Source organism: Dromiciops gliroides, chromosome 2, assembly GCF_019393635.1.
Source record: "Dromiciops gliroides isolate mDroGli1 chromosome 2, mDroGli1.pri, whole genome shotgun sequence".
Taxonomy (NCBI): Eukaryota; Metazoa; Chordata; class Mammalia; order Microbiotheria; family Microbiotheriidae; genus Dromiciops; species Dromiciops gliroides.
In genome coordinates this window covers 589736881-589808969 of record NC_057862.1, presented here as the reverse complement: position 1 = coordinate 589808969, position 72089 = coordinate 589736881, and the positions used below count along the sequence as shown (strand labels likewise).

Sequence of the window (72089 nt, the reverse complement as noted above, 5' to 3'; positions counted from 1 at the left end):
CTTCCTGATTTTTAAAAAATGAATGCTTGTTTGGTGCCATGAACATAGTGGTTATCAATAGAAATAGGGTGTGTATGTGGAGAAGTTTTTAAATAAATGAGGCCATAACCCCAGAATTTTTCTGCCATGTATTAACTTGAACTTTGTCATAAATCCTTCCAGAAGAGGATTTACAAGGATACCTGCATTAATCATAGTGGTGGTCCTTGAAACCTGGTAAGCAAACCAAGCTCAACCAGGATAAATAAGTGGAGAATTGTGCAAGGAACTTCCTCATTCACATAGGGACTTTAAAATATTTTCTTCAAAGTGTCTAAACGAAAAATACTTGCCCCAGGTCAGAATAAGACATTTACACCACCATCTCACAGGTTGTGTCATTTACCGGCCAGACTTCAGTGGCCAATACTAGCAGGAGCTTTCCCTTAGTTCGGTGCTGGTTGAGATATTTTTAATAGTTAAGTCTTGTTTTTCTCTCCAAGATTGGGAAAACTGTGAAGGAGACGAATGACATAAATATATTTAATCTCCTTAGATAAGCAGGTTTTATTTTGTGGCCGCGGTGGGCGTGTGGGTGCCCCTCGGGCGGGTTGCCATCAGTGGGGTTGGGGGGCTTTCAAAAGAAAGGCAGAACTTTGCCCCTTCCGTGAGTCCGAAGGTGGCGCCGGCTGCAGCAACCGTGAACTTGGCCGCCAAACAGACCATCAGCACCTGGGAAAGGGATTGGGGAGCTGGAACCGCATTTTCCGGGGAGTTTCTCTCCCCGCCACGAAGGAGACTGTAATGAAGTGGGAAAGAGAAAAAAAAAGGCAAAAAAAAATCCTCCTCCTCCTCTTCCAGTCACTGCACCTCAGTCTGAGATTTGGGTGTTATTTTACCTGTATTTATCAAAACCACCACCACCGCCCTCGCCCACCACCCACCAGCCTGTGTGCCCATGCAAAGCAGCTGCCAACACTCCAGAAAGAGTGAAAGAGAGAGCAAAAGAGAGAAAAACAAACAAATAAATAAATAAAAGAGAGAGAGAAAAGAGGGAGAGGGAGAGAGGGAGAGACTGAGACAGAGACAGCTGCAGGTTCAATTAGCTAAACAAAGAAATCATGGCGGATTGTTTACATTTCGCAGACCCAAGGCAGAGTGGATTTCGGAGTCCAAAGATGCCGCGGTCCCCAAAGGAGTTTGCGGACCTGGCCCCCTCGCCCTGGCCTGGGTAAGTGATTCCAGAAGAGAGCGGGGTGAGCCGAGCTGCGAAAGCCAGCATCCCCTCCCCTCCTCTCCTTTCCCCTCCTCCCCTCCCCTGCGCTCCGCTTTCCCCCCGCCCCCCCTTCACCACCTCCCTGGCCCTCGCCGCCCCCTCTCAAGTGACTCCCCCCGCCCCCTCCCCCCTGCCCTCGGCGCAGCTGGGCTCCTTTTGGATTGGGGAGCAGCTCTGGCTCGGAGTCTTTTGAAGCAGCTGTGGGGGGAGGGGATTGTGGTGGGGGGAGAGGGTGGTGAGGGGCGGCGCAGGGCGGGGGCAGCGATAAGAGGAGGATGGGGGGGGCCCTCCCTCCAGTCTGCCCGGCCCTCCCACCCCTCCCCCGCCCTGAGGTTAAGCCCCTTTTCAGGTACTTGGAGGCCCCTCGGGCCCCTATTTGCGCGCTCTGCCTGCTCCTCTTGCTCTGCCTCGCCAGGTGGAGAAAACAGGCGAGCCTGAGGTGGGGACATGGTGGCATCCTGGCGAGGAGTGACAGGACAGTGCAACTCAGCGAAGCTGGGATGGGAAGACTGCAGAATGAGGGCGGGGGCTGGAGGTGGGGACTGGGGCATGGGAGACTGCTCCCAGCTTCAGGGTCAAAAGGCCTCGTTCTGATTGGTTGTGTTGTTTCCTCCTGCCCACACTTCCCTCCCCCACAGTTCCCCTGACTACCTCTTCTCTCTGGTCAGCAGTGGGAAGGAGGAGACACTGAAGAAGAGGCTTTTCCCAAAGAGTGGCCTTGCCCAAACCAGGATATTTGAGGGATATTTTGTTCTAGCAGTCTACTCCCCCACTTTCCTTGATGGCACCTCCTTAGCTTAGGACAGAGGGGTTAGGAATGGGGGCTGCCCCCTACCAAACAACCACAGAGGAGTTTTTGATTCTTGTCGATTTGTGTTAGGGATGACTCAAAGTCACTGATAGGGAGGTAGGTTGCTGAGGAGGGAGATAGCGGTACCGCGCTGGTGATGGTGTGTCTAATACAACAAAGGAGACCATCTATTTCTCCTAAAGTAGCTGTTCTCTCTGCAGGGAACACACACCCCTTATATACCCTAGGGATACAGCTGACAAGTTTCATTTGTAGAAGAGAAAACAAAACCTAATCAAATCTATTCACCTCCAAAGAAATGTCTCCTTTCCCTCCTTCTGCCCCCCCCCCAAGGTGAACAGCAGATGTCCTACCAGAAAAGCTTCTATGAACTGGATCCATTTGGTGGCCTGGCCATTCCCCCTTTTTTTCTCCTCTTTCCCTTCCCCTTTTCTGGTCCAATCTGATGAGCTTAATAAATACCTTGTTTCTTGCATCTCTGTCTTTCAATTCCACTACTGTTAAGCTCGGAAAAGGGGATTTGGCATCTAGGTAGCTGACTATGCCTAGTATTGGTTAATGCAGGACAAGACAGGACCACTTTGTAGATAGGCAGCTTCTGTACCTGGCTGGTGAAGGACAGGGCAAGGGAAAAAAAGAATTCCCTCCCTTGCTACTCCCTCTTGAATCACTGACCTCAGAAGGTTACATTTACCTTATTGATTGACACTAGAGTTCTTACTACAGTGAATTGCTTTATGAAGTATGTAGAAAAATACTGCTATTAAGAGAATTCTCTCCTGCATCATAATTGCTATTGTAATTATTTTATCATCATTATTAAATAAGGGTTATTTAAATGAGTTATTTTGTGCCATCTAATTCTTATTAGCCACTGTGAAGAAAGGCACACCCAGGATATTGTGTGTTCAGCTGTTCTTCTTTGTTGTCCTCACCTTCAAGGCACCCAATCCTGGCAAGTCCCATTACTTTTCTGGACATAAGTTTCTTCATTTATAAAATAAGGAGACAGGACTAAATGAAAGGATAATGTTTTAAAATGTATAAAATAAAATATGTGTCATTACAAAGAAAACCAATATATTGAAAGTTATTAAAGTATGTATTTTAAAAACCACCAAAATTTCTTGGCCCCTAAAGTAAGAGCCCTGGATTAATATTGGAGGTGTCAAACTCCAGGTCAGGAGGCCAGAGTCAAGCCTGAAACATATTAAAATGTAACTGGGAAATGTTTAACAAAATAAATAAAAATACAGTATGACATAGACAATGCTAATTTGTGGCTTTTTAAATTCAATGTGTGGCCTGTAGGGATCTGTTTCTATTTGAGAGTGACATTAATGGATTAGATGATGTAGATCTCTCTCTCTTCAGTCTCTAATTCTCTGTGATTGTGTGAAGAATTGAAGTGCTGAGATAAAAATCAAGTATTTCTTTACTTTTTGTACAATTTCATTGTTCTTGTTTCTCTGGGCCTCAGTTTCCTCAACTGTAAAATGAGACAGATGGAATAGTTTATTTCTAAGGTCCCTTCTAACTCTTAATTTATGATCCTGGGATATTTTCCAATCACTCAATTCATAATCATTGGCTCATGGAAGATACAGCTGGAAGATCATATCATCCAAACCACTTCTTTTACAGAAGAGGAAACAAAGCCAGAATGGTTCTGTGACTGTTCCAAGGTCACACAGTAGCAGTGCTTTAATTCAAGTCCAGGTCTTTTGGGTACAAATTCAGTACACTTTTCACTCCATCACAATGTCTCTTTCATAAAGAAAGATTTATTGTATGCCATTTCTACAGATATGGCATTGCAGCATGTATATACACTTCTATATAATCCATTCACTCTAAGAATGAAGGTTGGTTGCAGTCCTTAGCTATCTTTGGGTCCCAACTCTAAGTTATCTCCAGTTCAGATGATCTGAAGGAAGGAGAGTTGACATGTTTCCCATTACTGATGTGATTGGTGTGGGTACCCAGATATTTGAATTTTTCAGTTCAGAACTGAGATTTCTTCAGTGTGGGTATCTCCCTTTGGGGAACCTCTCTCTAAAGTAGATGAACAACTCCTTTGTAATTGGTAGTTTTAGAGATTTGCCTGAGGCTCTGAGAGGCTCTAAAATTTGCAATCCCTCAATGTGTCAGAGGTTGGACTTGAACCCAGACCTTCTTTACTCTAAAATTGGCCCTCTATCTACTATGTCACATTTCTTCATCCCTGTAAACTTCACCATTTTCACTAGCTTGAAATGTTATTATTGGATAACCCAGTAATCCTAGCCATCCTCTCTCTCCCAGTTTTTATCCTTTCCCCTAGCAGATCAGAGATCATGCTCTTAGAAAGATAATGGTAATAGTATGTGACATTTATATAGCACTCTGAGGTTTGCAAAGTGTTTTATTTACATGACCTCAATTGAACCCCTTTACAAACAACTCTGTGAAGTTCATTTTACGTATCAACATTTTAGTGACTTGGTATCTAACATGGCTTAAACAGAAACAGAAAATTCAGCCTCTGGATAATAAATTTCAAAACTAAAGCCCATCCACTGGCTAACTTCCATTAAGGATTAAAAATTTGTAATTTCTACCTATGTTGACACTTCTGATCTCAACCTAATAGTTTGATAAAATGATTTCCATTAACTTCGTTATACCCATAAGATCGTTGTTAAGCCTGACTGAAAAGTGACAAAGCATTTTTATGTTTACTCTTTTGTTCACAAGGTTTATTGCTGTCTTTTAAAACAACCCTTTTAATTTGCTAAAAGCCCTAATGAGAACAATTAAATACAGAAACTATTACCTTGGGAAAAGAAAGGCCAACACAGATCTACAAATGTCCCAATCATTGATGAATTTTATGTGATCAATGGACTCAACCGAGGACATACACAACAAAGTACCAATAGAAATAAAATCATGGAACAAAGACAACTCACATGCACATCTCTTGGATTCATAATAATGTTCTCCATATTATTAGGTACTGCCAATGACACTGTCTTCACATGCACACTTATAAAATTGTCCCAACTAATATAATTTCACAATAATGGTATCAGTAAGTTAAATCTGAGCCCCACCCTAAGGTGGGTAAGGGCAGTACTCCCTGTCAAATGTCTTTTTAAAAATCTCTGGAGACCAGCCTAGGTTAATCCTGGATCCCAGTTGCAGTTTTTATTCTTCATGTGGACTGTTAAATTTCAAAGAAATGAACAGTTCAATTATAAGGGCCACTGCCCTTATCAGGCTCAGCCTTTGTCTCAATAAGAGACATCAAGTTAATTGTACCATCTAGCTGCTTCTGGAAAACAATGGTAAAGAAAATAGAAAAAAAGTAGGTAAAAAAACCTCCTAGTTCATAAAAAAGAAAATTAAAACAACCCTCACAATCCCTCAGCTCCACAATTTAAAAAAAAAAGAAACTTTTAGTCCAATCCAGCAAGTTCAAAGCCACTGACCCTTTGGTTGTCCAATTTTTTCAGTATCTTGATTTTGATTGAACACATATCTATTAAGTATCTAATATGTTTGTCCATGAGTTTTTGCTAAACTCTGGTGACACAAAAATAAAATTTAGATAATCCATGGCCCTGGTCTTGTGTTTCAGTGCAATATGGGCACAAGTTAGTTTTGTCCAAGGGAGGAAGTGATATGGGGTGAAGAAGATATCCAAATAAAATTCTCTAACATATGAAGTGAGAAAGAAAACACTTCCTGCTGGCAAATCAGGGAATACTACACAAAGGTGTAGTACACTAAGGTGACTCCTTAGCTGAGCCTAGAAGGAAGGTAAGGGTGTTGAAGATGGTGATCCAGAAGGAAAAGAAGGCACAGTAAGTTGCTTAGCCCACATTTTATTTCTATTCCTTTCTATTACTTCTGAAAGCACCAATATTCCAGTCACCCATGTATTCTTTTTTTTTTTTTGTGAGGCAATTGGGGTTAAGTGACTTGCCAGGGTCACACAGCTAGTAAGTGTTAAGTGTCTGAGGTCAGATTTGAACTGAGGTCCTCCTGACTCCAGGGCTAGTACTCTACCCACTGCACCACCTAGCGCCACCACCCATGAATTCTTGACTCTTCCCTCTCCCTAATCACTCACATACAGTTACTGAGTCTTAAGGATCAAATGATATAATGTTTGTAAAGTGCTTAGCACAGTGAGTAGCTTACAGTAGGTGCTTAGTAAATGGTTATTCTCCCCACCCCCAAACCCCCACACACATCCCTATGCACATTTCTCATATCTCTTCTTTCTTTCCCTCACACAACCAGAACTGCAGGCACTCATCACCTCTCACCTGGACTATTTCAATAGCCTCCCAGTTGTGTTCCCTTCTTCCAGTCTCTTACCTCTTCAATCTATTTTCCACAGAACTGCTAAACTGATATTCCTAAACAGAGATCTGAATATATCATTTCCATATTGAAAAATCTTCAGCAGTTCCCTTTTGTTTCTAGCATAAAATGTAAATTCCTGTTTGGCATTGAAAGCTCTCCTCAGTATGGCTTCCACCTGTTTTCAATCTTTTTAATTTTATTTTTTGTATTATTCCTCCCAGCTCACTGCCTGTATCACTCTTTTGTTTGTTTGTTTGTTTGGTTGGTTGTTTTTGTGGGGCAATGAGGGTTAAGTGACATGTCCAAGGTCATACAGTGTCAAGTGTCTGAGGCTGGATTTGAACTCAGGTCCTCCTGAATCCACGGCCAGTGTTCTATCCACTGCACCACCTAGCTGCCCCCATGTGTGTATACTCTTACATAAATACATCCAAGGTACAATTCAAGTGTGACCTTCTACATGAAACCTTTCCTGATTCTCCTATTTCTTAGAATCCCCTCTTTAAATTTGTGTTTACTTATTTGTGTACATGTTGTATTTATCCTCCAACAAGGATACTGTAAACACATTGAGGAGAGAGACTGTTTCTTTTTTGTCTTTGAATGTTCAATGCCTAGGACATAGTATAAGCTTAAAAAGTTTAAAGAATTACATTGTTAAGTACATTTGAGGTTTGGCTTAATGACCTGCACATGAATACACATGCATATATGTAGGAGATGGCATGTCATATTTGGGGAATAACTGGTAATTCACTTCATCTGGAATGTAGCATGTATGAAGGACATTACTATTAAATAAGCCTGGAAAAATAGATTGAAGACATATTGTGGGGAGAGGAGTCAAATGTGAGTTTGTATTTTATTCTAGAGAAAAGAAAGAACCATTGAATGCTTTTGGAGCAGGGTTATAACATGATCAGACTAATGAATTGGACTATTTTGACATTTTCTGTGAAGGATATATTGGAAAGGGGGAAGAGTCAGGAAGCATGGAGATCAATTAGGTAGTCATTAGGATAGTTCAGAGAAGAGATGATGACCTGAATTAGGATGTTGATTATATATGTAGAGAGGAGGAGATTAATTCAGGAGATGTTGAAAAGCTAGATGAAATCTAGCAATTGAATTGTTATAGGAAAGATTGTGGCATCATTGGCAAAACAGACTTTTGAAAAAGGAAGGAATTTAGGGGTAAACTCAAGTTCTACCTTGAGCCCCAAAGTTTAAAAACTTGAGTTCAAAACCTCAACATTTTAGGGGGCAGCTAGGTGGTGCAGTAGATAAAGCAATGGCCCTGTATTCAGGAGGACCTGAGTTCAAATCCGGCCTCAGACACTTGACAGTTACTAGCTGTGTAACCCTGGGCAAGTCACTTAACCCCCATTGTCCTGCAAAAAAAAAAAAAAAGAAAAAGAAAAAGAAAAAAAAGACCACCCCCCAAATCTCAACATTTTGAGCATTTGGAGTTTGAGGTGCTCTTGAGATATCCCCGTGATGTCCAGCAGGAAGTTGGAAATTCAGGGATAGAAATCAGGAGAAAATTAAGGCTGGATATAAAGAGGTTAGAATTATCTACATAGAACTCATAACCAAATCCGTGGTAATTGATGAAATCACCAAGGTAGAAGGGTGCTGAAGATGGGGATGAGGAGGGAGAGTCAGGTACAGGGAGTGACTCAGTCTATAATCTATTTCCACTCTTCACTATTTGTTTTGAATGTACCAATATATGTATTCTTGACTCCACTCTCCTCTTGTTGGTGGGGTCTGAAGTCCAAAGGCAAAGTGCCAGTGGGAGTTGAGGAAGTATATGAAGTGGTCCCAGACTGATATTGTTTTTGAATCCCTAGGTTCTACTCTAGGACTAGTACCCTAAGGATCATTACTTTTTTGTTTTGTTTTGTTTTGTTTTTTTTGCAGGGCAATGAGGGTTAAGTGACTTGCCCAGGGTCACACAGCTAGTTAAGTGTCAAGTGTCTGAGGCCGGATTTGAACTCAGGGAGTCCTGAATCCAGGGCCGGTGCTTTATCCACTGCGCCACCTAGCTGCCCCAGGATCATTACTTTTTAATCTTCTCTTCCACTGGAGAAGTGGACTATACCTTCCCCAGGTATGGATAACAGACTTTCAAGTTGAGAAATAGTATCCAAATTCATCAGAGAATTATAATCTATAGTTACAGCTTCAACTGGAGGTTGGGCAACAGTGGGGAATAAAGTTTTGCTGCAATTTGGCTACCTACATATGTATCTTTCACTAAAAATTGATGTTAAAACTTCCCCCTTACAACATTGTTTTGCCTAAAGTTGCATTTTTGTAGAAAAAACTAATAGTGTTGATTGGGGTATGTATGATTGAGTGATTGTAAAATCTGAGGTATGGTCAGTAGTCTCCCATGGGTGTGTGGGGTGAGATGAATATTTACATATTCTGCCTAGTTGATTAGATAGTGTTTATAGGGCTGTATTCCTGTTTGTAGCTCTGCTTCCTTGACTATGGGAAAGTGATTATGCTTTTCCTCAAAATGAACTCATTGACCCCTTAGTTGCTTATGTTTCTGAATCATTCAATGTTCTGTATTTGTAGATCTTAAATTAAGTTTAGTAACTCTTTCCTACATATCTTGTAGCCTCTGTAGTACTTTATAGTGGCAGTAGCACTGATGACTTGATAGTTCCCCATGACAGCATTATCAATAACCTAGGATAGGTTGATAACTGCTCAAGAAGATGTCAAGTCCATTTTTCCTAGTCATAATATCAGATCATAGGATTTTAGATTTGAACTGGACTTTAGAGATGTGACCATGGTGTTACAGTTCGGTAGTGAAAGAGAAGACAGAGATGGGATAGTAGTGCAAGGGGGTAGGAGAATTGAGGGAATACTTTTTTAAGTTCAGGGATCACATGTTTGTGGGCAAATGGGAGGAAGACAGTGAAGAAGGAAAGAACAAAGAAATAAGTGAGATAGTGGTAATAGTTGGTGAAGGAAGAGGTAAGAGAGGATTACATGAAAAGCACAAGCAGAAAAATGAAGTCTCATAGAGAGTCACCTCTTTCTCTGAGAAAGAATCTTCAAAAATCAATCCATTGTCAGATCCCTTGAGATCTATTTACACATCCTGAGCTAGAGTCAGGTCTCCAAAAGCTTCTGGAGGGTGTTTGGGAGGACATGGACAAGTGTCCCAAAGGATAAGAAAGTATGAATATAGTGACATTCTAGATTGGACAAAGTACCTTCATTGGTGTGAACAAGAAGCTAGGGGTAGGGTGGAGCTAGACTACCATTGAGCTGCTAATATAATTTAGAAAGGTGAGACAATATCCTGGAGGTTAATAGGCAGCCCCACAAGGGACAGGAGGATAACAGTTCAATAAAAAGGCATGAAGTTTGAAGGGAAGGATCCTAGCCCAGTATGATTTAGAAGCAGCAGTGAGGCCAGTAAGTCAGTGGAAATCATTTTGCCTTGTCCTAGTAGAGGCAATTGGGTAAAAGATCAATTATCCACTGGAGAGGGATTATTAGAGGTGATTGCTGAAGAAACAGTGGTTAATACAAAAAGTCAGGGGTAAGACCAGAGACTAGTGATCACAACAGTATTAGAAGAACCAAGATTATAGAATATTTCTAAATCCAAAGTTAGAAAAGGTGTTAAGAGTAATGACCTCATATCTATATCCTGCTTTAGAAATTTGAAAGTACTTTCACACAGGTGATCACACATTGGTTAGGGGACTAGACTAGTTGACCTTTAATGGTTCTTAGAAAGGTCAAATCTCTTATTTTTTAACAAGATTGTAGATTTCCCCATTCTTTTTTCTGTGCCTTTTTCACTACTACACTGTAGTTTTTAGAATCAAAATGAAAAAAGAGAGACCATTGGGATTAACTAATGAAAAGTCATTGTCAGTGCTTTGAGGGTATTGGTCTGACTTAGTTTACTCCTGCCAATTATTGGGGTACCACTGACCATCTATTTGGAAGAGAGACCACCCATACAGATGATGGTGATGTTTTACTAAGGTAGGACTACCAGCTAGGTGACTTTGCCTTTCACCAAGGTCTAGTAGAATAGTGCCAGCTCATTCACTTCCAGAAGACAAGGCCCAGAAATGTCTAGTTACCAGTCATTTTAATTGTGCCTGAATCTTCATGACCCCATTTGGGGTTTTCTTGGCAGAGATACTAGAAAGGTTTGTCGTTTCCTTCTCTAGCTCATATTACAGATAAGGAACTGAGGCAAACAGGATTAAGTGACTTGCCCAGATTCACACAACTAGTAAGTATCTGAGGCCAGATTTGAACTCAGGAGGATAAGGCTTCCTGACTCCAGGTCCAGCACTCTTATCCACTGAGCCACATAGCTATTCTCTAGTTATCCTTATGTATCAAACACCTCATTTCACTAGCACTGAATACAGAATTTATTTTTAGCCTGATTGTCTTCTTGCTTGGAGGTATGAGTTTCATGTATCCTTCTCATGACAAAGTTGTGTTATTTTCCTTGTTCCTAAAGAGAAGGAATCCTATTTTTGGGCTTCACAGATATGTGTGTGTGTGTGTGTGTGTGTGTGTGATCAATTGTCATTGCCTGGGGTGGGGAGAATCTTATGTTAGTTGATCATCTCAGTGATAGAGGCTGCTTTACAGTTTTTTTTAAGACTGAATTTCAGTCCATGTGATTTGCTGATTAAAATAGTTTGTAGTATTTTATATGTCTATTTACATGTATTCAGTGATAAAAAGTTTTCTTAATCAGGGAGCTCCCTACTACAATGTAATCACAAGTCCAGTCCCTATCCTATATATAATATAGTCATTAGGAGTTGTTTCCTATAGATCTCAGTATAATTTTTCTTCTTCCTCACCAATTTTCATACTGGCATTTATTGATGATGGTGGCAAAGCATTTTTGTTTAAAGGGAAGACAGAGGGTCAGTCATCCAAAGAACACTTATGCTTCTGAGAAGACTGAAGGACAATTCTTTTTGATGAACAATTCAGAATGAAAGTCTTTCTTCTGAAGGAGAAAGCTCTCCAGAAGATAACACAGCTGGTACCTATACCAGTGACATGCCTCTATCTGAAAGATAAGCTTTCCTTAGGGGTAATTTCAGTCTATAAGCTTGGATAGTTTTAACTTGCCATTTATCTCCTCCTAGAAAACAGTTGTTATTCTTAATTAATATGTTGATACTCCACAGGCAATTTTCAGCAATTTTTTTCTTTCTCGTTTGGTTTCCTCTGTGTGTGTGTGTGTGTGTGTGTGTGTGTGTGTGTGTGTTGTTACAAAAAGGTTGTAACTTAGCAAAGCTGTTATCCATTAAGAGTTTTGGGGTTTTGAGGCAGGCAGTGTTTGCTTAGTGAGTTATATAATATAATTATTTTAAATTCTTAGACTTTTAAGTATCTGCACTGACAAGTTCAAATGGAAGGCACATTACCAGAGTTAAACTTTTCAAGTAATAAATGTAAAGTTACTTTTGCTTGATCTGAGTTGATCTTTCAGAAGTTCTCTGTTGAGCAACTATATTCCCACAATTCAAGGTGACGTGCAAATTTAAAGAATATATGCATACAAACACATTTGTCAGGAAGCTGTTCCTTCCAGATGAAAGACTCTGAATGTGTTCTAGGTGAAACTGAGCAGTTGAAAGAAATGGAGTTAGTTTGATACAGGCAGTTTATCTTTCAATTGGTATAATTTTCTCCACACCAATGTATTTATTTGTTACACTAAATTTATCCTTGAAGACTTTACATGAGTTAACAGAACTGATTAAATCACAATATCATTTTTTGCTTAAAAATCCTTCCCTTCTTCCCACCTCTGCACCAAATAATATAATAAGAATCTGACTCCCTCCCATGTATCTATAATCATATTCAGTTATCCCTTTTACTAAAAGGAAAAATAAATCTTCCTTCTATCCTGTGGTACAATGGTTGAAGAGCTGGATTTGACATTGGGGAGATGTGGGTTCGAATCCTGTACCTCATGATTACTAAACTATGGGAAAAAATAGCAAAACTTCTTGGAAACACAGTTACCTCATTTGTAAGATGATATAGTAACACCTGTAATATCTAGCTCATGGGAATAAATGGGATAATTTATATAAAGTAAGTTATTATTAAATTACTCTCCTATTTGTTACTCTTTCATTGTTAAATTTCATTTTCCACCTATAGTTGAGTCTAGTCTAGTGCCCTTTTTACTACTGCAACACATGTTGCCCCATGGAGACCCCTTCACCAATACCCTTTAACTTTATAGTGTAGCCACCATTGCCTTATCTCTCATCTGAGCTGAGGCCTAGAAACTCTGTAAACCTTTGATAGCTTTGTTGTAAGCTGGCTCAGGAACAATATGACTCTCCTATAGGAATCTCTTACTCTATCCTACTCATAGTTCCTTGAACAAGCTTAGCACTTTATGCCCTTTTCTTTTTTTCTTATTTCATCCCTTCATTTTTTGCTAACCATCCTCCTTCTTCCATATGCCTATGGTACCCCTACTCATCTTCCAAGGGCTAGAGTAAACCTTCCTTCTTCCACGAATCATGTTCTGTCCACCCCAGCCAAAAGTGATCCATTAGACTTCTGTAACATTCATGGCTTATGCCATTCATTTGACATTTATAATTTACTACATGGTATTGTTAGTACTTTTATTCATTTGTATAGATCTAATCTCCCCAAAGAGAACATAGTGTCCCTGGAAGGAGGTCAGCATTTCATTTTTAAATCCCTGGGTGCCTAGTCCATATTTTCTCTTCAATAAATATTTGTTTATTATATATGTTGACAAGAGACTTACAAAACCCCCAATAATACCAGAGTTCTGCACTGATATATTATCTATGTCAAGAGTATGCAAGGAGAGCCTTTAACACATTTGGTGGAACCTTTCCCTTCCCCTACCTGCTAGCAAATTTATGGGAGGATATGACCAGGATGGTCAGGTATGATTGGGTTGCTATCTGCATCACTGTAGGGAACATCCAAATGCCTAGGATCAGAGATCTCTTGGAGTAACTCATAATATAGACAAAGTAAAAATGACTGAGGGAATAAGTTACTAATTTTACCAATATGCACAGCTGCTGTACTGCAAAGTAGAGGAAGAACCTATTCATTAGATGAAATGAGTAATAAAAAGAATGTAATTCCCTTTTTTTCTTTACTTCATCATAGCCAATTAAGAAGGAAGTGAGGGAAACCAACAGATTTAGGACAAAGATCTCTCAATAGCACATAAAGCCTTAGAAGGCAGAATCTTGCTCTCTATTCTTAACCTATCCATAAGATATGTGATGAGAACAGCAAAGAACCTTTTTCCTGGGGGTTTTGAATATCTTATTCCTTTGAAAATCATGATCTTGATCATAGTTAAAAAGTATAGGAGATATTTTTATTACAATTTTCAAATTTCTCAAACTATTAGAAACTAGGAGATTGATTCTACTTATTAGTCTCAGAAGGATTCATAATTTCACAAATGTTCTTGAAATGTATAAAAATCAGCATAAATTTCACAAGTGGCAAAATTTACCTTCAGGGAGAATGTCATGGTTTCTACTGGATAAAATCCATTTAATTATTTTAGTCATTCTAAATGTCCTGTGGGTGAATAATGCTTATTTTGAAAAGCAAAAGTATCGAGCTACTGATTTGGCTAATTTCCATTGGCCAGTTATTGGTTTTCTTGGTGATCTCATGATATTTCTATAATACTGTATAAAATGGGGTTATGGGACTTTATCATTGGGTTGCCAATATAATATATTCATCTCCCCCATACACATACACACATACATATATAGTTTGGGTGATCACTTTTGTTTTCCAAGGGTGGGGATAGATTTAAGTGGGTCCAGTCACCTCCCCTATCCAGTCCTCTCAATAGCAACATGCATTTGCAAGTTGGTTGACTGAAGTTATGAAAGTGGCCAGTGACCAAGGGAGTAGAGCAAAGCCAAGTAACCCACACGAGGATCAAATTCTTGCCCCTAACTTCATTAGAATATTTGAGTGAGCTAGTGCATTTCACTGATTGTTACCAGAACTTGTGTCCATTTTTATTCTTTTCAAGACTTATAGAGCAAAATTGAGCATTATAGAATTTTAGACCTAGAAGGAACATCTAATGAGGTCAGAGGCTATCTAATCTAATTTCCTCATTCCACAGATCAGAACATAGTGGGCATAGTGCACATAGTACAAAGATTAGGTGGCAGAGCCAAGATGAGAACCCAAATCTTCTGTCTCTTAGTCCAATTCACTTGACATGATATTATAAATATTTATATCTAAAGAAAAAAATTTATAGACCAGTGAGACTTTTATCATGTTTCAAATAATTCAGTCAATTATTCATTTATTAAGTGCTTGTCAAGCACATCAGGAAGTGTTTTGACACTGAAGATAAAAGTTCAAAAAGTAAAACAATCCCTTCTCACAATAAGCTTACATTCAAATCAAAAGAAAATGGTTGTAATCAACAATGCTCAGTAAATAATAGTGCAGGGGTAGCAGATAATCCAAAAAATGGAAAATCCAAAAATTATTCAAAGTTAGTTTATTAGTTTATTAGAATTGCTTATGCTTTAACTTGAGCTATTGTTAAGATTAGTTTATAGGGGCAGCTAGATGGCGCAGTGGATAGAGCACCGGCCCTGGAGTCAGGAGTACCTGAGTTCGGATCCGGCCTCAGACACTTAACACTTACTAGCTGTGTGACCTTGGGCAAGTCACTTAATCCCAATTGCCTCACTAAAAAAAAAAAAAAAAGATTAGTTTATATACCCTGAATATACCCCAGTTAACTGTATGATGTGAATTTTAAAATTTCCTTTTATTCAATTTTATTATGACATTCTTCCTGGAACATAATGGATAACTGAAGCCTGTTTTCTGTTAATATTAACTTCACCTGGCTAAAATATGACTCGTGGAGTGATAATATTAAGGGAAGATGTTTTGTCATTCCTCAGATAAGAAGCCAAAGGGAAATTTTGTGCTTCCCAAGGTCCTTTGCTTATATTTTTGACATGTAAATCTCCATATTTCAATCTTCCCATTGTCAGCCCTCTAAATGTAGTTGAATCTGTAACTTGACTTAGTTTACCTATAGAGTCTGTTTAATTAGGTTTCTTTCCTTAGGCGATGCATGAGATTATAATTCTGTTTTGTGCAACTTTTATAACTTGAAAATATACTAAATTGCTTTATGTAAAAATATTTCTCTGTTTCTTTCATGTAATTGTGTCTCTAAACAGCTTCATTAGAGTCCTAATCTTGGTTCAGGATTATTTTTCTGAATCTTGAACCTCTGTTGAAGCAAAATAAAACCTACAGTTTCACCTTTATAATTTGTGCATTGTGGTAGATTTATTTGGCAGCAATAACCTACTACATGAACTCAAAGAGTAGATATTTCTCCCATCACAACTATGAGACATAATGTCATTATGGTGCCAGGAAAGTTAGCTGAGGGATTAATATTTCACATGAATAATCCAGAGTTGACAGTATTTCAGTATCCAAATTTTAAAAAGGGCCTGCAAACTGAATCTAAGTCAATATTGTAGGAGTACAAGTATTGAAGATAGTGATAGTTCAGACTTTTGGCCTAAGAATATTTTCTTCCTTTCTCTGCTAAAGATGTTCTTGTCTACTTTACTTTGAAAAAAGAAACCTATGATTAGACTTCCAGAAAAAGGCAAAGAGATTTGGGGGAATGGGAGGTAGAGGAAAGAATCTTTAATAGGGAGAGGGAGGCAATATGGTATAGGGGAAAAGTCCTGGAGCAGAAGCCCTGACTTCTAGTCCTGCCTCTGTTGATAAGAAGCTTTATAAGACTAGGTAATTCAATTAACCTCTGTTGGTCTGTTTCTTTATCTAAGAAATAATACAATTTGACTCATTTTCCTCTAATGTTTCTTCTAACTCAAATTTTTCATAATTCACTTCTGAAGTACTGATTTTGAATAAGCCAAAAGAATAGGTTAACCATTCAATTTTTGGATATTGTTGCAACATTTTGCCGCAGTCTATATTTCTTTAGAACCTTGAGATTCATAACCATGAGCAAACTCAATGGGAGGCTGTATCTTCAATGGACCAGTCATTGCCATTGCCTTTCCAGTTATAGACTAGGTAAAGACATTCTCCTTTTCAGATTAAGATGGCCCTGATATAAAGTATTTCTAATGGAAGGACTTAGATCTATCTACATCTTCTTGGAAAATTCTGCCTGTGGCTCTGAATAACCAGGGGTGCGTGTGTGTGTGTGTGTGTGTGTGTGTGTGTGTGTGTGTTGGGGAGGGGGAGCGGGAATGACTTTGAGCTAGGCTTCTGTAGTTTTCCAGGTTGCCAATGGAGACACAGATTTTCAGGAGGTTAGACTGAATTGGTTACAAAAATAAATCAATAACTGTGAGAAAATAAAAAAAAATCCTCTGTAAACTAAATAACTACATCTTCCTTTTTTAGTGTACCCCTTAGAAATCAGTACTGTTGTTTTTCTTACTCAGTGTCATGCATACTTCATGACTTGTCCAAATCTTTCACCCCAAAGCTTGAATAAAATGCTATTGTCAAGTATCCCCTCTCTGATCTCTCCATGTTTGACATACAATAGGTGGGAAGAGAGCTTTGGGTTATATTCTCACTTCAGTGCAGATGTGAAGGTTCCAGTTAATGAGAGCATTGTGCATTTGTTTGTGTTGAGGGAAGGCTAGGCCCCTTGAATCTGCCTTAAAGCTTTAGATATTCTTCACAGGGAATAAAGTGACATGTTCAAATTAGCTGTGGCCAGACGGATCTCATGATATGAATATCAATGCTGGAGCCTTGCTGAAAACCAGGATCTCAGCATAGTTAGGTACTGTTTTTCAGTAGCCAAGTAGTGGAGATAACCTCTAGAGATTCTCTCTAGCCAAGTAGGATATACCATTAAGAGAGACTGTTGGGTGGAACCATGTGGTGAATGTGATGATCTGCCTTCAGAAGAGCCTTCATCATTTCAAAGAGTCCTGGGTTTTTTGATGACAGTAACCCAGATCTTAAAGCTACTATGAGAATTTCTATGGCTGGAAAACTCATCATCTTGTAGCTAACCTGGCAGTGATCCTTTCTAGACATAGTTGGAGTGAAGGGGAAAGGGAACAAGCATTTGCTAAGTGTCTACTATGTGCCATTCACTGCACTAAGCACTTTATAGATATTACCTATTTTCTGACAATAGTCATGCCATACACTATGATGCATACTATATGTGCACACATGTATATGCATGGACGTATATGTTTGTATATATACCTATATACACACATTCTACCTATCTACCTATCTAGAGAGAGAGAAAGAGAGAGAGAGAGAGAGAGAGAGAGAGAGAGAGAGAATACCTTCAATGCAAATCTCAATTTTTATAGTGCTTGACTATATGGATTTCTCCACTTTAGCTCCCTATTGCTACCAAAAGGTATCATAGGATCATAGATTTAGAGCTAGAAGGGAATTTATAGGGCTGTTAGTCCAACCCCCTCATTTTACAAGCAAGGAAACTGAGGCCCAGAGAATGACTTGTTCTAGGGCAGACATCTGGATATGGTATGGCAGAAGCAGGATTCAAACCCAGGTCTTCTGACTTTAAATCTAGCACCTTTTCTAATTAGACACACTGGTCTGGAACACTAGGGGCTTTTCTCTGTTGGTACTCCTCCTGAAACTACTTTTGCTTCTAACAGTTTTCTATGACCACTAAAATAAATCATAGCTCCCTGGCTCTGGCTCTGGCTCTGGCTCTGGCTCTTGGACACCAAGTGGAGAAACCCTCTACTTTTTACTATTTGTTAGGGATTCCATTTTCCCTGCTTCACAGTTCTGGTGATGCCCTGGTATGGACCAGGGAATTTCTCTCACTGGTCTTATCCCCTCTTGTCACCATTACTTCTCCCTTCTGTCTATACTAAAGCTTGCTGAGAGAATAGGATTCTTGTCATCTTCCAGCTTCATGAAAGCCCTTATCAATAATTTTCAGGTCTCAAGCCCAGGTTGGAAATTCTATTCTTGATGTGTCCCAGGAATAGTTTTTTTTAGAAGGAATTTTCTTCATTTATTCAGAATGAGAAAAAGTATCCTAATTTCTTCTTAATTATTTCTCTTTAGATTAAATAATCTTGCTTGAGCTTCTAGGTAGGGGAATTAAAACCACCTAATGCTGCCAACTGTTTCTGCTATGCCTAAAGTCTGGGGTTGAGGGGAAGGAAGGAATCTTTTAGCAGACACCACTCACACTTGGGAGAGGGAGAAGAAGAAATGATTTATTGCTGATTACATAAATTTTTTTTAACACAGATCAAGAATTTATAAGCTAACTTTCATAGAAAATTGGGAGTCCCTAATTTTAAATACCGTTGGATAGGTGAACATTTTCTTTTTGATTTTTCAAAATAGAAGCAATCCCCCCCATCACAGTAAAATTTGCAGATAAGCTGAATACACAACTTCTCATTCACACACACACACACACACACACTTTTAAAACTGTCTGATTTCAGGACTTCCAAACAAAGCAAGAAGCAAACTATTTTTTCCCTTTACATTTCCATCCATCAAATTCACTACATTTACTCAGGGGGAAATCAGGCATCTCCATACTGTAGGAACAACTGACAGAACCCACTTCAATCTTTTTCATTAAGTTCACACAAAATGAGGATTTAACGCATGGGCAACACAGCCAGTCCCTTGAGGTTATGCTGCCCATAATCCTACCTTGAAAATGGCTCCATATTAATTGTTGCAGCAAAGTGGACACAGAGTTTTAAGGCTTGGCACTCATACTTCACAGATAACTAACTACAATCATAGAAACCTTTGTTTTACATATTCTAGGAGGTACGTGTACAAGCAAATATTTAAACTTTGTTTTAAAAAAAGAGAAAATCTGTATGGATCAAACTGAAAACTGATATGCCTTTTAAAACACCACATTTCCATCACAATCATGAAGCCTTACAGATTCATTGGAAATATTTATGATTTGATTTTTTTCTTGCCTTATCAACCTCCCATCCTCCATTATCCTGCTCCACCCCTTGTTAGATACACAGATATTCTGATATAACAGTAGTACTCTGCTTTAAGAAAGACTGCTATTATTTTTTCCTTATCCAAGTTCACAGACCCCCTAAAAATCTAACCACAAACTCTATCTCAGGTAAAAGTTCCTGTTCTACACTTAAGGGGATGAGATAGCTCTCTTCCTACCTAGGCCAATATTTCTACTTTGTCTCAATATTATTATCTCTCCCAAGATGGCAATGTAGTACATTTAAAAGTACTGGATTCGGAGTGAGAGGATGTGGGTCCAAATCTGAGCTTTGCTACTGATGTGACCTTGGGCAAGTCACCTAAATTCTCCATGTCTGTTTCCTCAATTATAAAATGAGAAGGTTGGGTGAAATGACTTCAAGCTCTTTCCCATCTCTCTATCTATGATTCTATTCTATGACTTTGATTTCTGCTGCAGTTTCCTCTCTCCTAAGTGTAGGTAACTTCCACAGCTCTGTCCATGGCTCTCAGTCATTTCTCTCTATACATTGTACCTCAGGCAGTTTATCCTCTTTCAAGCTTCCATTATTACATCTTTATAAATGACCATTGTTCACATATGGTCTATGTGAGAATGGACAAGCTCACAATTCCCCTAAAGCCTATTCTTCCTCCCAAATTCCCTATTCCTTTGATGGCATATTATTCTCCCAATAAGCCAGGCCTGAAACCTCAGAGTGAATATTGACTCTTCACCTTTCTTGCTCTCTCACATCCAATCAGTTTCTGTCTTGCTTAATTCTGCATCCACAATATTTCTACTATCTTTCTCCTGCTCTCCACCTACACTGCTAGCACCCTAGCTCAGATCAACTCTACAATCTCCTGCACTGGCTACTATAGTAGCCTATTTTAATACAACTTCCTGCTTCCAGTTTCTCTAATCTCTAAACGATCTCTAATACGAAGGTCAACATACTCTTTCTTCTTCTTCTTCTTCTTCTTCTTCTTCTTCTTCTTCTTCTTCTTCTTCTTCTTCTTCTTCTTCTTTTAAGTGAGGCAATTGGGGTTAAGTGACTTGCCCAGGGTCACACAGCTAGTAAGTGTTAAGTGTCTGAGGCTGGATTTGAACTCAGGTACTCCTGACTCCAGGGCCGGTGCTCTATCTACTGCGCCACCTGGCCGCCCCAGCATACTCTTTCTAATGCACAGATCTGGTCATGTCATGTTTCTCCCTCCCCCAATAAAAACGAGAACTTCTGTAGCTCTCTATTGTCTATGGGATAAAATGCAAATGAGTTTGTCTGACATTTAAAGTTCTCAACTATCTGACCTTATATTTTCTTTCCATGTATGCATATATGTACATATATGTGTGTATGTATACATATATACACACATATGTTTGTCCTTTGTTCTCAAAGAAGACCATTAGTTACATCATGGTGATATCATGACTTCCAGTGAATTGGATTTATGTGAGGCAGGGTTGTGCAAGATCACCAACCTCATTCTCTCCTCCAGAGCCATCTGGATCCAGTGGCAAGATATGCCTCAGGACTACTGGAGATGGCTATGGATGTTTAAGGGTTTAAGTGACTTGCCCAGGGTCACGTGGCTAGTAAGTAGTGTCTGAGGTAAGATTTGAACTCAGGTCCTTCTGACTCTAGGGCCAGTACTTTAGCCATTGTACTGCCTACCCTTTGTGCATTGATTTGTATCCCTAGCATCTAACACAAATGCTTTTTTGACTGATGTTGGATTCTCTGTGTACTATATATTCTAGTCAATGTGATCTACTTACTCAGTTTCAACCTAACTTCTACCATCTCCACACTTCTATACATGTTATTAGCTTACCTTGAATGTACTCCATCCACACCTTTGCATATTGAAATTCATTTTTTTATCTAAGCCCCAACTTAAACCACAACCATAATGAATCCTTTCTTCTCTCCAGCTAAAGATAGCTATACTCTCAGTATACTTCTCCTTATGTAGTTTAAATCATTAAATTAAATTAATTCTTATTTGTATATGTGTCTTATCCCCCTTATTAAATTATGAGCTTATTGAAAGTAATAATAGTCTTCATTCCATCTTTGCATTCTTTAGTGTTTGAAATATTCTCTGTGTTGTCTGTGGTCTCACTATGATACAGATAATAACCTATCCATACTTACCCAACTTGAGCTACTCTTGTAGTTCATTTCCTACTATTCATTACAGCAGACATCCACAATGCCAGAGACCTTCCTTCCTCATGTTATTTTGACATCATGGAGTTCTCAAAGGAGCATGTCAACTCCCCATTGTTTATCCCTTGCTCTTGCTTCATGACTAAATCCACTGTTTTCAGTCAGATATTCCTTTAAAGAAATCCTTCCCACCTTGCATTAAACATAGTATGCAAAAAAAAATTGGATTTGTTGAATCAAAAGATTTTGTTTGTAGACAAATTTTCAATTGTATTTATTATATAACTTGAGGCATATCAGAAAACAAAACTCCATTTCTTAAGCATGGCCTTGTCTTTCTCATTTCTCTGTACCTGAGTTTGGGAACTTAACAACTTGCCTTGTCTAGAATCATGAAGTTTTAGCCATCTTTGCTGTGACTTCTCTAAACTGTCCATGATATTTAAGTAGGGTATTCATTTTCCCATGGCCCCAAATCCCTAAACAAAACAAAAACAAATCATCAAAGAGAAAGAAAGAAATGGGATTTTATATCCCATCACCCATAATTCCACCTTTAACAGGAGAAGAACTCAGTTGTTTCAGAATAGACTATACATGGCTTTTCATTCTGGCCTACTATAAAACCCTGGCACACAAACAGCCAGCAGGAGCAGCATGCCAGTCTTGAATTTTTCACTGTTTTTATTACAGGTTCTAGGTTTCAGATGAACAGGAGCCTCCTATTGCTTTTATAGCAGGATATTAAATTGCAGCCTCTGGCAGGCAGCACCTGCCCTCTTTCTGGCATGCTCTAGTCAGTAGTTGGCTATGTGAGACTTCTAACATAATGCATATTTTGTGTTTCAGCTCTATGTGGGATTTAAACATTGAGAAACACAATCTCTCCCCAAAGGGATTCTACCAATGATATCAAGTCTTGATAATGGCTTAACATGACTTCATTCAATCCTCAACACTCCTGTTTGTGTGAAAGGTCCTTGTTTTTCAAATAACTTGCTTCATGGTATAACAGAGTTCAATCTGGTGATTGCCTTTGTTAAACCTGCATGGAGTGGCCATGGTTTGTGGTATAATGTCCAGGTCACTTTGCACTGAAAATTACTCAGAGGTTCTATTACTCTGTTACTTTTTATGTTGAATGCACAGGATGTTATGTTTTACTTAGGCATGTAGAAGGCTTATAAGAATCTCTCCTCCCCATCACACACCATCTAGAGGCTTGCCAAGTCTTGATAGTCTACCACCTACCCAGTGTTGTTTTTTCTCCTGTGTTCATATCTCCAATCAGACTGCTATTGCCCTAATTCAGCTCCTTGTTACTTCTCATCTCCATGAATTAAGTATCCTCCCTAATGACTCTACATAGCTACCAAATTGTAATTCCCGAAACACAAGTCTGATCATCCTCAAATACTTTATTGACTCCCTCTTGCATACAGGACAAACTACAAACTCCTCTCTTTGGCTTAAATGCCTTGCTCAGTCTATCTTTTCACATTATTCCTCTTTACTCCATAGCTCAGCTAAAATGGTCCACTTGCTACTCTTTGTGGATGTTGTTGCATTTTCCTTCTAAGTTTCTTTCCATAATCTTTCCCAATGCTTGCAATGCTTTCTCTTCTCACCTCTACTTCTTGGAATCTCTTTCTCTTTTTAAGACTAAGCCTCTGCATGAGATCACCTGTTATTCATCAGCTCTTTAGTCCTGACTCCTTGAAATTATGTTGTATTCACTTTGTATAGATTTTGTATTTACTTCTCTGTGTATATATGTTTTTCTCTTTCTCCAAATTCTTTGAAATAAGGGATTGTTCTGTCTTTGCATATATCCATATATGCAGGCATATAGTAGTAATTGATAAATAATTATTGACTTGACTTTTTTGTATTGCTTTTGGCTAGGTTGAACAAGACTTGGACATCATAATGGACTTCAAGTGTAATGATATTATATGGCTGCCAAAAAGATAATCTTATCTGGAGTTGCTTTATATTACTAAGAAAGATAGAAAAACTCATTCCATTGTTCTCATACTATATGTGGAGTAAAGTGCTCAGTTCTGGGTGCTATATTTCAAGTCAAGAGGAGGATGACCAGAATGATAAAGGAACAGGAAACCAAATCACGTGAGGACTGACTGAAAGAACTGGCGATACTTAGACTAAAGAGATCATAGGGAGTTGAGAAGACAAGACATAATCAATGCTTGTTAGTGGGGTTGTCATTCAGAAGGATTAGACTGCTTTGCTGAGTCTGAAAAGGCAGAGCTAGTACCCATGTGAACTAATATGGAGTATGATTTTGGCTTAACATTAGGAAGAACTTCCTAATGAGTAGAGATGTCCAACTTTTAGCAGGCTATGTTGGGATTTAGGGACTTTCTTTGTCACTGGAGGTCTTCGAGTGGACATAGGATGTTCACTTGTCCGAGATAGTAACAGAAAGGATTCTTATTTTAGGTAGAAGTTATATTAGATGACCTTGAAGAAACCTTATAGTTCTGAGATTCTGTTATTGTCTTTTGGATTGGCTTGACATTGAGCCACAGATTTTTTTTCCCATGCGGCATGGGAAAGGAAGTGGGAAAATAAACAAATAATCAAAAGTTTCTCTTTCAAACCTCAGTACATAAGAAAATTTAAGTCTTAAATTCAAAGAACAGAAATTTATTAAAATATCCTAAGAATCAGGGTCAGAATTTTATTTGGTGAATTACCTCCCCAAGTCACCCTTTTTGGAGTTCCCAGTATTTTCTCCATCAGTGACTACAGAGAAGAGAGCACTGTCTGTAAAGTCAGTACCATGTCTTCCAGAATTTAAAATGTCAATTAGTTCTATGACTGAACAACAAAACTTTGTGAAAATAAGGAAATTAAATTTTCATCTGATTTGTATATGTAAATATCCAATGCCTTTTGGAGTTATATGAATACTGGAATAGAATTCTAATACATGGAAGAAAGAAACCTTCAAATGAAAGATAATAAAACAGAGGGAGAAAATAAAACTTCATTTTTCTATTCTATTGAATAACAAAAATGTTCAGAGATAGATGACACCAATAATTTTAGCTTTTAAAATTAAATATTGTGAAATCATCGATCCATGTACAAAAAAAGGTAATACCCTATGCCAGAGACCATTCTCTCCACTCAAAACTCATGGTTTCTTTTTGATCTCATTTTACTTCTTTAGAAAACTCAGAAATGTACATAAATAAGGTGCAAATGACCACTATGAAATGTGATTTGTGTGTGTGTGTGTGGATAGCAATGTGATAAGGAAGTTATTCCAAGGAATCACTGTACTATTTTGGACAACTGATTCATGAACTAAAAGTCTCTGAGTTGACTTGCTAAAGCATTAACAAGTAATGATACCCATTTAAAAAAAAATCTGTGATTACGTATGGATGTGATAATCTGTAGCAGCTCTATCAGATAAATAATACATATTTAAAAAATTTCTGTAATTACATGTTTACCCGATAGGCCAGAACGACTCTGTCCCAAGGAGCTGTTACAGACTGAGTAAATAATACATGTTTTAAAGTCCATAATTACATATGTAAACGATAGACTATCGAGTAAATAATGCACATTTTAAAAAGTCCATAATTACATATTTACATGATAGTCTGTAAATTCTGTAATTACTTATTTACACAATAGACCATAACAGCTGTTACAGTCTATTATGTTAACTCTCATAGAATTATATTATGGATTTTTAAAAATACCATAAAGAACCTAAGGAAATGAAATGATAGAAAATTGCATAAAGGGTAAACTTCAAACTCATGATAAACCCTCCCAAACAGGACTGTTTAGTGTGTAGGTAAAATTCCTGACTGCTATTTCATCTATTACTCCAGATTTGATCTTTCTTTTGTAGTGGTATACATTAAAGGTAGACAGGATGAAGAATTTGTGAGTGGTGAGATATTATGTGGGTTGGTTGGTGTGTGTGTGTGTGTGTGTGTATGTGTGTGTGTGTGTTTTAAAATTCTATTTCCTTTGAAATCTCTTACTTTTGTTTGTATAAACAAAACATGAAATGGAAATTTTATTTTGCTTGTTTGGTTTTATGTTATAAAATTATATGGAAACATGACTTAGATTTAGGTTTTTTCATATCATGCTTGGTGTGTATTCTTCATTTATTCCTGACTTTCTGCAGAAAAGCCTACAGGTTGTGCATAATGATAAGGTATATCTCTATTGGTATGTGTATATATACCAATCATGGTGACTGTGATTGCTTTCTGATCTCTCGAGGGGCATCACAGGTTGAAGTTTCCCACGGTGCATTTCATGGCTCTGTTTCTGAATTTATACTGAAGTTAAATACAGGATCAATGCAACTAAATGAAACGTCTGTCCATAATTACTACTAAATAGCAAGGCTAAATCAAGCAAGTGAGAATCTGTCATTTAGTGATGGTGGACCACATATATTTTTAGTAACAAAACACAGTATGGGAGAAACCTTTGATCCTGTTTGTTAGGCATTATTCTGTTAAGAAATTTGATAGCTTGGAATAATTGAGAACCTGATGCTGGAAGAATTGATTTATTCAGATGTATCTACACTTTGATAATTCTTTTTGATGTGAGTAGCTGAGCCATAGACTCCTGGCATTGCTCAGTAGGTGCTTTAGACCACACTTGTCACCATGACAGTTTATAACCTCCTTTACCATAGCTAAATAATCTGTACTGGGACTTGAAACTGAAAATTCCTATTGACCAAACACATTTTGTGTACCTGAGAAATGTAATGAGGGTTTAAGAATCCTTCCCCTTTTTGTACTAGCACAAAAGGACTAGACAGAGTCCATCCTAATGACTATTACTTGAGAATGATCAGTACCATCACTGACAGTTGCAGAAACTGTTTAGGTGCCTTGTAATGGAGGAGTATGACTTCCATCTGGTTCCCAGTGTTCTCCTTTAAAAGCAAGTAGTTTCACATGCTTTGTTGTTCTCACTACAGATTTGGAAACAACAAAGAAAAAACCCACTGTGACAATCCAAGAGTAACAGTGAGGAATGTTCAGAAAGGTATGTTTTGGTATAAGAAAGCACCTGAACTTTAAAGGCTGCTGGATGGCTTTGGACTTTTATAGAAGGTGGTCATTTAAAAATAGGATGGTGAATAAAAGATACCACTATTTGATTATGGTAACTTGCAGAGAAATTATGAAGCATGTTTTAAAAGTTGGCTTTCTTCTACCTTTTTATCATATATAATGTTTGATGAAATAGGGTGATTTAAGAGAGGTATGGATGGTCTTGTTATTCACAGACAGAAATCTGTCTAGAATTCAGAAAAAAGTATTTAAGAGGAAGTCATGCATATGTTAGTATAGTAAAAGATCTAACATCTTCAAACACCCTAAGCCCACAAATATATGAAATCTATACTAGTTACTAACCTTTATCCTCATCTCCATATTACTTTTTGCAAATGGAAAGAACAAAGGATTTAATGCAAGTACTGTATAATAATTATTGTAAATGCTCCATTACATGTTTTATATAGCTTGTATTACCCTTAGTTAGAGTAAATTCCAACCATAGTCTGTCCTACCTGTATGTAAAAGCCACCCAAATTACAAACCTATGCTTTGCTGGGTCCAAGAATCATACATCTGAGATCTTCTAGTTTATTTCTCCATAATTCTGACAGTATCACTATATCCAAAGGCTGTTGCTCCTAGTTCTCCATCTGTGTGGCTATCCAGTGCTGTGAATTCAATTCAAATCAATGAATGTTTGTTAATTATCTACTATGTTCAAAGTACTGTGCTAGGTACTGAGGATACAAAGAAAATAACTAACCTTTCCTCCCCTCAAGGAGCTTATTGTCTACTAGGGTAGACATTATTAACATGGGATCCATGAGCTTGCATTTAAAATTTTTTTGATAACTATTTCAACATAATTAGTTTCCTTTGAAATATTATGGATTTAAAAATTTTTTTAAAAAGAACTGTGGAGTAGATGCTGAATGAACCATACTGTTTCTTTTGTTTTTGGTGCTGATGTTTTTCTATTTTGAGGTTTTTTGTCATTGCTCTGATTTTTCTCTTATAACATGACTAATGCAGAAATATGTTTAATGTTATATATATATAAACTATATCAGATTACCTGCTGTCTAGGGGAGGGGGGAGGGAGGGGAGAGAGGGAGAAAAATCTGAAATTGGAAAGGTTGTATAAACAAAAGTTGAGAACTCTTTATATGTAATGGGAAAAAATAAAATACTTTATTAATTAAAAAAAGAAATATTATGGATTTTATTTTGTTCATTTAAAAGCAATATTGTGAGACTGAGCCTGCAGATTTCACCAGATTGTCAAAGGATCTATCACTCACATACCATGCCCCCCCCACACACATACACACACACAAATGTTTAAGAACTATATCAGGGAGCTACAATATGTTTACAACAAAATGTAAAAATGTACATAGCAAAGTTCATAGACAAACATACATGTAGACAAATTAGTTTCAAGAGGTAGAATATAATAACACCTTGTGAGTTGGGAGTCATGGTCCCAGTCTTTATTTTGGAAACTATTAGACATTTAGGCAGGGGAGAAAGAGAGTGGTCCATCTTAAGGGTATATAAAGCATTTTCATGCATACCCAACTCAAGATTCTTCAATTATTCATTGGTTGTATCAGAATTGCAACTCAGGCTTTGGATACTCTTACTATTGTAATAGTTTCTTTGAAAGTGACCTGATGAGTGGATATATCCAAAGAAACAATGATGGCAGGTTATCCAACTTCTGTTTTGGTATGCACACTATGTTAAGCAATTCTTTTTCAGTGTCTTCCAAGGTTTAGTGGCTGCTTCGTCAAAATCCATCCCTTTGCATATGAAAATAGAGGCCTTTGCCAAAATTCTGTGGTTATGAGTGAACAATACTGTGAATACTATGTCTGAAGGAATTTCCTTCTGGCTCTGCTGAAGTTTTCCAACATGGGGATTTAATAGCAACAATTGCATTGTTGGGGCAGCTAGGTGGCGCAGTGGATAGAGCACCAGCCCTGGATTCAGGAGTACCTGAGTTCAAATCCTCCCTCAGACACTTGACATTTACTAGCTGTGTGATCCTGGGCAAGTCACTTAATGCCAATTGCCTCACTAAAAAAACCAAAAAACCAAAAAAAAAATTGCATTGTTTAGTGGCTATAATGTCAAATATGTGTGTGGTTGTTTGACTTTGGTTCTGTCTTTCTTTTTTGGTATAAATTTGTTATGTTTTTTCCCCCTTTTTTAAAAAAATCAAGGTCCTTGAAAACAGAGAAATTTTCTCCCTGCAATGTTAATTCCAGTAAGGACCAGCGTTATGGAATGTCACTTCACTGGCTCTTATAATCATAAATACTTCTATGACAAAGCAGAGTACTTTACCCATTTGTGCCCTTCCTATTCAAAGATGATGCTGTTGGTGGTGCTATTGCCTATTGGTACAGATGTGGCCATAAACCTTCAAGTGGGAGCCAAAGTCTTCAGTATGCTGGGCCTACTGTGCAATCTGTCTGTAGTTTAGTGATTACATCCATTCTTTCCTGGTCTGCTTCCTCTGGGACACTTACTTCTTTGCTGTATGTTACTTGTGTCCCAATGAGTCACCTAATGCTTGCTTTTCAATCCACAGAATTTGAAGATGCTAACTTTAGGAAAATAAATTTGTCACTTATGCAGACTTTGAAGGTTTGTAAAACATTTTAGGTACATTATCACATTTGACTTTTGTATAAATCCTGTGAGGTAGTTATGATTATTTCTTCTTTATTTTTTCCAATTAATATATTTTATTTATCTCATTAAATAATTACCGATTTGTAATATAATTTGATATCTGGAATTACTAGGCCATCTTCCTTTACATTTTCTTTTCATTGATTCCCTTAATATCCTTGATGGTTTTCCTTCCAGAATTTTGGTAATGTTTTCCTTAGCTCTATAATTCTTTATTAGTTTGATTGGTATGGACATTAATAGGGAAATTAGCTTAGGTAGAATTATCAATGTTATTATTTTGTCATTGTCTACCCAAGAGCAATTAATATTTCTCCAATTGTTCAGATATGTCTTTATTTATGTCAAGTGTTTTGTAATTGTCTTGATATAATCTCTGGTTTTTTTCTTGGCAGGTAGACTCCCAAGTATTTTAGATTGTCTGCAGTTATTTTAAATGGAATTTCTCTTTCTATTTCTTCTTTTTAGATTTTGTTGGTAGTATATAGACATATCAATGATTTATGTGGGTTTATTTTGTATCCTGCAGCTTTGCTGAAGTTGTTAATTGTTTCACCTAGATTTTTAGTTAATTTTCTATGGTTCTCTAGGTAGCCTCTCATGTCATCTGCAAAGAGTGATAGTTCTATTTCTTCACTGTCTGTTTTATTCCCTCAATTCATTTTTATTGTCTTATTGCTGTAACTAACATTTCCAGTACAATATAAAATAATAGTGGTGATAATAGACATTGTTGATTCACCCCAGTCTTACTGGTAAGGTTTCAAGTTTATCCCATTATAGATAATACTTGCACTTGGTTTTAGATAGATACTCCTTATCATTTTAAGAAAGGCCCCTTTGATTCCTATGTTTTCTAGGGTTTTTAATAGGAATAGGGGTTGTATTTTGTCAAAGGTTTTTTTCTGTCTCTATTCATGTAGTCATATGATTTTTTCTGTTTCTGTTATTGATATGGTCAATTGTGCTGATAACTTTCCTATTATTTAACCAGCCCTGCATTACTGGAATAAATTACATTCTAGTCATAGTATATAATCTTTGTGATGTATTGCTATAATCATCTTGCTAGTATTTTATTTAAAATTTATACAATATCATATATTAAGGAAACTGGTCTATAGTTTTCTTTCTCTACTTTTTCTCTCCCCAGTTTAGGTATCAAAATCATATTTGTGTCATAAAATTTGGTAGGACTCCTTATTTACCTATTTTTTCCAAATAGTTTATATAATATTGGGATTCCTCAAATGTTTGGTAGGATTCACTTGTAAATCCATCTGGTCCTGAGGATTTTTTCTTAGGGAGCTAATTTATGTTCAATTTTTTTCTAAGATAGAGTTATTTAAGTATTCCATTCCTCTCCTTTTAATCTAGGCAGTTTATATTTTTGCAAATATTCATACATTTCACTTAGATTTTGTGTTACTGGCATATAAGTGGACAAAAGAGCTTCTAATAATTTTTTAAAAATTAATCTTCATTGATAATAGTCATCCTTTTCATTTTTGATACTAGTAATTTGGTTTTCTTTCTTTTTAAAAAAATCACATTAAATCAATGATGCTTATGTTTTATTTTTTTCATAAAACCACCTGCTAGTTTTATTTATTAGCTCATTTTTTAAACTTTCTGTTTTATTCTTCTCTCCCTTGAGTTTCAAGAGTTTTATTTTGGTGTTTATTTGGAGATTTTAATTTGTTCCTTTTCTAGTTCTTTTTTTAGTTGAATGTCTAATTCATTGATTTGTCCTTTCTATCTTTTATTGATCTATAAATTTAGACATATAAAATTTCCCCAAAATGTTTTGCCTATATCCCACCAATTTTGTAATGTCTCATTGTTGTCCTCTTTAATGAAATTATTCATTCTTTATATGACTTGTCCTTTGACCCATTTATTCTTTAAAATTAGTTTTTTAAAAAAATTTCTATTTAACTTTTAATCTATAGACTTTTATCAAATATAATTTTATTGCATTATTCTCAAAAAGAATTTTTAAACCTCTGATCTTTTCAGCAGGAATGCTTGAAGTCTTCTATTTCATTAAATATCCATTTTTCTTCATGAAGAGTTATTCTCAGTTTTGCTGAGTAACTTATTCTTGGTTGTATTCCTGGCCCTTTGGCCTTCTAGGATATCATATTCTAAGCTCTCTGCTTCTTTAACATGATAGCTGCTTAATCTTGTGTAAGTCAGACTGTTTCTCCCTGATATTTCTTTCTGGTTGCTTGAAGTTATTGTTCTTGACCTGGGTGCTCTGAAATTTGGCTCTAATATTTCTGAGAGTTTTCATTTTGGAGATCTCTTTCAGGTGGTGATTGTTAGAGTCTTTCAATTTCGTATTTATCCTCTGGTAAACTGTAGTTAGGTGGCATTGTGGACAGAGCAACTGGCCCTAGAGTCAGGAGGATATGAGTTAAAATCCTACCTTAGACACCTACTAGTTATGCAAAAGAGCTTACTTACATCACTATAAAGAGGTGGCATGGAAGGAGTGTTCTTTAATATAGGTAAGTGCTTCTGTTTTGTCCAGAAACCCTGAGGACCTTCCCCTTCCTTCCTTCCTTCCTTCCTTCCTGCCTGCCTGCCTGCCTGCCTTTTTTCCTTCCTTCTTTGCCTTATTCCTTCCTTAGCCTTAATCACCCTCTGGCTAGGATATTGGGATAGTTTTCATTGATAATTTCTTGAAATATGATATTTAGACTCTTTGATCATAGCTTTCAGGTAGTATAATAATTCATAAATTATCTCCTCCTGATTTTTTTTTTTAGTGAGGCAATTGGGGTTAAGTGACTTGCCCAGTGTCACACAGCTAGTAAGTGTTAAGTGTCTGAGGCCAGATTTGAACTCAGGCACTCCTGACTCCAGGGCTGGTGCTCTATCCAATGCGCCACCTGGCTACCCCTAGCTCCTCCTGATCTATGTTTTAGGTCAGTTGGTTTTCAATGAGCTATTTTACGCTTTCTTCTTTTTTTTGTTCCTTTTACTTCTTTTTTGTTTCTTGATGTCTCATGGGTCGTTAGCCGCCAATTGAATAATTCAAATATTTAAGGAATTATTTTCTTCAGTGAACTTTTGTACCATTTTTTTCCCATTTGGCTAATTCTGCTGTTTAAAGAAGTTTTTTTTTCATAAACAAAATTTTATACCTCTCTTTCCACTTGGCTAATTTTTAAGATGTAATTTTGTTCAGTATTTTTTGTGCTTTTTATCAATCTGTTAATTGTCTTTTCATATCTAATTTTTCCTCTAACACTCTTATTTGATTTTGAAAATATCTTTTTTAGTTCTTCCAGGAAAAATTATTGGGCTCTTGTCCAATATACTTTTTCCCCTCCCTTTGAGGCTTTACCTTTATTGTATTTTTCTGAGTTTGTGTTTTGATCTTCCCCTTCACTATAGTAACTTTTTATGGTCAGGTTCTATTTTGTTGTTTGCTCATTTCCCTCCACATTATTTCTTTATTTTGAAATTTTTGTTAAAGATTTATTCTCTCTTTTTATCATGGAGTAGAGAAAAGGGGCACTGTCTTGATCCCCTTCCCTTTCCTTCCCTTCCCTTCCCTTCCCTTCTGATTTCCTTTTTCTAAACTCTTTTATTACATTAAACAAACAAAAATAATTTCCCCTATCCCAGACAACAAATTATAGCTATTATGGGAAGTTTTGATCTTCTTTTTTATTATTGGGACTCAGTTATTTCTCTTGTCATTTTTAGTTAACTAAAAGTCTACATATTAAAGTCACATGAACAAAAGCCAACCCCTGAAATGAGAAAATTTATTTAAGAGTCTTTAAACATTCATTAGATTAGAAGCTAGAGGAAGAGTCTCAACTATTCTTGACTCGTCTATGACATGTAAATCTCCCTCAATCAGTCCATTCGTCAATCCTCAAAATTCACTTTAATCTGTAAACCTTACTTAGTTTACTTATAGAGTTTGTTTGAGCAAGTTGATTTCCTTAGGGATGTATGAGATTATGACTCTGTTTAACTAAACTTTTCAACTTTTACAACATTAAAGTGTCATGGGGAGAATGGGGTAGGGGGTTTGGGGTTAGGGCTTGGGGTTCTTAGGAATTCCTCTTTAAAGAATTACACCCTCTTGCACACAAAAGCAGTTAGAATAAGATGGTAGTTTATTTAGGGGCAAGGGAAGGGAGGGGAAGGGAAACCATGAAAGAAATCCTTGGACTTCTCATGGGGAGAGAGGTATGGCACAAAGCATGTGGCTTTGAGATACCAATCTCCTCTAGCAGGAGACAGGCAGGTACTTTTATAGGGGACTGATGGGGGTGACCGTCTCATGGTAGAAAGTTCCTTTAGTGAGGGAGGACCATCCCCCACTGGTGGTGGCTGGAGGAATTTGGGTGAGGGGTGGCTGCAGATCTCTTCAACACAAAGGATGAAGCCACACATAATCTTGTCACCTCAGGGTTGAGGGAGACTTGAATGAAGGGTAGAGGTCCCAGAACTAGTTCAGTCAGAACTGGTTCTGCTTATCTCTCTACAGTATCTGTCCTCTGGTTTAGTTTCTCAAGGAGAAGATTCCTTGATGTGCCCCAGAGAACTTCTGGGGTTCTCTGGGACCACAACAAAAGGAAATATAGAATTATGGATCTGTCTTCTTTCTAACTTTTATGGCCAAGAGGAATATATAGAATTGCAATATATAAAAGACTTATCTGTCAACCTATTCTATTTTTTCCTATAAGAAGCCTTGTCAAAATCCTTATAATTGTTCAGGTTTTCCCTGAGTCCTGAACCTATGCTTGAGCATAATAATACAACTTAGGTTTTTGTCTCCATAATTTCTGCATTCTGGTAAGTGTATGTTTGGCAGCAATTACTTGCCACATGAACTCAGAGAGGAGATATTTCTCCCATAAACATGGGTGAACAGAATGACCTTGTCAAGGAAGATGATAAGAACATTTGTCAAATATTATGGACATATGTTCAGCTGGCACAGAATGTGGAAATAAGCATTTCACAGGACTTTCTATCCAATCAAAATTGAATCACTTTATTCATTAGGCAAATATTTGCCAATCACCTACTATGTAATGTATGTACATACTCTGCTGGATAATACAAAGAAAGGCCCTGCCCTCACAGAGATCATTATCAATAGCTTAGCCACTTGGATTCAGTTGTTTTGTCCTGGCTGCTTACAAACTCCAACACCTGTGGCCTTGGCAGTTTCTCACACAATGAGATTGACCTCATCTCTCCCCTAGTATCACAATCCCAGACACTGGTGGAATTTTCAGAGACTAAAGTCTCATGGAAATATGAAACACTCCCTTACCAAGTTGACAAAACTCCCACAAAGCAATATAGACTCCTACACAGAATGGTTTCAGGACCTAGAATTTTCTGCTACCCTTATGAAATGAGTTTATGAATACTATCTAATTGCCCTTCCACATAATCTAATGTGTTGGCTACTTTACCTTGAAGAAATTAGTTGACTAGCTTTAAAAGCTTAAAAAATTTTTTTGGCTGCTGCAGCCTATGCTAAGTACCCTGTGGGTAATATGGGTAATGAATTATTCCTTACTAGGTGGAATTACCCGCAGGTGCCCATAGTTAGATGTCAACATTCCTTTTACTTTACTCCTGTTCTTAGAAGCTAGAGTTTAACTACACCTCCCCCCTCCCCCCTCTCCCCGTCTGCAAATTTCTGACACCTAGAGAGATTAAGTGACTTGGTCTTACTGTGAAAACAAACTTCTTCTAGATGTATGTATAGTATGTGCCATTCTTTTTATATGCATGTTAGAATGCAATCTATTCAAATCAATGGTTTTTAATTAAAATATTATATTCAACTCATATTCTTAGTTTGTAGAATTTAACTTCAACTTGATATATTTGCACAATTTTAAAGCATTCCTTTAGTAAAGTGTCTGTTGGCTTACATAACATTTACATAACATTTGTTAGTTATATAGGTTTTTATAAGTTATTCCATCTAGTTATTAGATTCAGTTAATACTCTTCTATCATGCTGCTTTCATAATGCCCTTTATTTTCAGATTCTTTTATGTTGGATATTTTTACATTTCCTTTCAAACTGAAAGTATTTTTTAAACCTTATTAGACTTGCATTAATTCTTTTCCTTTAGTTAAATGGGCACATGGCACTTTTAATTAAGCTGTTTTCTGACTTTCTTACATCGTAATAAGGAAAAAAGATTAATTTAAAAAGAAAAGAATGTTCACCTTGAAATGGCTGAATTTATAGTTAGGATAGGTTTCCTGCCATTGAATAGGGTTAGTTCATATATAGTTCTATGTTGTCCATATGTTATCCTCTACTTTAAATGCTTTTGACAAGTCTTCCAAAATCTATACGTGATAAAGTGTGCATCAGGAACTAATTTTCAGACTGAAATGGGCATAAAGATGTGTGTAGGGATGCACATACATGGCTTATCTTATAAATGCATGCTATCAGTCTATTTGGTGGAATTTCACATTGGAACATCCATGGAGGCATACTTATTGGAAAGTAAATGCAGTTGTTCTTTCCTTTTCCTTTCCCTCCTTCATAGAAATTAAACAACCTTTATTAATGCAGTACTATATTATTATTGAAGTCTTAAATGCACTAAAGTCAGTGGAATTAAAGTGATGGATCCTAGAGAAAGTATAATTTAGTCACATCGCAAATATATATTAAAGTATTAAACTTAGCACTGTGTGTGCAAAAATACCACAAAGATCCATTTGTGTCAACATTGAAAAATGTATAACTCCAACAGGAACTGTGAGCACTTAAAGTAGTCTGACTTTTGGATCCCAGATGAACTCAGGGCTAAGGTAGAGTCATGGGTTTCAAAGCTTTGCATTTCTTCTATAAATTTAAAATCTGAACCAAAAAACTGTAAACTCCAAAGTTTTCCTTTCCCAAAACCCTCATGGAACTTGCAATGCAATGAAATAAAACGCTGCAAAACCTCTGATTTGTCTATATGTTGTAAACACTGTACTTGAGAAGGGCTTCATGACTTTGGTTTTTTGGGGGCAAGTCACTGAACAGAATGGGAGCTCCTTGTCTTCATCAGGGCAGTGACAAAAGGAATATCTTTACATGTGTGCTGAAAATCAATGAGACGATTTCCATAAAATGCAGAGATATTTGATGTTCTGACTAAATCTGTAGAAAAAGAGGTTTGAGCTCTTGGAACAAAAGTAACATATAAGATATTTCCTAAGTTATTTATTGAGAGAAAGTGTGGAAAGAAGGCTGGGAGTCAGAGAAACTAGATTTCTGGCCCAACCCTGGTACTTAGTTGTTCTACCAGCAAGTTATTTAGCCCTCTGAAACTCAGATTCCTCATGTAGAAAATCATGAGATCACAGAATTAGAGTTCTGGAAGGAACTTTAGCAACCAGGGAGTCCAAATCATGCACAAAAGGAATTCCTGCTGCAACAGACCCAACAGAACGTCATGTAGCATCTGCCTAAATTCAGGGAAGGGAGCCCCCCCCCCATTTCTTTTTTCTTTTTTTTCCTTTTCTTTTCTTTCTTTTTTTTTGGGGGGGGCAGGGCAATGAGGGTTAAGTGACTTGACCAGGGTCACACAGCTAGTAAGTGCCAAATGTCTGAGGCCCAATTTGAACTCAGGTCCTCCTGAATTCAGGGCTGGTGCTTTATCCATTGCACCACCTTGCTGCACCCCCCCCCAATTCCTTTCACTTTTAAACAGCTCTTGCTCTTTAGAAGCTTTTCAAACCTACATTTACCTCTTTGAATATTTCACCTATTGATCCTTGTTTTGCCTTCTGGGGTCAAATTATACACATGGAAACCCTTTCCCACAAGATGACCCTTCACATACTTGAAGAAAGCTATAATGTCCATACTGATTCTTCTCTTGGCTAATCATACCCCGTTCCTTCCACCAATACTCATATGACCTGGGCTTTAGGTTTTTATCAATTTCCTTTCTAAATCCTAGGACCCAGAACTGATAGCAATACTTAAGATGAAGACTGATGAACACAGAGTACAGTGGAACTCTCATCTTCCCATTAGAGCAGACTATGCCTCTCTTAATGTGGTTCAAGATCACATCAACTTTTTAAGCTACTATATCATATTGTTAATATGTTAACTCAGATTCAGCTAGAAATCCACTGGACATGGCTACCATTATGCACAAATTATTTTAATGTGTAGATATAATAATAAAACTATTTATACATGTGTGGTTTTCCAAGTCAATATGTGGCCCACACATATCCTTATGTATGATTTAGTGGCCCCCAATTTCTATTTGGGTTTGACATCACTTTTCTAGCCTATCAAATACTTTTGGATACTGACTTTGTTATCCAGTATGTCAGCTATTCCCCCCAGCTTTCTGTCATCTGCAAATCTGATGAATATGCCATGTTTTTATCCATGTCACTGATTTAAAAAAATGTTAAAAAAATCCTGGCAGCCATCACAGGTCCTTATGGTATTCTATTGGAGATCCCCTGCCTTCTAGTTTTGGGGCCAATAATATCTATTCTTTGAGTCTGGCCATTCAACAGATTCTAAATCCATGGGATTGTATTATTGTACAGCCCATATCCTTCCATTTTTTTTTCACAAGAATAATAGGAAAGACTTTATTAAAAGCTTTGATAAAATGCAAGTAAACCTTTTCCATTGCATTTGTTTTAGTTATGCTATTAAAAAAGCAAATACCTGTTTAACTTGTTATTGATGAAATTGTCAGATATTTTTAACAACCATTCACTTTCTAGATGTTCATGCACCATCTCTTTAATGGCCCATTATATAATTTCCCCAAGAATCAATCAGGTTCATTAGCCTAGATTTTGCAGATCCTTTTCTCCACCCCCTTTTTGCAAGACAGGACATCATGCATCCTTCTCCAATATCGTTGTCCTTGCATTTTTCCTATGTTATTTAAAAGAGAAATTATAGTAGACTTATCAATCAAAAACTGTTGGTTCTTTCAGGACCTAAGGATGTAATTCTTTTGAGACAGATGACTTAAATTCATCAAAGGCAACAAGGCATTCTTGTCCTCTTTTTTTTATTTGTCTTGGGTATCACCTTCATATTATCTACTTTTGTTCTCTCATTTCCAGTTTAAAGGTAATTTTTCTTGGCAGAGCAAACAGAAAATAAGAATTAAGCAGCTGCTTTCTCTCTGTCATTTACCATTGTCCTATCTACTTCCACCAAAGGTGGCATCTACCCTAGCCCTTCTTTGATCTTCATTCTTTCAATATAGCAAATAACAACCACTCCTTTTTGTTGTCCTTAGCTTCTGTCACCGGCCATAGCTCATTCTGAGCTTTAGCATTCCTGACGGTATTTTTACATGACCTCGCCACACTTTTCCTTTTATTCTCAGTTACCTGGCCTTGTTTCTATCTTCTGTACATTTCTTTTTTAAAAGAATTCTAAGGCAGTTCATGACTTCACCATGTAACCACATTGGGCTCTTCAAACAAATCCCATTTTTTCTCTTCTATATGAATTATTTCCTTTTGGGGATTCAGAATTACATTCTTAATCATCTCTCATCCCTCATGATCTGACTTCCCCAAAGTATTTTACTCTATGGGACCATGGGATCTTACCTACATTTCTTATGAACCCTCTAAAATCTGTTTTCCCATAACCTAAATTGCATTTCACACTAGGCACATCAACTAGTTCCTTTCTGTTACTGAGAATCAATTCCAGAATAAAGAAGATGAAGTTATCAGCTTCTCTACTTTTGTCTCCAGTAGATATTTGGATAATTGAAATGACCCACCATTACTCCATCAACTCTTTGTGCCAGACTTGTAATCTGTTTTCCAAACTCCTCATTTATTTCTTCTTTCTGTTCAAGTGGTTTGTAATGTATACCAATGATAAAATCACTTCTCTTTCTCCTCCTCTGATCTTTACCCAAATACTTATTCTAATGCCTCTTCTCCTCTAGTTCATCTATACTTCAATTATTTCCAACTTGGTAGGATCCACTGGAGCTTACACTTACCTGGCATAGCTTTTGAGACTTAAGGGTGTCTCCTTTGTCATGATGAGCCTTTGGAGTATGCAGTCACTTGATAAATAAAATTGAATTGGACCTCACAACAACCCTGTTATTTAGATAGTACAACCATTATTGTCTTTATATTACAGATGAGAAAATTGAGGCTCAGAGAGACAAAGTTGATTAAAGAACTAGAGCTAGAAAGATTCTCAAAAGTCATCTAGTCCAACTCCCCCCTCATTTTATAGATATAGTAACTAAGGCCCAGGGAAAGTAAGTGACTTGCCCAAGGTCATGCAGGCAGTAAACATCAGTTTGGATTCAAAACCACATCTTTTGACTCCAGGACCAAGTCCTTTTCATTGCACCAAGCCAATGTGGTATAACTAGTAAGGGTCAGGACCAGGACTCAAACTCAAACCCAAAGCTATACTCACTACACTCTCTTTTCTTCATTCTTAAATCTTTGTTATGAAACTAAATGAGCATAGTCTCATTATTTTCATATAATGAAGAAAATATGTTATCTCACATTGACAAGTTCATTCTCTCATTTTCCTAGTTACTACTTTAGCATCATATATGCTTTTGTTACTTCTTTTTCTCAAAACATTTTGGTTTGAGCATATGAATAGTGAGGGTTGGGATCCTTCTTTGATACTGGTTGCCATTTCATTAATTCACTCCCCTAGTCATACCCACATCACGTTAAATTTTATTGCTATGGTCCCTCTCCTTTTCTTGACTTTCCTGCCAGTTTTATATCTTCCAAAAATTTCATCACTTTATTTTATGTTCTCACACTTCCTGACCTTGAAGATTATTAGTCTTTTACCATGTATTTTATCAAGAATTTCTGAAGTCCAGGTAAACTCTGCCTATGTCTTCCTTGTACCCATCATTTTTTTTTCCTCCTACTTCTTCACAATCTGTTGTCAGCATTTTATGCTTGATCTACTTTCTGGGAGTTCATGCTGCTTATCCTTCATTGAATCACACTAGGTGTCCCGTCACCTACTCTGGATTAGTGTTTCTCTCACAATACTAGAATAAAGCTAGAGATGTTTGAGATTTTTGAGGCATTTGGCCATGTAGTCTTCCTCTTTAAAATATTGCAAGGGATTCATTGATCTCTCCTTAGTTCAATTTACCCATTGTGGGAGAGAAAGTCATTCTATTGTTTTGGCAAATTAGGTCTGCCTTTGACATTTTATGGGTTGATTTTTATCATGATGTTACATTTGTCTTCACATTTTCTAAAACCTACCTGAGTGAATTGCATTTGAAACTCTCCTTTCTTTTACTTATATACACATATATATGTATACACACACACATATGCATACACACATACAAACAGATATATGTATATATATATATATACACACACACACACACACACACACACACACACACACATATATATATATATATATATATAGGTATCACAGGCAGCAATTTACTGTTTTCTGGACAAATGACAGGGAATGAAAATAACATCCCTTGCCCCCCTCCCCCCCCCCCATGAGCTGCATGTCTCCCACCCAGGGGAGTCAAAAGTGCCTTTCCCATGGAACAGCCAAGGCCCAGCTCAGAATTTGTGCATGACAGTGCCAGGCGATGTGTGGAACCTCCAGGGGGTAACCAGGAGCTTCCTCGGCCCACAGGTGACCTCAAATAGTTGATCCTTTGCCTAAAGGCCTCTATCATGGCAGAGAAGAGGGGAACTGGGCCCTTAGAGAAGGGCCGAGATCCAGGCTCCACAAACAAGGCTTTTATTAGTGTGTTGAGAAGGGGGTGGGGAATCACCAAGGGATGGAGCCAAATTTCAGGAATCACCCCTCTGCCCCTGCCTTATGCCTTTCCTTCTCAAAGCACCTTGTCAGAAGGGAGGGTGGGAGGAGAATGAGCTCCCTGGTGGCTAGGCCCGGGTCGCTCTGAGGTCTGGACAACACAGCTAGAATTCCTTCATGTCCACAAAAAGAGCACATGCCTCACATGTTGGCTCGCTCCCGCTGTAACCTTGAGTTGTAGGCTCGAGACACTGTATTCCAGGGGTCCATGAACCGATCCATGTACACCGCAATGCACTTCTGCTTGGAGTTGTCTAAGGAGCAGCTGGGATTCTCAATGCACTTCCGTAAACACTTGTTCGGCAGCTCCCGTGCGTTGGCCACGGCGATCTGCACCTTCACTTGCTCCATGATGAGTCCTGGATCCAGCTTCCCGCCCCCAGCTCCCGCCCCACCCCCGAGGTCTGAGCCGAAGCTGCCCTCAATGGCCCTTAAGCAGAGTCACCCGGGCGCCTCCACTGCTGCCTCGTGCACTGACCCGTAGTATATATTTTTTTCTTATCTTTTCTCCCAGCTAATGTGTTCTTGATTCTGACATGCGGCCTTATTCTAAGCTTTGAATATGTAAGATAAATGTAATTTGTATTGAAGGTAAACATTTATTTTTCAAAGCTGACTCTTTGCTCTCCCACGACTCTTATTATAGGTTTCCTTTAGTGTGTACTTCCATTTTTTTATACTTGTGAATTTGTCTTTTCAATTTGCTGTGGTTTTATCCCTAACTCTTTCTGGGTTCTTCCTTTCCCTTCTTATCTTTGCTTTTCTTGACACTTTTTGTGTTTACTAGATGATCTTTGTGGTGTCTGCCCTTCATTAGCTTTGTACTTCCTTGTAGGTTGAAACTTACCTCTCCCCTACTCCTTTGGGCAAAAATTAGTTGATGCCTTCTACTGTCCATTTCTGTACCATTCCTGACTGCTTTTTTAGTTGAAATTCCCTTAAAGTCTTCATTCTGTCATTGAATTCAAAGTTTTTTTTTTTCCTTTTCTTCTTATTAACAAGAATGATAGTTATGGTGACTGTTGACAATGCATATGCAACTACAGAAATGCTGTTGGCATTGCTGAAAAATCAACAGGCAATCATTTCCTTTAATTCTTTCCCTTTCATAATACCTGTAAATTCAGCAGACTATTTTGCCATCAGCATAGCTGCAATCCAAGCTCTGTTGGCTCTGATCAATAAAGAATTACTGGGGGCCCTGTTTTCCTTAAAGATAATTTCTCTTTCTATCTTTTGTCACAACAACCAATGTTAACAAAGTCCCTCCACCTTTGTATTTCCTTCTATTAGGACATTGAGGATTACTAACTGAAAGTAGGGTACGTGGCTCTAGGTCAATTTTGATGGTTTGCTCTTTTTTTTTAAAAAAAAATCTTTATACTATATAAAGGACCAATTTGTTGTCATACATTTTTCTTTTTACTGAGTGAATGAGCCCTAGCTCTGATGTGTGTTTTTTTAAAATTATTATTATTTGGAGGAGACCTATTTAGTAAGGGATCTATTTAGACTCATTTTTTTGTTTGTTTGTTTGTTTTTTTGTGGGGCATTGAGGGTTAAGTGACTTGTCCAAGGTCACACAGTTAGTAACTGTCAAGTGTTGGAGGTCAGAATTGAACTCAGGACCTCCTGAATCCAGGGCCTGTGCTTTATCCACTGCGCCACCTAGCTGCCCCATTAAATTCATTTTTGAAAAATAGTTTACTATGGTAACTTTTTTCTTATTATTCTCAAAAGGTTGTTCCCCCACCCATCCCTATTCCATTTTTAAAGGATGATGACCTAACCTTTAAGCATGCATTTTATTTTTGATAGTAGATAAAGAAAATTGAATCATAAGACAGCAACATTAAATGTTAAATTTCAAAAAATATATGTTATCATCTCAAGTTCTGCTCTGTTTTCTTATCATGGCACGGAGGTAATTATGGGTTCCTAAAAGTTATGTTCCATTGAGATGAAAAGACCTTTAGACTGAATGTGTCTGGCATCTCATCATTCAACTGAAACTGCTCTCTCCAAAGTTACTGATGTTTTGTTTTTTTTTTGGACAGGGCCATGAGGATTAAGTAACTTGCCCAGGGTCATTCAGCTAGAATGTGTCAAGTGTCTGAGGCCGGATTTGAACTCAGATCCTCCTGAATCCAGGGCCGGTGCTTTTTCCACTGCACCACCTAGCTGACCCCTCTGATGGTCTCTTAAATGCCAAAACTAATGGCCTTTCCTTAGTACTCATCTTTCTTGACTCTGTGCAAAATTTGACACTGCTGATCACTCTCTCTTCCTAGATACTGTGTCTACTAGATTTTCTTGATTGTGGTCTCTTCTGCTTCTCCTGTCTAATGGCTCTTCAGATTCTTTTGCTGAATCTTTATCCTTGTCACACCTATTAGCCATTCATGTCACCTGAAGCTCTTTGCTGGGTCCACTTATCTTTTCCCCTTATACTGTCTACCCTGGTGATCTCATAAACTTCCATTTAAAGCTCTTTCTAATCTGGCCTTTCCTATTTTTCCAGTATTCTTATACTTTTTACTCTCCAGATATACTAGTCTACTTTCTCTTCCTCACAAATGACACTTCATCTCCCATCCTTATCCTTTTTTTTTTTTTTTTTTTTTTTTTTTGTGAGGCAATTGGGGTTAAGCGACTTGCCCAGGGTCACACAGCTAGTAAGTGTTAAGTGTCTGAGGCCGGATTTGAACTCAGGTCCTCCTGAATCCAGGGCCGGTGCTCTATCCACTGCGCCACTTAGCTGCCCCTATACTTTTTTTTTTACTGGTTATCCCTCATGCTTGGAATGCTCTTCGTCTTCAAATCTGCTTCCTAATTTCCTTGGTAATAGCTTGTTTAGTATAATAAGACATAACCAATTGCCAATGAATTCTTTTTTCTATTCATATCATTTTAGTGGTGGAAAGGACCTCAGAGATCATCTAGCTGAATCCCTCCCCTGAAACACAAATCCCCTCTGTCATCCATGGCAAATGATCACCTGTTCTCTAATTGAAGATTCAATGATGTGGCCCTTGCTTTCCAGGTAGTTTATTTTGATTTTTAGGAAGTTTTTTGGAGGCAGAGCCAAGAGGGCATAGGAAAAGCAATGACTTCCCAGAGCTTTCCCCAAGATCCCTCCAAATACCTTCAAATAATGCCACAAGACAATTCCTAGAGCATAAAAGGATAGGGTGAGATCATTTTCCATTCAAAGTTGGCTTTGAGGGTCGGCAAGAAAGGTCTGTTTTACCAGAGTGAGAGTGGAGAGCAGACCTGTGGCTGTGCCATGCAGACCCAGCCTCAGCCCCAGAGAATCAGGCCTTGGGAGCTTCTGAATTGCTGTGGCAGAAGCTGCTTCTGGAACTCAGCCCACAGATAGTGAGTTGGTTGAGAGGTTGGCCAGGGGGAGATTACAGGGGTCTTTTTCTGGCGCAGAGGCAAGACTCTGTTGTTTTGCCCCTCCTCAGATGTGAGTCACAATCTTAGGTGGCATCCAAGGTGGGGGAGGGGCGCAGGCACACCAGAGCTTGCAGCCACAGTGAAACAGGGTTCTCTTCCAGGTTAGAGGGCAAGCAGGTCTGTGGTTACTTGCAGACCAGAGCACAGGCCAGGGGAGTGGTGAACGTGCTTCTCCTTAAATTGTACTACCTTGGATCCCCTGAAGATTGGGACAGTGTGCCCCGTAAGCAGTGCCCCACTTTAAGAAGGAGTTAAATGTCAAGAAACAGACTGGGAAAATGAGCAAACAGAAAAAATGCTGACCCTAGGAAGTTTCTATGGTAACAAAGAAGATCAAAATACACTCTCAGAAGAAGTCAACAAAAGTCAAAGCTCCTACATCCAAAGCTTCCAAGAAAAATATGAATTGGTCTCAGGCCATAGAAACACTCAAAGAGGACTTTGGAAATAAAGTAAGAGAGGTATAGGAAAAAATGGACAGAGAAATGAGAGTGATGCAGAAATGAGAGTGTCATCAGCTTAAAAAGCCAAATTGGCCAAGTGGAAAAGGAAATACAAAAGCTCTCTGAAGAAAATAATTGCTTAAGAACTAGGATTGAGTAAATGGAAGCTAATGACTTTATGAGAAATCAAGACACAATAAAGAAAAACCAAAAGAATGAAAAAATAGAAGATGATGTGAAATATATCCTTGGAAGTTTTTCCGTCTACTGTGATAAAATCTACTTCACTATATTCTGGTCTATTTCTTGGCCCAGGTTTTTCTCTCTAATGCCATGACAAAAATTTAGTCTAATTCTTTTATATGTAAGCCTTTCTAATACTTTAAAAATTGCTACAATCTCATATATCCCTTAAATCTCTTCTCTAGGCTAAAAACATCTAATTTTTCCACTGATTCTCGTTTGCCACCATTTCAAGTCCCCTCACAGCCTTCCTCTGATTTGTTCTATATTGTCAGTTCCATTTTTAAAATGTACCCAGAACTGAGAACAATAGTCTAGACGGAGTCTAATCAATATAGCATATAGTAATAACATTCTTTTTTCTGTATATTATGCTTCTATTAATGAAGCTGTTGACTGAATTAGCTTATTTGGCTGCTACATTATTCTGTTGAATAAAAGTTAAATGGAATTCTACTAAAGCATTGGAATGAATTATTGTCTAAGCATTTCTCCCCATATATTATTTTTGATGTTGATTATTTACATCTAATCAAAGGGCTTTACATTTATCCCAATTATTGTCTTATTAGATGGTTCACTATTATTTTGGATTCAGATTCTCTCATCCATTATGCTAATTATGCCTTTAATCTTTCAAAATTTCTGAAAAGTTGATAAGCATGCCACCTATTCCTTAGTCCAAATCAGCGCCTAAATAAAAGGTTGAACAAAGTAGGGTTAAGGATAGAATTCTATGACACTCCCTTAGACACTTCCCTCTGCTGATACATGAATCACTTTGGGAGTTGTTTGTGTCTATTTTTCCAACTGGTTTAGAATCCACCTATACATGGATATTTTCCATCTCATTCACACAATGGAAATCACAAGAGATTTTGTTCATTGCCTACTGAAATCCATCTAGACATTGTTTATTATTTTCCCCTCCCTAATTCATCAAAAATCTGCTAATCATTAGGATTAGAATTTTAAAAGGAAAATAAAGTTAGCCTATCATGTTTTTTTTAAAACACCCACTTTTATTGATGCTCTTTGATTTTACATCATAGTTATTTCCAGATTTGGGGTCATGAAGAGTTGGACATGACTGAATGATGGTACAATAACAAAGAAAACTGCCCAGATATAACCCTCTCTCCTTTTTCCTGGTCATTTATTCCTTGTAACAAAGTAAAACATTATGACTCATTCTTAATGAATGCATTCTAGCTTGTGGATCTTGAGGATTTGCTTTCTAAATTCTCACAAACCATCCTTTAAGTTTTTTTATAATAAATATTTTTATTTAAAGTTTTGAGTTCCAAATTTTAGCTCTCCTTTCCTCCCTCCCCTGTCACCTCCCTAAGGCAGTGAGCATCCAGATATAGGCTATTCATGTGTAATTATGTAAAAACATAACCATATTAGTAATTTTGTACTAGAAAACAAAAAAATGAAAGAAATAAAGTGCAAAATAGCATGCTTTGGTCTGTGTTCAATCAATATCAGTTCTTTCTTTGGAGGTGGATAGTATGCTTCATCATTAGCTTTTTTGGGATTGTCTTGGATCATTGTATTGCTAAAAATAGTTGTCATTCACAGTTCATTAAATAATATTGATTTTACTGTATACAATGATATCCTGGTTCTGCTCATTTTACTAAATATCAGTTCATACAAATCTTTCGAAGCCTTTCTGAAATCATCCTGCCTTTCATTTCTTATAGCACAGAAATATTCCATCACAATCATATACTGCAGCTTGTTTAGACATTCCTCAAATGATGGACATTCCTTTCATGTCCAATTCTTAGCCACCACAAAGAGAATTGCTAGAAATATTTTTGTCCAAATAGACAAATAATGCTTTTAACAATTCTTTTGAGAATCTTTCCTGGAATTGCAAGGCAGGATCCTTGCCTATAGTTTTTAAACTCCATCTTATTTTGCCTTTTTGAAAACTGGAAATGAATTTGCCCCCTTCTGTTCTCCAAATTGTTTCAAAGATCACTGGCAATGATTTAATAATCATATCCAAAGGTTCTTTTAGTACTCTGAGGTTTAGTTTGTATGGACCTGGTGACTTGAACTTACTTATCTTGGATTTCAATAACTTGTTAACTATTTTTATTTTATCATTTGTTACTTGAAGTTCATCCTCCTTGATGGAGAAGACTGAGGCAAAATAACACTCATGTAATTCTATCTTTTCTCTGTGCTTTATAATATTATCATCTACCCAAAACAGAAATCCTAGGCCATCCATGATCTTCCCCATTTCCTCCAACATCACTCTTTCTCTTTCTTCCTCCCTCCCTCCCTTCCTTCCTTTTTTCTTTCTTTCTTTTCTTAGCACTTTCTATTGTTTTATGCCATTTATTAAAAGCCTCATCTCACTGAATGCTTTATCCTTCCTGACATTCTTTCATGCCTTACCACTCTGGAATTCATCCTCATTTTCATTTCATCTTCCATATATACCTTTAAAAAATCTAAATTGATCATTTGTTTCCCTGTGCAGTTCATTGGTCTTTTTAGATAACTTAAATTCTTTTTCATTTGAAATAATTTATTTTGGTGTTGTCAGAATTTTGTTCTTGACAATATCTCATACCCTGTGAACTGACCTTCCTTTTAGAATCTTAAACCATAGGATATTAATTGTTTTTTTCCTTCTAAACTCCAAAATGTACTTCCTTAAGGAAGAACATAGAATGAATAGACCAAGATTAACTCAATATTTTCTCCAAAGTAAGTTGAGATATTTTAAATCTCGACAATTTCATTTTTAAAACATGGGGAAAAGGAAAGATGATGAAAATCATTAAAAACTATGGTTTAAAAGAAAATAAGAAAAGAAGCAAAGGCATAATGACTATTAAAAAGTCTCATTTCTGTTTATCATGAATGCTTTAAAATAATTAGGAAGTTCTATATATAGCAATTAATGAGCATCATAATACATTAAAATTGATTATATATTTAAAAATTTTTGTTAATCTTTTAAAATATTATATTAATTTTGAAATATGTTCCTCCTTCCTCCTCTCTCCAGAGAGCCATCCCTTGTAAAAAAAATAGAGAAAAAAGCAGTTCAGTACAACTAACCAACAACTCAACTGAATGTGGCTATATATGCCTTGTTCTACAATCATAGTAGATCTCTACAAAGAAGAGGTGATATATTTTTTTCTCCCTTATTTTGAGTCTAGATTGATAACTATAATTAAATAGCCTTAAGCTTATTTTTTTCTCCTTAAAACTGGCTTTATATTAACAGAAAAACAACAACTAACTATTAAGCTTCTTGAGGGTAAGAGCTATTTTAAAAAAAATTATCCTCAGGACTTATAGAAAGAACTTAACACATGCTTATTGAGTTGAGTTTAATTGAACTGGTTATAGATACAGCAGTTATTACAGAATCATCTGTCTTTGTAAAATCACATCTTTGGCTGGTTAGTGTGAGCATCAAAAATAATACCAAATTAGGAAAAAAGGGATAAAGGTGAGAAAGTACCCCTGTAATTGTAGCAGTTTCAACATGACCTAATTAAACAAACTACTAACTCAGAAAAATGGGAAATAATTGATGTCATTGATTCTGATTATTATACTTTTCTAGAAAGATTTAAATAATTAAAGCAGTTGTCACAATGAGGATGCTGAAAGGGTCCAGAAAGCACCTTTTTAGCTAACAAGCATTTAATCTACTTACTAAGGAGAGGGTAGTAGACAAGGAAGGGCAGTTCTAGACTAGCATCCATGACTATGGGCTTACATAGACACATGGACTGGGTTAAATCTTGAGGGCTACCCTAAATATTCTGATCTCTTAGACATTTTTCCCTGACTCAGAGCTGCTTCTCAGAAATCTACAGCTCAGAGCCAATTACAGTTCATCTCTATAGAGATGAAGATGTGAGCTATAATGTATGTATTGGATACAAAAGCCTTTATCCCACCATACAGAACATGTAAAAATAGCAAGCAGGACTCATAAAAGTTCATTCCCCTTTCCTCTCTATTGAGTCCCATATTCTTCTCAAGGTCTAAACAGTCTTCCTGATTCATAGTACCAACTTCTGCCACTTCAGAAGGGAAATATGGTTGGGATTGCTAGATAATCAAATCCCTAACATTCCAGTGAGCCCCTTTCTTTGCAGAGACCCATAAAGTATCAATCCTGAGTATACTGCCTTGAAGTTTTGGACTTCCCTGCAAGGGAAACAGACTTGGAATGGCAAGAGAGGTAACTTCCTTTCCTATTAGTCTTGTACTGTCCAAGTATGGTAATTTCATATACAAAATCTGGGTCTTTTTCTCCCTTTCGTCATGATTTTAGTTGCTTATTATTCTTCTAGGCCCAAGGGTCATGTACAGTCCTCTTTTCTTCAAGAGACAAGAGCTCCTCAAAAACTCCCTTTCTTCATTCTCTAGATAGCTGGATCACTAAATTTGGTGTCCAGGAGTTCTCTTCTTGCAATATGTAGGTAAAAGCAAATTCAGCTTCTATATTCATGTATTTTAAGGCAGCTATTAGCAGCTCTTGCATGAGAGGAAAGAAGAAAGATCTTGGGCCTAGGTTCATCCTTATTTCTGTTGCTTTCTGGTTTTTCCTCTGAAAAGGAAAAAAAAAGAATCAAAAGTGCCAAGGAGGTCTTTAGGTTCTCTTTTCCAGGACTTGCGCAAGGAGTGACTAAGACCCAACAAACGGAGCCAACCATTTCATCCCCAATCAAAACATAATATCCTTAGCCACTTAGTTCATCTCCATTGGTAAAATTACATTACTTATCTTCTGTGAAGGTTTACAAGTGCCACTGGCCCGTGTCCATATTCTCTCACAAAGGGAGTTATAAAATTAGTCTTATTTTCTTAATGCCCACTACCTCTTTCCATAATTTGCATAATTTCCTGATATTAGCATAAATATCCTCTTGCCTTCCCACACACACACACATTACTTGTGTGTGTTTACTGATACTTCTCTTGTTTTGGGTCCTACAATTGAATGACTGAATTTTAGAACTTTGTGCCTAGAGATTGTCTAGTATGGAGGTTCTCAGTCATTTTGTCATGGTTCCCTTTGGAAGCCATCTGGTGAATATTAGATCTCTTCTCTTAATCATGACTTTAACAACACACAAACAGCTACATAGGATTATACAAGAAAGCAATATGTTACATAAATATTAAAAAGAAACAAGCTCATTATGTCAAAACCCCCTATTTTCCCTTCTAACCCTCTTAGTTTATAGGTGAGGAAAACGAGGCCAGGATTATGTCTGTAATTGATACAGATCCAGGAGAACTCAGGTTTACTTACTGATCTTCACTCCTTTTACTAGACCATTAAGAGGCCAGTTGTGGTCATTTTTTTGTGTGTTGAAACCATCTGGAAGAGGTGTGTTGATTTCCATTTCTGGCATTTTTAGTTCCTTGTTCACATTGACAATTTATGTTTCATTTGCAATCTTATAGGAAAACTAGTAGGAAGAAAATGGGGGTAGCTGTGCAACATGCAAATCATTTGTTCACAGGTTCAGATAGGATGCAAAACCATTTTCCAGAGCATCCCTTTTATGAGCTTTGATAAGTATCACAAAATACTATTGGATTTTACATATATTTTAAAGTTCTGATTCATAATGTGGCTTGTAATTTAATAGGAAATTTAATTTGGTTAGAAGATACACTAAATATTTGATAGATGTCCTGAAGACAAATGTTGTGTGGTAAAAGAGAGTCACAGTTTAGGAAAGATTAAGATAGAACTGAATCCCCTGTCTATTAGATGTGAGCTGAGCGGATTACAGGGGGTGTAGTCCATTCCTTCAGGGAAGTCTAACCAGTAGGATGTAATTTACTTTGGATTTTCAATATCTTTTGGTTACTTCATCTTCTGAAAGGATATCTTTAAAAGTAAATTAGAGAGTGGACCACATTATATCCTTTGGATGAAGTATTAGAAAATAGATCAATCTAAGTTGGAATATATATGTATAGGTATATATATATATATATATATATATATGCATATATATTTTTTAAATCACTATTAAGATAGCTACCAAGAAAAGCTTTCTATGCTTAGAAACCAATTTGGGATTCTCTAAAAGTACTTTGTAGTTAAAAAATATTCTAGGATTATAATTTAGAAAGCTATTTTATGCTGTCTGTGTATTCTCTTGCAATATTGCTCAGGCAGGGTGTTTTGAGTCTATAAGCATATGCCCATGCTGTGTTTAGTTGTTTATTATAATGAATTCAGTAACTGTAAAGTACACCTGATCAGCACTCTGTGAGCTGAAATGCATTCATAAGCTCCCTACCTTTCCAGCATTGTATAGTGAATCAGATGGTGGTTTCTCCCACCCTCTCCCCACCCCCCTCCTCCAATAATCTTTTAGTTCCTGGCCTCTCTCCTTGGTGACAATTCTATAATGTGAACATCTATCTACCAGGAAGTGAACTGAGACCACCTATTCATTTTGCATAGAACACTGGACAGCTGTTAGGAGGAAACAATTTTTTCTCACTCCTGATATGGAGGAAGATTTAAATTGTTGCCCTAGAGGTAAAAGGACAGGTAGCCCATCACCCTTTTTGCAAGCTGTCATGGATTCTCTCATTTTAATAAGTCCAATGACATAGTTTTGTTTTCTTATCTGATTTGATATACTGATAGCATTAAAAAGCTGCTTTTGTTTCAGTTGTGCATGTGTGTGTATGTTATGATCTCAAATATTCTCATGAGTGATTGAAATATGGATCGTTTCTATACTAAATAATTTTATGGCCCTTTTTAGTTGCTATTGGTAAATCCCAACTTGATCAAAATGTTTGTAAACACTAACTCTTCATGTAACTTTTACTGAAATGTAGCAGTTGTGTCATGTCTGTACAGATAGGACAAAGATGACTGAAGCAATTATTTGGATCATTTTGATAGAAGTCTCAGTTCTTGAGGCAAAAAGAAAAGAATTTGAGGTGAATATATATTTCATGTTTCTGTCTTTGTTGATTGAATTGCCTGGATATGTGTGTGTCTCAATTTCCTTTGCCTACCTAGATTAGACATTACTATAGCTACAGTGTACTTTTAAATCTAGTGAACATAAAAAAAAAATGTGACGAATATTCCCAAATAGAAGCAGCTGGTGGTTTTCTCATGCAGAATGTGAAAAAAAAAATCCCTGGTTCTCTCTGCACCTCAGTTTCCTCATCTATAAAGTAACAGGGTTGGACTATATGATCTCTAAGGTCCTTTCTAGCTCTTCAAGACTGTGATTCACATATACTTATATGCGGTTTGGTCCTAAAATTCTGACAATGGGGTATCTCTGTTACTTTACACCCCTCCCCACAATCTAACATAAGACTGAAGCCATTTTAACTCTAGAAAACTCATGTCCTAGAAGTCAGTTTGATGTTTTCACAAAAGAATTTGGATTGTAGTGACCAAAAAAAATTACACCCACATTCCTGTTATGCTACATATAACAACATACCTGCCCAACATAGATTCAGTACATCTGAACTTAGCTATATTGTCCTAATGACTGGCCCTTAAATACTTTACAAATTGAATTGCACTTCTGTTAGAGGCTGGATTGATAAAATAAATTACTATATCTTGTAGGTTAAGATTTGGGTTCTGCAATTGTAGCTGTTACAAATTACCTGAAAACCTTTTTATATTGCATTTCTTATGGCTATATTTTACAACTACCCTAATAAAAAATTCTATACAAAAATTGTTTGATATTAATAGCAATCATTAACAACTTGATAGATTCTTGTTAAGTATATTTGCAATACATTTAATCTTATTAAACTCAGCCCTGAGTTGTTTCTTCCAAATATTATAGGTCTTTATGAAGCTAGCAATATAAAGAAGAGATTTCAACCATTTTGGTCCAAGAATTAGGTTTAGCTTAATGGATCAATTTTTTTCTTATTAAACTGAGTCTGACCAGTGCCAAGTAATACATTCAGCATTGATCTTTGTCTCACCCTGCTGTAGCTTGCTTTCTCTTTATGTACATGAAAAATAAGGTGCCAGGAATGAAAACAATGCCTGTATAATACAAATATAGAATTTTTCTCAGACTTCCATTCTGTTTATCATTTCAGTTTGTTATTAATGCCTTGCTCACTACTTTTCAGAAATGTGTTTTTAAAAAGCACATTTATTTCCATAAAGAATGCTTTCTTCTGGTGTAATTATAAAAAGCATACACCATACTGGAGTACATCAATTGTTTCAGGGACTTAGACAAAATGTATTAGCCCTTTTCGCATGTGCAAACAGCCTTTTCTAAATGCAGAGCCCTCCAGGGACGTGACCCATTAACGCTAGTGATCTGAGGTATGCTGGTTGAAACTGGGGCTCAGTTTTGAAGTTGTTTTCCTTTTTGTGAAAATGAAAAGATAAATGAACACAGAACTACATTATAATAGACCTCAAGAATACATGCATAGCAGCTCAGAGGGTGTCCCCCTTTCCATGAATTTCCTAATTTTTGAGTTTATACCTAGAGTTTCAGCACCAATATTCTTTCATAGAGTCTCAGGTTTGGAAGGGACCTCAGTGGTCATCTCTTTTCCAAATTCTCCACAAAAAAGAATCTCCACTACAACATATCTGGCAAGTGGTCCTCTAGTCTTTGTTTGCAGACCTCTAATAAGGGGGAAATCTTTCACCTTCCAAGGCAGCCCACTGAACTTAGTACAACTCTAATTGTAAAGAAGTTATTTTCTGACACCAAGCCTAAATTTGTCTCTTTGCAACCTCTACCAATTGCTCCCATTTTTATCCCCTGGGGCTGAGCAGGATAAGACTAATCTATCTTCCACAAGACAGCCACCTCCTTCTATCATCAAGTCTATCACAATAACATTTCTGCATGAATCCACTCTGAATCTTTTCTGTAGATACCATTCTTAGGTAAGTATTCCTAAAACATTTTGCACCATAGTATTGTACCACTCCTCAAAAACATTCAACAGACTGCTATCCACTGAAGTCTGTGAGACCTCCTTATCCTCAAATTATAGGCCCCATGTAATTTAGTTGCAATATCCTTTTCCAAACTGACCTTTTGCTATGCCCACTACATTTATCCTCCATTTTAACTGAGTATACTCATTATCCTTCAGACACACCTTGAATATTCCCAGTGTTCCATCTCTACTCATCTAACTCTCCTTGCCTTGAATACCCTCTGTCCTATTCATCTATTTAGTACGTTCTCATAAAAATCTACCTTTCTTGATTACTCTGATCTCTCTTCCTGCTTTGATCTCCCATTTCATTTATTGTCACTAATTTGACATATTCTTGTTTCTTCAATTAACTTGTTGCATAATGAGTACTTAAGAAATTGTTATATGTAATACATGTGTATATATCTATATCATCTATCTAATCTATATCAATTCTATCTATCATCTATCTAATCTATTTATCATCTCTATCTCTATTATCTATCTCTATCATCTCTATCTCTATGTACTTGTTATATGTATCACACATATCTTGGGGCTACTTCCTCAATTCCCATTCTCACAGGCAGGCTGGTTCCCCAGGGTGATTATTACTATCACCTTACAAATCTGAGGTAAACTTGAGAGATTGCTGGAGCTTCTCAGAACCATCATTTATGTGCCCTTATGAGTATACTTCCCTATTGGTTAATAAGGCAGACTTAATTAGCTCAAAGGCTATGTACTAAGCAAATAGAGTCAGAGGGAAACAACCCCACTAAACCAAGGGCACACAGAACTTGCACAATAAGGGCCCATTCTAATTCCCCAATTTATATGTATATATATATATGTATGTATGTATGTATGTATGTATGTATGTATGTATATGTATATTCTATGTGTGTATATACACACATTTACTAAGAAACTATCAATTTGGGAGGGAAGTAGAGGAATACAGAGTGTATATGTATTTATATATATTATATAGACACATATACGTATGAATGTGTATGTGTATATCTCCACTTCCCCAACACCCTAACAAACGAAAAAGTTTCTGAAGGCAAGAACCATGTCTTGTACATCTTTATATATTCCTCATTGTCTAATGCCTTCTATATAATAGGCATTCCTTGGGTCTGTCTGAGCAATTCAAAAAGATATAGTTGGAAATAAACTGAAATAGAATCCAGAGATTATGCCTGACTAGGTAATTTTTAGAATTGTAGTGGCTCATATTAATATGACATTTTATAGCACTCTCACATGTATTAGCTCATTTGATTTTCACAACCAACTTGCAAGGTAAATAATATAAACAGTTATGCTCATTTTATAAATGAGGAACCTACATTACAGAGAGGTTAAGTGACTTGTCCACATCACACAGGTAATAAGGAGAAGAGCTTGGACTTGAACTCCAGTCTTTCAGACTCCATTAAATTATGCTGAATTTGCTTCTGGGAAAACATTATTACTTCCATGTGACCCAGGTTTACTACTAAAGAAATGTATCTACAACTGCTGCATCAGATAATTCTTCAATAATTAGATAGGGAAATAAGTAATTTCGGATTCCAAGGTATAACATGTGAGTGTATGTGTGTATGTGTGTGTGTGTGTGTGTGTGTGTGTGTGTGTGTGTGTGTGTGTGTGTGTGTGTGTGAGAGAGAGAGAGAGACATTTTCCTATCTATTAATAGAGTAATCCCACTCAGAAAATTGTCCTGGATACATATCTGATGATAATGCTTTCTAATAGAGCCTTAGTTATGTTCAATTTGAGATAAGGAAATTATATCTCATAAAAGTTAAGGGAACCTAAAAAACAAATCATCTTGGGTTCTGGAAATAACTCTGGGGGTAGATGGAAGTGTTGAAAATGTTTCACTGAAACAGTTGTAGCAGCTAAAGATGGACCATTTAGTAGTTACAATCAGTATCAACCCTTAAGTTTCAGTGTATAAATTATTACACTTTTTTATTGATGTCTTTGGTTCTATTGATATCTTTGTTTATACTTCATAGATGTTCCCTGCATCCTCATATTTCTGTTTTTTCATTTATTTAGAATTTTATTTTCCCCCAATTATATGTATAAACAATTTTAATGTCCACTTTTAAAACTTCGTGTTCCAAATTCTCTTCCTTCCCCCCCTCCTTCCCACCCCTTAAGAACACAAACAATTCAATATAAGTTATACATGTGTAGTCATGCAAAACATCTCCACATTAGTCAGGTTGTAAAAGGAAACAGAAAAAACCTTAAGAAAAAGAAACTAAAAAATATGCTTCAATTTGTATTCAGATACCATCAGTTCCTTCTCTGGAGATGGATTGCATTTTTTATAAGTCCTTCAGAGTTGTCCTGGATCACTGCACCACTGAGAACAGCCAAGATGACAGCTGATCATCTTACGGTATTGCTGTTACTTTGTATACATTTTATTGCTAACAGAATTTCCCTCCATCCTACTCCCTCCCCATGTCATTTACTCTATTCTCTATCTTCTTTTACCTTTTCTCTCCTCAAAGGTGTTTCACTTATGACTGCTCCCTCCCCCAATCAGCCCTCCCTTCTATAACCTCTTCCCCTTATTTCCTTCCCCTCCTACTTTCCTGCAGGGTAAGATAGATTAATATACCCAAATAAGTGTGTATGTTATTCCCTCTTTGAGACAATTCTGATGAAAGTAAGGTTCACTCACTCCAAGTACCTCCCCCATTTTCCCCTCCACTCTGTAAGCTTTTTCCTGCTTCTTTTACGTGAGATACTGTACCCCTTTCCATCTTTCCCTTTCCCTTTCTCCCAGTGCATTCTTTTCTCACCCTTTAATTTTATTTTTTAAAGAAATCATCCCTGCATTTTCAACTCACACCTGTGCCCTCTGTCTAAATATACTACATCCATGTGCCCTAATAATAAGAAAATTTTATGAGTTACAAGTATCATCTTCCCCTGTAGGAATGTAAATAGTTTAAGCTTTTAATATCCCTTATGGTTTCCTTTTCCTGTTTACCTTTTTATGCTTCTCAAAAGTCTTGTATTTGAAAGTCAAATTTTCTATTCAGCTCAGGTCTTTTCATGAAGAATGCCTGAAAGTCCTATCTTTCATTGAATTCCCATTTTTCTCCCTGAAGTATTATAATCAGTTTTTCTGGGTAGGTGATTCTTGGTTGTAATCCCAGTTCCTTTGCCCTCTGGAATATTATATTCCAAACCCTTTGATCCTTTAATCTATTATTTGCTAAATCTAGTATTATCCTTACTGTGGCTACACAATACTTGAATTGTTTCTTCTTCTCCTTCCCTTTCTCCTTCTTCTCCTCCTCCTCCTCCTCCTCCTCATTCTTCTTCTTCAGTTAAGTGACTTGGCTAGAGTTACACAGCTATTAAGTGTCAAGTGTCTGAGGCTGGATTTGAACTCTCGTCCTCCTGAATCAAGAGCTAGTGCTTTATCCACTGTACCACCTAGCCGTCCCCCTTGAATTGTTTCTTTCTGGATGCTTGAAATATTTTCTTCTTAACCTGGGAGCTCTGGAATTGGGCTATGACATTCCTGGGAATTTCCATTTTATTATCTCTTTCAGGATGTGATCAGTGGATTCTTTCAATTTCTATTTTACCTTCTGGTCCTAGAATATCAGGGTAATTTTTCCTGACAATTTCTTGGAAGATGATGTCTAGGCTCTTTTTTGATCATGGATTTCAGGTAGTCCAATAATTTTGAAATTATCTCTCCTGGATCTATTTTCCAAGTCAGTTGTTTTTCCAGTGAGATATTTCACATTGCCTTCTATTTTTTCATTCTTTGGTTTTGTTTTATTGTTTTTTGATTTCTCATAGTCATTAGCTTCCATTTGCTCAAACCTATTGTTAAAGGAATTATTTTCTTCATAGAGCTTTTGTACCTCCTTTACCATTTGCCCTAGTCTGTTTTTTAAGATGTTATTTACTTCAGTATATTTTTGTGGCTCCTTTACCAAGCTGTTGGCTTTTTTCATGATTTTCTTGCAGCAATCTCATTTCTCTTTACATTTTTTCCTCTACCTCTCCTAATTTATTTTCAAAGTCCTTTTTGAGCCCTTTTATGGCCTGAGACTAATTCTTATTTTTCTTGGAATCTTTGGATATAGGAGCTTTGACTTTGTTATCTTCTTCTGAGGGTGTATTTTGATCTTCCTTGTAACCATAGAAACTTCCTATGGTCAGAATATTTTTTCTATTTGCTCTTTTCCCCAGCCTATATCTTAACTTTTAACTCTTTGTTAAAGTGGGGCACTTCCAGGGTGGAGGGCACACTGTCCCATGCTTCAGGTTGTTTGTACAGCTGTTTTCAGAGATACTTCTAGGGATTTGTAAGTTTTTAGTTCTTCCAAGGTAGTATAATTTAAGAAGAGGTATGTTTACCATTCTCCTGGCCTGTGCTCTGTTGTGAAAGCAACCACAGGCCTGCTTCTGTGCCATGGAACTATGAATAGAGTCCTCCTCCACTGTGGCTGCAAGCTCTGGTGTGCTAGTGCTCCTCACCAGCCTGGAACAGCCAACCAAAACTGTGACCTAGATCTGAGTATGGGGAAAACAACAGATTCCTGCCTCAGTGCTGGCATAGAGATCCCTGTAATCTCCTTCTGGCCAATTGTTCAACCCCTTTACCTTCTGTGGGCTGAGTTCCAGAAGCAGTTACTACTGCAGCTGATTCAGAGGCCCCCAAGACCTATTCCTGGTTTGCTGTGGCTGGCACTGGGTCTGCACTTGGGCTGGGTCTATGCTGGGCTGCATTCTACTCTCACTCCAGTATAACAGACCTTTCCTGCTGACCTAATTTGTCTTTGAGTGGAAAATTATTTTACCATCCCTTTTTGTGGGTTCTAGTGCTTCAGAAATTTTCTTATGACATTATTTGAAAGTATTTGGAGGGGTTTTGGGGAGAGCTCAGGCAAATCACTGTTTTTCCTCTGCCATCTTGGCACCCAAATCCCCATCTTTCTAAAGAGCCATCTTGTATAACAAAGGGTTTTTAAAGAAAAAGAGGAAGAGAAAAAATAGTGAAAAAAAATCAATACATTAGAAAAAAATTCCACTTAAACCAAGAGAGTCAGTGTTAAGTATAAGAATGCATATAAGACACACACACAGATAAAGCATATGGAAATTTTCAAAGAAAACAATACATGTTTGTATAAGGAGTAAAGTTCCAAGCCTTCTTCAATTCATGTAATCATAGAAGGCCCCACTCTTCAAATGAATCAGTCAATCATCAGGATGTCTTCACAAAGTATAAACTATAAACAATGCATGAATAAGTCTTTAATCAATTAGAGGGGATTATATGAGTTTGGTTATAACATGAAGGCAGATGACTATAAAAAAACATCTTGTAATCAACTGAAAGAATCAGAGATTCTGTTGAAACTATGTCAAGAAATAATAGTCTGCTTAGTGAAGAGCCTATCAAATGATAGTCCAGTTTGTTGGTGCAGTATTTCGGGTTTGGGACCTGAAAATCTCAGGGCTGGAGTCAGGACCCTTGCAAATTTTAAAGACCCTGATTCAGGTCTATGACTGACCATACTAGAAATCCAGCCACTTAGTGTTATCCTCAGAACATTGAGAAAAATAGTGTTAATGTGAGAACACCCTCTGGGGACCAAAACCTGTATGAGTGCAAGCTGGGGAGAATGTGGTGTTACAAATGTGTTCCCCAATATATTTCATAAAATTTGGTCAAACAGGACACATTTAAAAATATAGCCAATCAATTTTTGTTTAACAAAATATATAACCTTTAAAGAAGTCATTAAAAGGCTTTCAGATGAATGTTAGTCATGTCTTTTCAAAATATGAATTTTATATCCTAAAGAAGTATTATATTTTATAGGATGGGTAGTCATTATTTATTTCATTGTTTTAATGAATATGTAAGAGTCATACCACATCATTTCTTTGATTTTACTCTTAATCCTAGAAAACTGTTGAGTATATTGAGCTCATATTTTCTTAATTAGAGAAACATCACAAAAGATTAAAATAGTACTGTGACTTTCATATTTTAAATCTGACCATTTAGGCTTCTGTAGTGAAGAAATAGTGATGAAGTGTTTGTGAAGCTAGTAGTGAGGGAAAATTCTGCATGTGTCTTTATAAGTGTTTGCCAGAGAAAACTATATATGGTGAAACTTTATTAATTAGAACCCACTTAACTGGAATCCTTAATTAAATGGATTGCTTTTCTCTGTTTCAATTAATTCCTAAAAGTGAAGTGGAATGTATAACAGGTTTTTTAAGGGAAATTCCACAGATATTTTGGGTCATAGTACCTGTACCTTGATCTTCTGTACTTTCTTCATCTAGTACTTCATCTAGTTTAATTCAGCAAACATTAAATATTCAGAATTTGGAATTCTGAGTCTCTCCAACATCCCTAGTCATCAAAGAAAAATTGGATTATGTTTATTACTTGCTAAAACAGGAAAGTGGGCTCATTTTATTTTTAGATATTTGCCCCCCAAAAGTCCAAATATGGATTTTCTGCTTAAAATTAACCTGACATTTCAACTGACCAGAATTCTGCCTCCATACCCTCTGCTAGTCCCTAAGCATTTTGGCTAATTGAGCTTTTACTACATTATTTTTTAAAAAGCTGTAAAAATGTTTAAGTACAGCAAAAACTTCCATTTTAAATAGTTCAGTTTAGTTTGGTTGATGTTTATAGTTAAAACTTTGTATGCTTCAATTGGTCTAAATAGATTGATGTGGGGAGGGATCAAGTTAGTAGACCTTTATTAAGTGATTATTTCATGCTTGGTACTGTGAATAGAAAGGAGGAAAACAGCAAAGTCCTTGCCTCCAAATGGCTTCTATTCTAATGGAGTGAGGAAAACTACAGGGTGATGGGTAAAATAGTACATGGTGATTACACGATAAAACTGAACTGGTCATGATGATAATAAAATGTTCTAAATAGGCATTTAAAGTAACTTTCTCTTTCTCTAGCATAGAGTTATGGTCAGAAAAGCTGTGAGGAGATGGAGGACAAGGCAGTGTGATACTATGGAAAGATGATGGCTTCAGAGTCAAAGGAGTAATCTGAAAGAGACAGCAGAAATAGAAAAATATTTAAGGATATTGTTACTGCTCAGTCATTTTTAGTCATATCCAACTCTTCATGACCCCACATAACTACTGAGTGTCTGAGGCCAGATTTGAACTCAAGAAGATGAATCTTCCTGACTCCAGACCTGGCACTCTATCCACTAAGCCATCTAGCTACCCCATAATTACATTTTAATTTGGTTCAATCCATACTATGGAGTGTTGTGACTACATATAGCCCTTGGGCAGTAGCTTGACAGCTCTGTTCTAGTCTAATCCCCATTTAACTGATGAAACTGAGACCCAGGGTAGTTAAATGATTTACCCATGTACTACTTATCTTACCTTGAAAACATTACTCCTGTAGTGATAAAAGTGGTGGGGTATGTGTGTGGAAAGGACCTCTGTGTGCTGAGGATACTGTCCTTATGTGACTCAAAGGGAGTTAGAATAGACATCTCTAGCCTCTTCTCCCCCCACCTTTCTCCAAGAGAGACTTTCATTCCTCCCAGGAAGGGAAGCAGGAAATTGGAACCAGAGGCTGCCACTCTGTTCTTCTCAGAGAGAAGGGGTACTGTGGTAGAAGTATACTAATCTGATCCCTTAAATACTGTTCCTCAAGGGCATATGATTAGGTTCCATATAACATTTCATCACTTCCTCATTTTGGTGGGAAGACAGAATCCCAAATTCTATATTCAAGACTTGACTCCCTTTCCATCTAATTCCAGTTTCACAATGAACACACATGAATAGCAAAGAAGTCCATTTATCCAAATCGTGGCAAAATAGAAACCAGAGAAGTTAAACACAGAAGAATATATAGTAGACAATGCAGAGTGAAGGCGCTCCCCCATTGGGATCAAGATAACAGTTCAGCAAAGAGAGAGTATTTTACCTTTCACCCAAGGGGAAATTCCCCCGAATCCCTAGAGTAGCAAGCTGTGAATAGAAATGTGATGAAAAATGCCTGCTCTTCTTGTGTCTTCCTGGGAAGACACAAGAAGAGTCTTTTCCTTCATCAACCTGAACTAGGGTTGGTCTCTTCCAGCTTCTCTCTTTAAGCTGGAAGCTGACTTGAAAATTCTCACTTGGTAGTCCCAAAGGGGAAATCTCACTTGAAGAATCCTCAAAGAAGAGACTCACTATGAACTGAAGCTCCCACCTCTTTCCAACTTCACCCTGTTCCTATTGTCAGGAAGTACATTCATCTCCATCAATGTGGAGAGAGTCCCATACCAAGAGGTTTTGGTACAGGGTTACATTCCACTTCTCTGGACTTCACTTCCTTCATCTTTAAAATAAATGGTTTTGCTTAGATGATCTCTAAGTCTATGGTGCTATTCTCACTATCCTTTATCTCCTATTCAAGATCATTTCAATTTTCCATCTGTGTATTGGAAAACTCCACCTGGATATCCTACTAATACCTCAAACTTACCATGTTCCAAATTAACTTTATCACACCACCCCTAAAATCTTCCTTTTCTCTTTAATATTCTAATTTTTGATAATGGGAACATCACTATTCAAGTCCAATAAGATCAAAATCTCAGTTGCTGTTCTCTCACCTCCCAAAATGATCAAATCCCATTGTCTCCACCACCATAACAATATCTATTAACTCCATCTCCTCTTTCCTCTTCCATACCCACCTCTCTTTTTGAGATCCTCATCATCTTCAACCTAGATTATTATCATTCCCTCTTAGATGTTTTCCCTTTTCCTAGTCCTTCTCCTCTTCAATTTACTTTTCACACTGCTGTCTTAGATAGGTCTGATCATGTACTTTCTGGATCAAAAACATATTTTATCTGTTGAATAAAACCAAATTCCATTCTCTAGACTTTGAGATTCTTTATGATCTAATTTTGACTCAGGTTACATTAAAGAAATGTTTTATTAATGTTCTTTCTAAACATCACTATTACTTCCCAATCAATTCCCTCCCCTATCCCAATAAAAACCTTCCTTGTAACAATAAGTATACTTAAGCAAAACAAGTCAACACATCAATCTCTGAAAATGTATAACTCATTCCATCTTGATAGTCTTCAACCTCTTTGACAAGAGATGACATTCACCACCATTACTAGGAAGCGATGGTTGGACATTGCATTTACCAGAGTTCTGAAGGCTTTTGAGAGGATAGTTTTCCTCTATATTACTGCCAACTTACCTTTCCACCCTAATTTCAAAATATTCCCCTGCATGTACTCTTTGTGTTCCAGCCAGACTGGGCTATCATCTATGGCTTATCCTATCCTGTTCTCTCCTACAACTGGGCATGTGAATGCACCATTTTTTTATTCCTGGAAATAACTTAAGCTATTGAAATACTTCTCTTCCTTCAAGGTCTACTTGAAGTGCTACCTCTTCTATGAGGTCATTCCTGACCCTCCTTCCTCAATAATCAATAAATATGCAGTAAGCACCTACTGTATGCCAGAAAGTATACTAAGCACTGGGGATACAAATATGGAAAAAGAAAGACCATCTCTGTTGTTAAAGAGCTAACAATCTAATGAGTGAAAATATACAAAAAGAAGCTGAAAAGGAGGACAGCTTGGAGTGGAGGAGGTAACCAGTGCAGCGACATGGTGACAAAAATCAGAGAAGTCCCAGAATAGGACAACCAGGTTAGAAATTTGAAGATGCCGGAGCTTAGTTCCTTCCTTAAATGGAGGTTTTGGAATTGATGGCTCTACCCTGTAATCATAGCGGCAGAGGGTAGTGATGAGGTGGTACTGAGGCTGAGGGGACCTTGCAGGATGATCAGGTTTTCCCAATAATGAACATTCTGCAGCATGGTGGAGAAGTCAGTGAAGTCCTAGAGTAATACAACAAGGTGAGAAATGAGGAGAACCAATCCAAAAAGCATTCACTAAGCACAAGATATGTATGAAGCATTGTCCTAGGTCTTGGAAATAAAAAAACTAAATGGAAAACCCTACTTATCTTTGAAGAGCTGACGTTCTACTGCGAGAAGGGCAAGGGCAGGATATAACATGTAAAGATACATGCATATACATGATCTTTTGAGATGGAAATAATTACTAGGTGGTTCTGAAACTGGAGGGGCCTGAATTTTTTCCCCATAGAAGGTGGTGACACAAACTAAGACTTAAAGGAGGCTATTCTAAAAAGAGGTGTCAAGGAAGCACATTCCATGCCAGAGGGCCAGCTTATACAAAGACACTTTTTCTAGACATTCATACTTTTCATAGTTATTAGGTATCTCTTTTGAAATTGTATTTACTTTTTTTCCAGTTGATATGCATTCAATTTCTCTCCCTGTCATCTCTCCTCCCCAATTGAAAAGAAAAAAAAATAATTGTAACAAATATTCATAGTCAAGCAAAACAAAAGCCTACATGCAACATGTCCAAAATATGTCTCTTTTTGCATTTTGAGTCTGTCACCTCTATATCAGGAAATGGGTAGCATGTTTCTACATTAGTGCTCTGGAATCTTAATTGGTCATTGCATTGATCAGATTAATAAATCTCTTAAATATTTCAAAGTTGTTTGTCTTGACAATGTTGTTGTTTTATAAAATTTCTCTTGGTTTTGTTCATTCTACTCATTAACAGTTCATATAAATCTCCCTGGATTTCTTTCTGTCCCTTTAACCATTTCTTATGGTACAGCAATATTTCATATACCATAACTGGTATATCCACTCCCTAGTTTATTAGTACTCCTTTAGTTTTTTATTTTTTCTACTATAGAAGATTGCAATTAATATTTTTGTACTTGTGGGTCTTTTTCCTCTTTCTTTGATCCCTTTGTGCTATAGGCCTCATAATATCACTGGGTCAAAAGGAATGCATGGTTTAATAACTTTTTGGACATACTTCCATTTTCTTTGTTGAATGACTATACCAGTTTACAGATCTACCAAGAGTGCACTCATGTTTCTGTTTCCTATAACCCATATGACATTTGTTATTTTCCTCTTTTGTCACCTTTGCCAGTCTGATAGTCCCTTTGAGTTGTCTCAATTTGCATTTTTCTAATTATTTGTGATTAGGAACATTTTATAGGGCTATTGATTGGATTTTTTACAAAGAAAATTACCTGTTAATATTTTTTGAACATTTATCAATTGGGGAATCTTTCTTGTTCTTATGAATTTGATTCAGTTCTTTATTTACCTTGATTATAAGAACTTGATCAGAGAAACTTTAGACAATTTTTTTTTCTGAGTTAACTAATTCTAATTTTACTGGCATTGATTTTTGTTTTTGCAAAAACATTTTCATTTTATACAATCAAATCGACCATCTTGTATTTTGTGTTTCTCTTGAACCATTGTTTGGTCATAAATTTTTCTAACATCTGAAAGATATTTTCTTTATTGATGCATAATATGACCTTTGGTTTATAATATGCTTATAATTTATTTATACTATGACCTTTATAATCTCTATTATGAATTCATTTTGAACTTATTTGATGTTTAGTATGAGGTGTGTTGGTCTAACCCTAATTTCTGCCAAACTGCTTTTCAGGGTTCCCAACAATTTTTGTCAAATAGTGAGTCCTTACCCCAGCAGTGGGGTCTTTGGGTTTATTGAACACTGGATTACTTGGTTAATTTGCTTCTGAATGTTGTATAACTAATATATTCCAATGATTAACCTATTTGAATATCAACTAGTACTGAATTTGTTTGCTGATTTCTGTTTACAGTACAATTTGTGGTCTAATATTGTTGGGATCCACTTCTTTTCACTTTTCCCCTATTATTTCTCTTGAGATTCTTAACCTGTTTTTCTTTTGTATATATTTAATTATTATTTCTACCTCTATAAAGTAATCCATAAATAGTTTGATTTTTATGGCAATGAATAAATTAATTAACTTAGATAGCACAAACATTTTTATTGTATTGTCTCAGCCCATCTCTGGGCAATTAATATTTCTTAAATTTTAAGGTCTCTATTTCAGTAAAAAGTACTGGGGGCAGCTAGGTGGCACAGTGGATAGAGCACCAGCCCTGAATTCAGGAGCACCTGAGTTCAAATCTGGCCTCAGACATTTGACACTTACTAGCTGTGTGACCCCGGGCAAGTCACTTAACCCCAAATACCTCACCAAAAAATTAAAAAAAAAAATTCCCTAAAAAAAAAAAAAAGTACTGTATAATAATTACATTCATATATATATATACATATATATATATACAGTCTCTTTTTGTTTGTGTTTGTGCTTATGCATGTTGATATGTCAAGTATCAAGTGTTTTATATATTTTATAGTTATTTTAAATGGAATTTTTCTTTCTATTTTTTTCCTGCTAGGATTTATTAGCTTTATATAGTGGTGATGATGATTTATTTTATGTCCTCTAACTTTGCTGGTAATTATTTCATTAATTATTTAGTTGATTCTCTTGATTTGTTTAAGTAAACCTCCCTATCATCTGCAAAATGTTATGTATTCCTTCTTTATCTGTACTTATCTCTTCAGTTTTGGGTTTTTTGGGGGGGAAGGCTTTTTACTATAGCTAGCATTTCTAGCACTGTTAAATAAAAGCGATAATAACAGATATCATTGCTTTACTCTTATTCTTCTATGGAAGGCCTTTAGTTTATCCCCATTACACTTAAGCCTGGATTTTGAAGTGAGATAGATACTATAGCTATCTTAAGGTAGATTTCTTTATTCCTATGTCTTTTGTATTAACAGAAATGTGTGTTGTACTTTATTATAATCTTTTTCTGAACCTATTGATATTTTTGTTTTTGTGATTAATGTAATCTATGAAGTTGATAGTTTTTCTAATATTATGCCAGCCCTGCATTCCTGTATAACCAAGTGATTCATGGTATATCATCATTTTAATAGGTAAATGTAACGTCTTAATATATTTTTTTACAAAATTTTGCATTGATATTCATTAGGAATATTAGGCTATAGTTTTCTGCTTTTTCTTCTGACTCTCCAAGATTTAGCTATCAAGACTATAAAGGAATTTGGGAGAAACATATATTTTCTTATTTTTGCAAACAGTTTATATAGCTTTGGAATTAATTGTTCTTTGAGTATTTAATAGAACTTATATATAAATCCATCTGGTTATGGGTTTTTCTCTTTGGGAATTTTTTGTGCTTTCTTCTATTTTTTAAAAATGGATTATTTTAACTCTGTTTTTGTCTCTTACTCTGAACATTTTATATTTTTGTAATTCTTTGTCTATTTCATTAAAGTTATTAGTTTTTGTTGACATGGAATTGGGCAAAATAGTTTCTAATAATCTCCTTTATTTCTTTTTCATTTGTTGTGAATTCTCATTTAATTTTTAAAATTGATAATTGATAATAATTTGTAAAAATTAAGTCAGATAATGCTTTATTTTGTTATTTTAAAATTCCATATAATTTATTCAGTGTGTTTTTAAATTTGTACATTTTCTTTAATTTTAAAAATTACTATTTTGAGGTTTGTTTTTTATTTGTTGGTTTTATAGTTTTTTATTTGAATACTGAATTCATTTATCTGTTTTTTATCTTTTGTTGATGAAATATAGATAATGTTAGTTACCTTCTTAATTATTACGTATCTTATCCCCTAATACATTATAATTTTTTTGAGGATAAGGACTATGTCAGTCTTTAACTTTGTATCCTTAACTGCAATCACAGTAGCCTTGAATATAGTAGGTATTTAAAAAATGTTTGCAAAATTTAATTTGAGACATTTAGGGCTGCAAAAAACAATTTAATTGCTTCCCTTCCTTTTATTGGTAAGGAAATTGAAGTCAATAGTGATGAACTAATTTACTCAAACTTACATGGTTCCTTATTTCTTCTAGGATCATCTATAAATGCATTTTTGTTGTGCTTAAAACTCTTCAAACTAGCTACTATCTAACTTTCTAAGCTTTTTACACAGTATTTCCTACCATGATTCTGTGATCCAGCCATATTGGCCTGCTTGATGTTCCTTACATACTGATTCATTTCCCATCTCTGTGCCTTTGCATTGGCCAACTGCCATACCTGGAATGTTTTTCCTCCTCCCCTCTGTCTCCCCTCTGGTTTCCTTCAACTCAGTTCAAGGGTTGCCTTCTACAAGAGGCTTTTCCTGCAGAGCTATCCCTACCACTTTATATGTATTTTGCATTTATTCTTTGTAGTGTGTGTGAATATATATATATATATATATATATATATACACACACACATATATATATATATGCATGCATCTATGTATATACACACATATATGCATATTGTCTATTCATTAGTATTTAAATTTTCTTGACAGACAATAGCTTTAGGACAATATCTAGCACATTGTAAGCATTTAATAAATGTTTCTTGATTATTCAAAGAAACAGAGATTTTTAGTAGCAAATTGGACCTTAAACCTAAGTCCCCTACATGGTATAGTAGAAAGAGAAATAGATTTCAAATTAGAGAGCCAGGGTTCAAATTCTGTCTCTGCTAATTATGACCTATGTGACCTTAGGCAAGTAGCCTCTCAGATCAATTTTAGACTCTAAGGACCCTTTGAGCTCTAACTCTCTGTGATCCCAGGAAGGTATTTAATATTATTCCCATTATAACACATTTGAATTGAGAAATGGAACCAGATGGTACTTGGACTGATTACTATTTCACTTCATCCATCAAGAACAAAAGGGGGTAGAGAGAAATGCCACTGTAATATGGGCCAATTAAAAATTCAACTATGTTGATGAAATTTCTTTATGTTCAGAAATGGCTGAATATATTTCAGAATAATTCAACATAATATAAAATATTTTTTGCATAGTTATTAAGTAAAATACCAGCAAAATGTGCATTGATTTCCTTAGCAGATGTATACTTTATAATTGTTTTTTGGCTATTTGTAAATTAGGTATTGCCATATTATTTCATTTTCCCATAATCATATGAATAACAAATAAGTGCAAGATGATTTATGAAATTTGAGGTGTCTCTCTTTTTTGATTAGATCATGAAGAATGTCCTACTTTTTCTGTGGTGAAATGAATATCTTAAGATTTGTCTATCTTGGGGGAGAAAAGGTTGTTTTGTAGTACCACAACAATTCCAGTTCCTCCTCATCCTTTTTTTCCATTGAGTAAAAGGACCTATTATGATATGAAATATCCTTATAACAAAAAGCAATGACAATGTTTATTGACAAATTTTCTGTGAAAGATTTAGGGAATGATAATAATAATACTGGTTACACATTATTAAATGGTTTACTTTCCAGAGCCCTATACATGTATTCTTCTGATCTGCCTTCTCAACAACTTTATGAAGTAGAGAAGATGAGCTTTTCCAGACCATGGATAGGGAAGCTGATCCATGGAGAATTTAACTGACTTGCTCAAGGTCACATGGTTTTTGGGAGAGCGAAAAACAGAACCAAACCCAGATTTCCTGTATATTTTTCTAGTGATGAGTTTGTGTTGATACATATATTGAAAACAAAAGGGCTAGTTTTATAACTGGCAGATAAACTGATCTGTTCATTTCAGCCATTTACATGATTAAAGCTGAGGTTTGTAGGTAAAATGAATGATTGGAAAGCTGAACTGACAATGAAGATAGCCAAAATAAGCAGATTAGTCACATTTCTGCCCATTCTTTCCACATTCAGCTTTTTATAGGATTTTATAAATGGAAGAGACATTAAAGATAATCTTATCCTATCCCATAATTTCATTGTTGAAGAAACTGAGGCATAAAGCCTTTAAGTGATTTACCCAAAGTCACGGTTAGAAAGGACTCCCATATTTCCCTTTTTTTTTTTTGAGGGGCAAAGAGGATTAAGTGACTTTGACTTGCCCAAGGTCACACAGCTAGCAAGTATCAAGTGTCTGAGGTCAGAATTGAACTCAGGTCCTCCTGAATCCAGGGCCGATACTTTATCCACTGCGCCACCTAGCTGCCAGAGGACTCCCATATTTAATGAATGCTTTCTCCACTATTCCTTCTCCCCCTCAATTTAAAGCTCATATTTCCAAAGTTCATTAATGAAATAGTTGACATCCTCACCCTCAATCCATGTAAAACATATTAATTTGGGATATTTGGGAATTTTTGTTTCATGCCTTTAAAAGAGTAATGATAACCTCTTTCCCTTCTCCCACTCCATGTCTGTCTCTCATTCTCTTTCCTACTTCCATCCCTTCTCCCTGTCTTTTTTGTGTTTATACATACATACATATATATATATATGTATATATATATATGTATCAGAAAAAATTGAAATGTGCTCTAGAATGATGTTTTATGGAGATAGTGTTTTTATTTGTTTTTAAGCTGTTATATTTTTAAAAATCTATTTCATAAAATTATATATTTCAACAGCCTTTTCCAAAGATTTTTTTCTTGTTCAAAAACTAGGAAAAGAACTATATTTTCTCAAGTGTTAACTGGAAAAATGTTGGTCTTAGACAATTTCCCTCAAACTTTAGAATCTTGCTTTATGAGAAATATTGCCCCTTCCCTATCCCTGGGAAAAACCAGTGCTACTAGAGAAAATTACCCATATGTGACACATCTAGAGTGCATAAGGTGATATACTTTGAAAATTGTTTTTAAAAATCTAATGACTCTATTACAGACTCTCATAATATTAATTTACACCGTTAAGTATCCTTTCATTTTCCTGGAATGCAGAGCTTTGCATTTTTGTGTATATGTGTTTATGCAAAGCATGCTCTTTTAAGTTCAATCTAGTTTTTCCAATACATAGCACAGTGTTACAATGATTTGAGATCCAGGTTTTTTTAATCAAATGAATGAGCCATGATAAATCAATAATGTGTGTGTGTGGTATTTTCATTAAAATTATCATCCTTGAACTTTATGTAGCATTTGACATAGATGACCACCTTCTTTCTTGGTTCTCTATTGTCACTTGGCTCACACACAAAACATTGTTTATGTTTCTTCTATTTCTTTATCTAATCTTTACCTGTGTTGGTTCCTCCTCCTTCTCCTAACAACTGTGATCATTCTTCAAGGCTCTTTTACTTATATTTTTTCTCTTTATATAGCTTGATAATTTATATGCCACACCCCTGTTTTAATTATTTTTCCATACGAATGATGCCAATATTGTTATGTTTGACCTCTCCCTAGAATTCAGTCTATAATTTTCATCTAATTGTTGGAAATATCCACCTGGATAGTCTACTAATTTATCAAACTCAAAAGTTCTGGAATAAAGTATTCATCTGCTCATTCAAAACCTGTACTTAGTCACAATTTTACTCTTTTTCTTTATGGTACCACCATCTACCCAGTTAACCAGGCTCAATACCTTAAGCACTGTTTGATTCTTTCCTCCCCTTCACTACCTCAGCTCCCCAAATCCAATCAGTTTGCAAGCCTTCTTATTCTTACTTCCATGTCTCTGATGTCAGTCCCCTACCTTTTACACTCCCACTGCCATTACAACCCAGTTTAGACCTTTACAACTTCCTGCCTAGAATATAACATTTTCTTAAAAGACTAACTAACTCTATTGCATCCTTCATGTCACTACCAA

The 72089-nt window shown here is 36.5% G+C and overlaps 1 protein-coding gene across 1 annotated transcript; it reads right to left on the bottom strand.

Moving 5' to 3' along the window:
• Nucleotides 1-41488: 41488 nt before the first annotated feature.
• LOC122739345 (mitochondrial import inner membrane translocase subunit Tim13-like) lies at nt 41489-63196 on the bottom strand. Its single transcript, XM_043981121.1, has 2 exons — nt 63138-63196; nt 41489-41777 (listed from the first exon to the last, which is right to left on the bottom strand). Exons 1-2 carry the CDS (start codon nt 63194-63196, stop codon nt 41489-41491), a joined length of 348 nt encoding a protein of 115 aa, XP_043837056.1.
• Between the last annotated feature and the right edge of the window lie 8893 nt (nt 63197-72089).

Excerpts from the sequence above, each read along its gene's own strand:
- LOC122739345 (XM_043981121.1), bottom strand. The coding sequence starts at position 63,196 with ATGGAGTTAATAGATATTGTTATGGTGGTGGAGACAATGGGATTTGAT. Across the intron at positions 41,778-63,137 it reads GGATTTGATCATTTTGGGAG|GGCCATTGAGGGCAGCTTCG; the intron begins GTGAGAGAACAG and ends ACTCTGCTTAAG.